Source organism: Rutidosis leptorrhynchoides, chromosome 5 (assembly GCF_046630445.1).
Source record: "Rutidosis leptorrhynchoides isolate AG116_Rl617_1_P2 chromosome 5, CSIRO_AGI_Rlap_v1, whole genome shotgun sequence".
Lineage (NCBI taxonomy): Eukaryota > Viridiplantae > Streptophyta > Magnoliopsida > Asterales > Asteraceae > Rutidosis > Rutidosis leptorrhynchoides.
In genome coordinates, this window is record NC_092337.1 from 147,545,489 (window position 1) to 147,617,577 (window position 72,089).

Sequence of the window (72,089 nt, forward strand, 5' to 3'; positions counted from 1 at the left end):
AGTTGTCAAAAGTGGTTCTAGATATTTATAAAAGTTATATACGTTTTAATAATAAAGTTCTTTTTAAACTGAAAACGTTTTTGTACGTTTGAAACTAAATCAAATAAATATAATAATTTTGTTTTCCAAAACCAAATATATTTTTAAGAATCATTTTGTTTAAAGGTTAAAATAATGGAAATCGTTATATCATAAAATGTTTTAAAAAAATAGAATCATATATATTCATAATAGGTTTCAAGTTTTTAAATTACAGTTTGTTGGTGAAGCATGGGATAAAGTTCAAAGGTTAAATAAACGTATGAAATCATCTTAATGAAAAATATCGAGTTACTTAACTTGTCGATATCCAACATCTAAGTTATTTACACTTCACGTTCTTACTTATAAATCACTTTACCATTTTCCGAATGTTGTCAAAAAGAATAGATTTCTTAAATCACAGTGGACCTCATAACATAGACCCGTAATCATATCATAATGTATCTGATAAATCAACAATTTGATATTATCTTCTAATTCTATCGATAAACATATTGAAACAAATACGATCATGTAAAGTATTATACGTTTAATACTTTATTAATATTCTCAAGTTATAATATATATATATATATACATATATATATATACATATATATACATATTTATTTATATATAACGGTTCGTGAATCGTCTGAATTTGGTCGAGGTTATAATGAATGTATGAACACAATTTAAAATTCTTGAGATTTAACTTAACAAACTTTGCTTATCGTGTCGGAATAATATAAAGATAAAGTTTAAATTTGATTGGAAATTTCAGGGTTGTCACAGTACCTACCCGTTAAAGAAATTTCGTCCCGAAATTTGAGTGGAAAGGTCGTGAATGATAATAAGTATGTTTTCATGATGCATACTGGCTGAAAATTAGAGTTTTATAATCAGCGAATAATTTGGATAAACAATCCATTTATATGAAGAGTACGAATGAAGCTAACATAGAAGAGTGAAATGAGTAAGTGTAGATTCATCTTATCATTTGACGTAGATATGATTGATTTCCAGATTTCAAGGGATTTGAAGAAAATCTTTGTAATAAGATTTGATTCTCCGGTAACAAAAGGAATTAGGATCCGCTTTAAATGCGATCGTCCATTTTAATTGTTCTGTCAGAGATTTTCTTATAAATTCACCTCCTTCCTTTTCTTACAACTCACACCTTCTGTTGATGCATTTTATGCAAGTCCCTAGACATCTACCCACTTCCATTGCAGGTACAACAGTTTACAGGCCACCATGATCGTTCGTTATTATCCTATTTGTGTTTGTATGTGGTTACAGCAACTGCAGGAACGAGATGTGGATGTTTGACTATGTTAGACTTAGTCAGACGTCCGAGTGAAGCCTCACTCGTACGGCTGACAGGGTCATACGCACGGTTGATGCTAAGCTAAGTCACAATTACAATCTAAATGAGAAGACACGAGTGAGTGATCACCCGTACGGCTGATGAAGCCAACTCGTATGTGTGATGGATGAATCGTACGGGAGAGTCAACAGCAGGGGTATATAAAGTCTTATGTTCTTCATTTTTAGGTTAAGCCTCTCATTTGTTACACACACTCAGATCTGGTGAGCTCCTCCGATTCTCTCTCAACCCAAATCACCCAGGTGGTGAATAATAGCTCTAGGTGTTGATCTAATCACACTTGATTTAGTTGTGGTATGACTAAATTAATCACAAAAAGCTTAACCTATTCACTAGAGGGTTTGATTCACTTATTCCGTCATTATGTGAGTTAAATCTGTTGATTTCTAAGTTCCTAGTCATGTTTCATCACCTTCTATTCTTTCCCCCTCAACTCATATTTTAAAGTATTCATCAATATGCTCCATCCAGTTCTGATTCTCGATATACTTATAACTTTCATATCGGTCATTCTTCTTTTTCATCTACCGCCGGAAGAATTTATTTACTTCTACTATACTCTTGGGTTTATAGTGTTTCTAGTTCTCCCGTGTCTTTATATTGCTATAAGCATCGATATATATGGTTTATAATTTTTGGTTTGTCGTTGGGCTTTATATCTTCCCTTATATTTCAAAGTCTCTGTTTCTATCTTCTATAATCATTGTCATCCACAGTTAATGCTCTCTTTTATTTGCTGCAATTTATACCCCAATTTCTATTTCGGAGTTTTGTCATTTCGTTTCTTCTTCTTGCGATTAAGCACCGCTTGTAATGGTCCAGAATTCACAAATATGATTTTCGGAATGAACATTGTTAATGTTCTAGGAAGGAAATTGTGATGGCACGATCTTGACTTGTCAAATTACTAGAATACCTTGGAAAAGGCCGAATCATCAAGAAATATTTTCTTGATATTTTAGAGGTTAAATAGAATACAAGAGTCGTATAACATGGCACATGATGATGTTATGATCTGTGAATCATCACGTTCCATTTAGAAACTCAGCATGAATTACTGTAATATAATCACGTTGATCAAGTGTCATTATATTATACTAACTCATGCTTCAGTTTCCAACACTACTTAAAAAACATTCATATTTTAAACTCAAAGGTTTACAGAGTATAGGAACTAAACAGTTTCCTTTTTGATGTAATACAGAGAGCGCAAAGAGATAAATGATTCCAGATAAGAATAGTTATGGAAATATCTTCAGAAATATGGAGGATATTTATAATGAAAGATACGATGATATCTTAGAATTTCTAATATCAGAGGATGATGAAGAATATTGTCTGTAAGGGTTTAGTGTCAGGAGCAAGGTATTCGTTAATGACTTCAGCAGACACTGAATCATTTGGATTCTTTGAAGGCAGGTTCAGTCTTTGTGATTTATCCACAGCCTCCTTCATACTTTGCTCAATCCGTTTTCCAGTTCCAAAACTTCTCTATTTCTGAGCTTTGTTAATACACTAATCTTTATCATCAAACTTTTTACTGCTAAGGTCGTTTACAGTTTTTGTTGCTTCATCATCATTTCGAGAACTAGTTCGCGGTTCAGAGTGTTTTTCAGAAACTTCACATTCGAAGTATGTAAGCCTTGGAAATAGACGTTATGTATAACTGTTGGTGTCAACATGCTGTGAGATTTCAAAATACTGATTGCTAACTCCCAATGATTCGTATGACAATTCTCATTACAAGAGGCAGATGAGTAAATGATGAGGTTTCGATAAATATAAAGATTCTTCGGAATGCCCAAGATCAGTGAAGTTGTTGGTAAGTTTATTGCTAATGTGGTAGAATATGAAAGGTTCTCCGGTAACAAAAGGGTAATCACATATATCAAAATTATGATAAGGCTACTCCGAATGAAAAAATTGAAGTTGTCTTGCTGGAGCTGTGATATAATTTGCTACTTTGCAAAGGAATTGCAAGGTTATTTTTGCTAATAAATGCCAAAAGATCTGACACAGATATGTGTTGAATTATGACTTTGGTTTCGAGAGCTTTTTAAGTACATAACTGTGGGTAATATATGGTTGGATCATCATCTCGATTGCTCATTATTTGAAGTGTCTTCAGAGATTTTCGAAGGGTTTGAACATAGATTGTAATCGTTTGTATACATTTGATGTTCTAACACACTTTTGAAGTCAAAGTATAGCTTTGAAAGATGTAGGAATCTAAAAGTAATGGTACCGGTTATATCTCGAATTGAATTCTGAGATTTTAAAATCAGAATACGTAATTGGGTTTGAATGAGTATGGTTGTTTTGATTTCTATGAAAGAATGTATATTATTGTGAAAGTAGGAAGTATAATTGATAATTTGCTTAATCTGATTCGAAGAATGTAACATATTAATTGTGAATTTATATATATCTCTCGGGTATTACCTACCCGTTAAAAAATTTTCACAATTAATATTTTGTACATAAGAATTTTATTACAGTCTTTATGAAAATATATATGTATATATTCTCCTCAGATGTAACATAGATTTTAATGAGTTAATACTAAATTAAACTCATTCAATTTACGGTTGGAACTAGAATTGAATAATTCCTTGAAGGTTTAGAGGTTACATAAGTATTTCTTTAATAATATTGAAATTATGAATCAATACTTCGTTATTTGTTGAGAAGTGATGTTGGTTTTCGTTAAATTCTTGTGAACTTCGCAAAGTACGAATGATGTTATCTGAAAAGTTTCGGTTACATCAATGATGAAGTGTAAAATCAAATATATACTTGATTTATTAGGAATTGGAATTTGTTGAATTGAGACAGAGATTGTAGTTAACGATGGTTAAGTCGCGGGTGAGGGACGTACATTATTGCATATTTGTAATATGAATTAACTGAGTAGTTAAGATTCACACACAATAGCTTAGCACGGAAAGATTTGTTTTTTATTTCAAAAAATATATATATATATATATATATATATATAATATATATAATTTCTTCAGAGGGAATGAGTTAATTCTTCATAACTTGTTGATACAATATACACGTTATTGATTCGTAATGATGTCCACAGTGATTCTTGAACTGACGGAGTTTGTGATGTTATAGGTGTTGTTGATTCTGATGTTGACTGTACTGACGATGCTGGTGACGTTGACGGTACCGTTGATGCTGTTGGTAAAACAAGTTTAACTTGTTAATCACACACCATTTTTGTCAGGGTTTCTACTCTTCTTTCTATCATTTTGGTTCGCTTAACTGATTTATGGTTAGGGCTAGATTAGATAATCTCTAAGACTTTAGAGATTATATAATCGCCGCGGAATGTTTCTCCAATGAAGTTATGAATTAATACTTCGTCAGTTATTGTTGTTGGTACTCCTTGGTATCTATGGTGCGTATGACGTTGATGCTCGTGGGACAGATTGTGAAGTTGAGGTTTACAACGCGGTTGTGGTTGGAGGTGGTAATGGTACTGTTGGCGTTGATGATGGTGGTACTGGTTATGCTGCTGGTGCTGCTGCTGGTGTTTGTAATCTCTGCACCATATTCTCCAAAGCCACTACCTGAGCGCGAAGTTCGTTGACTTCTTCTATTATTCCAGAATGATTGTCGGTCGGAACGAGCGGATAAATAAAATCTAGAATTTGATGTAGTATATAATCGTGACGAGATACCCTGGAAATGAGAGAGAAAATGGTGTCTCGAACAGGTTCGCCGGTAAGTGCTTCAGGTTCTTCGCCAAGAGGGCAATGTGGTGGATGGAAAGGATCGCCTTCTTCTTGTTTCCAATGATTGAGGAGGCTACGAACCCATCCCCAATTCATCCAGAATAGGTGATGACTGATTGGTTGATCCATTCCGGTCACACTGCTTTCGGAGCTTGAGTGAGATTCCATTTCGGAATCCGAGTGACTTGAACTGATGACAAATTCCATTTCGTACGATTGGATAAAGGATTTTCGATATAAAAATGATTTTTCGGCTATCGGGTGGTATTCTATTTACATAGGATATCTATATATAGAGATCAAAAGATTTCATAGATTACGGAGGAATTTGCGGGGTATGTCAGGTAAAGTTTAAAGTAACAGATACGATAAGATATGATTTAGCAGATACGCTAAGATATGAAGTTTGTCTATACACTACTCATGCAATTAATGTAGCAAGACGTGTCTAGACTAATAATGATAAGCAGGTAATTTCCTATGGATGATAAGCAGATGATTTCCGACTAGAAATGATAAGCAAAACTTTTGACATGCAGACACGGTCGAAGTCCAGACTCACTAATGCATCCTAACGACTTATCAGTTAGACACACTAATGCAGACCTGGTTCGCTAAGACCACCGCTCTGATACCAACTGAAAGGACCCGTTCATATACATTATAAACGATTCACAATAGTTGATTACATTGCGAGGTATTTGACCTATATATGATATATTTTACAAACATTGCATTCGTTTTTAAAAGACAATCTTTCTTTGCATCAAAAATTGACAGGCATGCATACCATTTCATAATATCCACTATCCAACTATAAATTGATTTAATAATAATCTTTGATGAACTCAATGACTCGAATGCAACGTTCTTCGAAATATGCTATGAAAGACTCCAAGTAATATCTTTAAAATGAGCAAATGCACAGCGGAAGATTTCTTTAACACCTGAGAGTAAACATGCTTTAAAGTGTCAACCAAAAGGTTGGTGAGTTCATTAGTTTATCATAATCATTTATTTCCATCATTTTAATAGACCACAAGAATTTCATTTCCAGTTCTCATAAATATACGTCCCATGCATAGAGACAAAAAATAATCATTCATATGGTGAACACCTGGTAACCGACATTAACTAGATACATATAAGAATATCCCCTATCATTCCGGGATCCTCCTTCGGACATGATATAATTTCGAAGTACTAAAGCATCCGGTACTTTGGATGGGGTTTGTTAGGCCCAATAGATCTATCTTTAGGATTTGCGTCAATTAGGGTGTCTGTTCCCTAATTCTTAGATTACCAGACTTAATAAAAAGGGGCATATTCGATTTCGATAATTCAACCATATAATGTAGTTTCGATTACTTGTGTCTATTTCGAAAAACATTTATAAAAATTGCGCATGTATTCTCAGCCCAAAAATATAAAGGGTAAAAAGGCAAATGAAACTCACCATACTGTATTTCGTAGTAAAAATACATATAACGTCATTGAACAAGTGCAAGGTTGGCCTCGGATTCACGAACCTAAATTAATTATATATATTTATGTGTTGGTCAATATTTGTCTAACAAATTAGGTCAAGTCATAGTGTACCACAATCCTAATGCTCGAGACTAATATGCAAAAGTCAACAAAAGTAAATTTGACTCAAAATAATTTCCAAAAATTTATACATGATTAATATATAGTTTAAATATCGTCGTTTTATATTTTTAAATATTTTTAAAAGATTTATTAGAGTAAATAATATAATTTATTTATTAATAAATAAAATTTTATATTATATTTATATAATAAAATATACTTTTATATATATTAAGTAATAAAATTTATAGGGTTCATTTAATATTATAAAGATAATATGATACGTATTATTAAAGTAAGTTATTACACATAGTAAAATATGTTTGTATCAAATATTTATTTGATAAAATAATATCTATAATGATAGTAAGTAAAAGTTGTATTATTTTGTAATAATAATAATTATTATAAAAATATCAATATTTATAATTACTAAGATGACATTATGATAAAACGATAATTCTAATTATGATAACTTTAATATTTACGATAATTTTTAATATTATCTTTAAAATAATAATTCTATTTAAAATAATAATAATAATGATATTTTATAGTAACAATGACATTTCTATTAAAATGATAATTTTTGTTAAAATGATAGTTTTAATACTAACGATAATTTTAATAATAATAGTAATGATAAAAATAATAAGAAAGATAATTTTATCTAAATCAATATCTTATAATATTTTAATTTCATCATGATACTCTTACCCATTATTTTCTAATCGTTTCGTTTAATAGCTTTTAATCGTCTTTTATATCGTGTTCGTAATAATGATAATAATAGTAATCAAAATAATTAGGTGTTACAAATATTTGTTTTAATTACACTAATATTAATAATGATAGTTACTATAACATTATTAACGATAATACTAATAATTATCTTAATGATAATATAGTAATAATAATAATAACAATAACAATAACCATTTTTAAATAATGATATATATATTAATAATGATAATAATAATAATAATACCAATAATAATAATAATAATAATAATAATAATAATAATAATAATAATAATAATAATAATAATAATAATTGGATAATAATAATAATACTAATTATAACTTTAACGATAATAACGATAGTAATAATAAAAAAAAAATAACAATTTTTAATGATAAATCCTTTTATTAATAAAGATAATAATAATAATAATAAGAAAAAACTAGAACGACGATAATAACGACGATAATAATAATCATTTTTAATAATAATACAAAAATTCGATGGACTATAACTTCAAATCCGTTCATCGAAATCATTCGATATCTAAATGAAAAGTTCTTAATTTTTCGCTAGCTTTCCAACGACATGCATATCTTATACCTTATCTCAGTCGCATATATAACTAATTCAGGATTCAACATAATCTAACTAAAGGCAATATCAAAAGTACAAACATGCATAATCCTATATACTCGAGCACTAGTCAGGGATACACTATTAGTATGTAAAAGTTAAATTATGAGTACTCACGTATCAATATTGAGATTCAATATTGCAGGAAAGGTACGTAGACGCAACGGAGATGATAAACACTATATTGACCTCACGAGCATACCCATGAACCATACCAATCACCTCCATAGCTATAACCCATAATTTCCTTAATCCAATCCCACTCGAAAAACAATTTCGAAATCACTCGGACAGCACTCTGACGTAATATTTTATGTATACTAATAATATCTTGAAATAATACGGAGTAAATATATATATGTAAATCGATTGAGAGAGTTTAGAGAAAAATATTTTCAAGTTTCTATGAAATAATGAAGCCTATTGAATTCTATTTATAATAGATTTTTGAATTATTAAAGTATGAATTATTAAAGTGAATTATTAAAGTATGAATTATTAAAGTGAATTATTAAAGTATGAATTATTAAAGTGAATTATTAAAGTATGAATTATTAAAGTGAATTATTAAAGTGAATTATTAAAGTATGAATTATTAAAGTGAATTATTAAAGTTAAAGTAAAGTAAAAATAAAGTAAAGGTAAAGTTTAAGTATAGTAAAAGTATAAAACTATGTACGTATAATACGCGTATAAATATATATAATATTAATTTAAATCGTTATATATATTTAATAAAATAAAATATAAATATCGTTATCTTTATCATACTGGTTAAGTAGTGAGTTGTCAAAAGTGGTTCTAGATATTTATAAAAGTTATATACGTTTTAATAATAAAGTTCTTTTTAAACTGAAAACGTTTTTGTACGTTTGAAACTAAATCAAATAAATATAATAATTTTGTTTTCCAAAACCAAATATATTTTTAAGAATCATTTTGTTTAAAGGTTAAAATAATGGAAATCGTTATATCATAAAATGTTTTAAAAAAATAGAATCATATATATTCATAATAGGTTTCAAGTTTTTAAATTACAGTTTGTTGGTGAAGCATGGGATAAAGTTCAAAGGTTAAATAAACGTATGAAATCATCTTAATGAAAAATATCGAGTTACTTAACTTGTCGATATCCAACATCTAAGTTATTTACACTTCACGTTCTTACTTATAAATCACTTTACCATTTTCCGAATGTTGTCAAAAAGAATAGATTTCTTAAATCACAGTGGACCTCATAACATAGACCCGTAATCATATCATAATGTATCTGATAAATCAACAATTTGATATTATCTTCTAATTCCATCGATAAACATATTGAAACAAATACGATCATGTAAAGTATTATACGTTTAATACTTTATTAATATTCTCAAGTTATAATATATATATATATACATATATATATATATACATATATATATATACATATATATACATATTTATTTATATATAACGGTTCGTGAATCGTCTGAATTTGGTCGAGGTTATAATGAATGTATGAACACAATTTAAAATTCTTGAGATTTAACTTAACAAACTTTGCTTATCGTGTCGGAATAATATAAAGATAAAGTTTAAATTTGATTGGAAATTTCAGGGTTGTCACATTTTTAACACCAGAAAATCGCGTAAAAAGGGGGACGGAACCATCGATATGATGTAGTTAGTTTGGTTTGTTTATTATATGTGTATATATATATTAGCGGTTTTTTAAAAACGTCTGTTTCGCGTATACTTAATTCCCTTGTGTTCGTATAATTATTTCGAATTGAACGGTGATAGCGGAGAATTCTAACTCGCGAAGAGCAGGAATATGCAGCCCGTTAAAAATTTGGGTGATGTTTTTTTTTTAAGTTTTTTTAAGAGAATAATAATTTTATGTTTTATAATCCTGAAAAGTTACAATTTAGACCCTGAATGAGATGACATGTTTGAAAAATTGGTTTTGATGTCGTTTGAAAACCGTGGGATGACCAAACGACCAAAAATCCCACCGGTTTAGTACATTAACAATGTGGTGGACAAATGATTAAATGTAATTTTACTTTCTATTTTTCTTCACAAATATAGAGCATCTTATTTTTTTTCTCTTAATTCTTTTTCTTCAAAACGATAACTTACACATTCAACAAGTATTAATTCACCAATATGTTCACAATGGAGCTTAAACTCCAATCTTTTTTGTTGCAAGAATTCTTGAATACTATTACACTTTAAACCCTTTAGTTCCTATTCATACCTTTTACTTTTCTTTCTTCATGAATGTCGAGAACAAAACATAGGGATGTAATTAAGAGAAAACGTTAGGTATGTATTGGCTGCTCTGACGTTGTTTTTTTTTCCTTCCTTTGTGCTTACCTTAAGAGATCATAATTCACCGTCATTTTTGATTGATTAATCGCCGAATAAACGAATAAGGTTTTTCATATTCGGACTATTCGGAATGGACAAATATTTTTACTCAGATGCACGCAATTTAATTGGGTAACAAAGTGATGCATCTGACCCTCTCCCTGATCACCTGTGATATGCTTAAAGTGAAATTTTAATATTCATGTGATGATATTAGTACTCTATCCTATTTTTATATATTCCCCATATAGTAGAATTCAATTCCATAATAATAAACAATAAACAATAAACAATAAAGAATATTGATGAATATATTAAAATTTAGGTGAAAATATCGTTGCAAAAGTTATTTATTTTTAGTATATTTTTTCCTTCTACTTGGGAGAATGAGCTAGGAATTTCATATATCATCCAATATGCCAACAGCTTTCTCCCACTGTTTCTCTTATACTAATTTTTTTCCCACTTGCCAATCGTGACACCCTTCAATTCCACCGTACAACCAGCTTAGCCGCCTTACCAAATTCAGATAAGTGTGTTGTACTCTGTTATATAGCCGCTTTATCATGTTTGGTGGCTATCATCCCATCATGTTAAACCCGTACATGTAATTTTAATAATTTGATATATACATGTAATAAATACTCCGTATCAGTATACTAAACTTATTCAATTGTATGTTGGTGATTCTTTCTGATGATTGTTTAAGGAGTTGGGTACGGATGTTTCACTAGTTGTTTGGTGTTTGTATTGTAATTGATCAATGTAATAGAGTCTAGTTGATTTGTATGCGTCATGTAGTCAAATTTATCAGTGTTACAAAATTTAAAAGACATTTTCTCCATAATAATTTTAAAGTAGTGGTGTCTCGTGATCCCACAAATCATAAGCTAGATTCGCCCTTACATACAAGATACCGTAAGAAGAGACTTAATTGGACCGATTGGTTACAATCTTCCTTGTATGCTTTGTAGTTGCCTTGTAATTGTTGCTTTGTAATTGTTGTAATAGTTTTTCGTTAGTTTGTTAATCACGTACGTCACGCCACCCTTCGTCACGTGCTGCGTCACGTGTAACGCATGACGTCCAGCCTACTAAACCCATGTCAAGTAGCTTCAGTATATTCAAGTCGACGTCACGTGACCGGTGGCATGCCGTCCTCATTGGGTTGACTTGGTGTTGCTGAGCTGGACTGTATTTCTACATTTCAGGAACGTGGAGGATGTGGAGTAAGTTGTAGGCATGATTAGAAGGTTCTAATGACAGTTATGGAGAGTGAGCACTATTATAGCGGTTATTATACATAACCGTCAATTCTCTATCTATAAATAGTGGCTTTAACCCTCATTTGAAGGCTAATCAATCCGCACACTCTAATCTTCTTTTCATCTCTACCTTGGAGGCTCGACAAAAGACAAACAACACCACACCCCTCATATTTCATTTAACCGGAGGAACCCCTTCCGAAGGTTAGATTTTCCTCTTTATTCACATGCACTCGAACCAAACAATTTTAGTTTGATCATTTGGCGCCAATAAAAAAATTTTTTGTTAGAAAAAAAAAAACATTACATGTAATACTCCTATCATGGATTCTAATTATGTTTATTTTATAGCAAAGGGAGTGGGTCAAGAAAATAGTTAAAAGCCGTCCAAAAAAATTGTAGGGAGTAGAGTTATACTCCGTATAAGTTGTAGATATATAAATAAAAAATCTAAATTATTAAAATAAATAAAATGTCATATAAAACTGAAGCTAGAATATTAAAAAACAAACCTGCCTCCACTACCAGCATAATCGTGGCTCCGTACCGTTCCATGGACGCGAGAGACAAATGAGGGACCCCTTTACACGCATGTACCCACTATCACTCATCCTTTATATATTTCACCCTCTTCCCACTATCTACATCACTCGTACAACCTAATTTTTTCTTGTCTCCTTCGTACTAAAAACCAAATCCTAAACCAAAACATTAAAAAAACATGGAAGTTGTCATGAAGTTAGTCGAGTCACCTCCTTACTACGAACCACCACAACACCATGCCCAATCTCGCCCGACGTTAGGCTTCCCTCTCGGCACCGCGTTACTCCTAATCATAATTTTTAGCCTAAGTGGTTTTTTCTCTTGTTGTTACCATTGGGACAAGCTACGGCATCTTCGTGGTTCGTATGTTGATCATAATGCTGACGAGTCCTCTCCTACTAAACCAAATGTTAAACTCGCGGTAATTTATTTAACTTGATTCAATGATTTCAATTCTAAATGATACTGTATTAATCGTTAGTAGCATATTTTTTTACGGGAAGACCCTAAAGCTACATTTATGAGATTTGAACTTGAATCTTTACAGAGATATTTTTATGTACTAGCATTTTTATAATGTTTATAATTATTATTTAGCAGGAAATTAAAGAAGTAAAGAAAGAGAGCTTGCCAGTGATAATGGCGGGAGATCGAATTGCAAAGTTTATGGCATTGCCATGTCCTCGCGAACCGCCAAGAGAGCACAAGATCAACCTACAAGAAGAACTTGAAACGCCACAAAAATCGCCCCATATAATTGTTCACATGAATTAGTTAATTACATTACATCATAATGTAAACTAGTATGCCTCCATTTTCCTCTGTATATAGCAATTGTTATGAAATACAAATACGGTACTGATTCTTAAGAATATGCCATGAAGACTTTTTACATTTTGTTCTCATTCTTTTGCATGTTAATGCAAAATAAGTATTTTTAGTGTTACTTTCTAAGCGATGGAGATTAATTAACGATTAAGAAGTTTTTAATGGGAATGGTTATATTCAATAATAGCCAAATTGTATATGGATCCATACATACATGACTCTTATAGGTAAAAAGGTATTTACTTTTATAGTTTAATGATCCCTCAAATGTATATATAGTACCTAATACCTAATACTAGAGTATATAATAAGTCCACTATCTATATATAGTCGTGCTTATCTTATTGTTGATTCAAGAACATGAGGGGACTTTGCCCTTAAACAAAGGCTACGGGTGGACTCTCTAATTGCCATGATGCAAGTATACAACCATTCATATCATTACTCTTTATTTTTAACAAATTGGACACTTTTTAACCATTAAAAATTTGAATTTAGCTTTCCACATAGGCTTATCATTTCATTTCGATCAGTTATTACCTATACGTTTGAGCACTATTAAGACTTTTACATTTAAAATTCGGTATGGTTCCCAACGGTTTATTAATAAACTCGGCATATATTATTAAAATATTCTTCCAATAGTCATGAACTGCAACTTATCCAAGATTTCACTTTAGATTCGTATCCAATAAAAAATACTTTTAAGGAAAATGATCCATGCTATAATTATAACCTATTTCACATATTATAAGTATAGCAATGTCCAAAAAAAAAAAAAAAAAAAAGGAAAAAAATGTTGGAAACAAAAACTAAATTTTACAACTCAAATATTCGAAGGGTACTGACTTATATTTAAAATGAAATATACAGCTATTATTGTTAGAAATGGATTGGTTTTTCATACGAGTATATGCTAGTTATCATTCAAACTATTAATATGTGCTCATGCTAGTGAGTTTTAAAGGCAAGCAATTGTATTGATAAAAAAAAAATTACAAGTCAGAAGCTAACATATACGAAATCAAGCGACCACGTACAAAAATTTTAACATGACAACGATACGTTGAATATTTTTATTTGCATGTCTTAAATTAATTAGGTAAGGAATAGGAATATTGTTTTGCGTATCAAGACATACAAGTTAACGCAGCCACAAGGTTTTCATTTTGGATGGAATCATTGAAGGATGAAAAAATTAGGTATGGATATGATAGAAAATTCATGTCTCAATTCCATAAGTATTTTATCAATAATCAAATGTTGTGGTTTATGAGTCATGACTTTGCTAACAACATTAATAGTGCTCCCACATGGCAAAGCTGACATGGCATTATATCTTTCGTTACAAAATTGTGAGCTGCCATATCTTTTCTATCTCACGGGTTCATTTCGTTGTGGCATAGATGGTCGTCTCAATTCATTTTACATTTATATGAGTTGTTATAATATGTTCGGCTTTACATATAAAAATATAATACTACTAAAATAATAAAAAAAATCTCAAAACAACTATATAAAAATATTTTATTCTTAAATATTTATCATCCAGTATATTATTAAAATTTTTTGGGTTCTTACACGAAATCTCCATAGCGACAACCACATTGGATTTCCAATAGCAAGTAAAAACCCTAGGTGACGAGCCTCCGAGCGACGAGACCCGTAACTGCGTGAATTGCAAACATTGGTGCCCGTCCGATCCAGAACCGATTTTAATTCGATCTTGAACATTAGCAAGATTCGAACTTAGATCTCCTGCTTCACAAAAAACTCGATGGCCAATTAGCTATGCTAAGTGGTTATATATCATTTCATTATAATAAAATTATTCTTTAAACTAAACTATCCTCCTTGCATTCTAAATGACATTTGAGCCTCTTGTTGGGGTGGTTGAACACTCATGTTCCATGTCATTGCCTGTTGTGTATAAAGTCAAAAATTAATCTCGTGCGATTAAATTGTTTAGATTAAATTGCTTGATAAACGAATTTTCAGGATTTAACATATATATATATATATATATATATATATATATATATATATATATATATATATATATATATATATATATATATATATATATAAGGCAAATGGCCCAAAAAGGTAACATAAGTTACCAAATTTGACAATCAAGGTAACTCCAAATCGTGTAAGCCCAAAAATGATTCCGATTTAATTTTTGCGCAACAAAAGGATTGCGTGTTTAAAAATTTTAAAATTTAAGTAATATCCAATGAAAAAAAAAAATCTAAAATCGCGAATTACTTTAAATTGAAAGTTGGAACAGATTCGTAGTGCTTCGATTAGAATTTCTTGTGAAGCAATTTCATCCAAAACATCACGATATACAACGAATCGAGATGAAAAAGCCGTTTTGTTCAAACGACTTGTTCATCTCGATTCGTTGTATTTCGTGATGTTTTGGATGAACTTGCTTCACAACAAATGTTAATCGAAGGACTACGAATCTGTTTCAACTTTCAATTTGAAATAATTCGCGATTTTAGATTTTTTTTCATTGGATATTACCTCAATTTTAAAAATTTTAAACACGCAAACTTTTTTTTGCGCAAAAATTAAGTTGGAATCCTTTTCGGGCATCTTTTTTTAGGGGTTACCTTGATTGTCAAATTTGGTAACTTATGTTACCTTTTTGGGCCATTTGCCCATATATATATATAATGAAAAAGTCTCGCAAAAATTTAAGCCTCTTCAATCCCGCACTTCACACATACATGAAGACGCCCCTAGTGGCATATAATTTGACTACTCTTAATCGACCTTAAAAAATGCCGAGAGAATTGCGAAGATTACCACCATCACGTGGTGATTCCAAGTGAATTTGGGTTTGGACTGTAGTGACCCGAACTTTTCCATGTTAATATATATTAAATGAAATTGTTATTTACATGATTAAGTGTTTCCAACATGTTAAGCAATCAAACTTTTTAAGACTTGATTAATTGAAATAGGTTTCATATAGTCAATTGACCACCCAAGTTGACTGGTGATTCACGAACGTTAAAACTTGTAAAAACTTTATGATGACATATATATGATTATATATATATAGTAAACATGATATTATGATAAGTAAGTATCTCATTAGGTATTTTAACAATGAGTTATATACATAAAATTGAGTTTATTGAATTAAGAAACTCGAAACGATATATATAACGATTATCGTTATAACAACGTCTTACTAAATACATATGAATCATATTAAGATATTGATACACTATGTTTAATCATGATAAATGATAAGTAAACATGTCATTAAGTGTATTAACAATGAACTACATATGTAAAAATAAGACTACTAACTTAATAATTTCGAAACGAGACATATATTTAACGATTATCGTTGTAACAACATTTAACTGTATATATATCATACTAAGATATATTAATATATCATAATATCATGATAATGTAATAATTTAACATCTCTTTAGATATAATAAACAATGAGTTAACAACATCTAACAAGATGGTTAACCTAAAGGTTTCAAAACAACATTTACATGTAACGACTAACGATGACTTAACGACCCAGTTAAAATGTATATACATGTAGTGTTTTATTATGTATTCATACACCTTTGAAAGACTTCAAGACACTTATCAAAATACTTCTACTTACCAAAAATGCTTACAATTACATCCTCGTTCAGTTTCATTAACAATTCTACTCGTATGCACCCGTATTCGTACTCGTACAATACACAGCTTTTAGATTTATGTACTATTGGTATATACACTCCAATGATCAGCTCTTAGCAGCCCATGTGAGTCACCTAACACATGTGGGAACCATCATTTGGCAACTAGCATGAAATATCTCATAAAATTACAAAAATATTAGTAATCATTCATGACTTATTTACATGTAAACAAAATTACACATCCTTTATATCTAATCCATATACCAACGACCAAAAATACCTACAAACACTTTCATTCTTCAATTTTCTTCATCTAATTGATCTCTCTCAAGTTCTATCTTCAAGTTCTAAGTGTTCTTCATAAATTCTATAAGTTCTAGTTTCATAAAATCAAGAATACTTCCAAGTTTGCTAGCTTACTTCCAATCTTGTAAAGTGATCATCCAACCTCAAGAAATCTTTCTTATTTACAGTAAGATATCTTTCTAATACAAGAACTTTCAAGCCATCCAAGGATCCTTTGAAGCTAGATCTATTTTTCTCATTTCCAGTAGGTTTATCCACAAAATCTGAGGTAGTAATGATGTGCATAACATCATTTGATTCATATATATAAAACTACCTTATTCGAAGGTTTAAACTTGAAATCACTAGAACATAGTTTAGTTAATTTTAAACTTGTTCGCAAATAAAAGTTAATCCTTCTAACTTTACTTTTAAAATCAACTAAACACATGTTCTATATCTATATGATATGCTAACTTAATGATTTAAAGCCTGGAATCACGAAAAACACTGTAAAACCGGATATACGCCGTCGTAGTAACACCGCGGGCTGTTTTGGGTTTGATAATTAAAAACTATGATAAAATTTGATTTAAAAGTTGTTATTCTGGAAAAATGATTTTCCTTATGAACATGAAACTATATCCAAAAATCATGGTTAAACTCAAAGTGAAAGTATGTTTTTCAATATGGTCATCAAGAGGTCGTTCTTTCGACTGAAATGACTATCTCTTACAAAAATGAATTGTAACATATATTTCTGACTATAAACTTATACTTTTTCTATTTAGATTCATAAAATAGAGTTCAATATGAAACCATAGCAATTTGATTCACTCAAAACGGATTTAAAACGAAGAAGTTATGGGTAAAACAAGATTAGATAATTTTTCTTGTTGTAGCTACGTGAAAATTGGTAACAAATCTATATTAATCATATCCTAGCTAACTTATATTGTATTATATATGTATTCTAATATATTATGTAATCTTGGGATACCATAGACACGTATGCAAATGTTTTGACATATCATATCGACCCATCTATATATATTATTTGGAGCAACCATAGACACTCTATATGCAGTAATGTTGGAGTTAGCTATACATGGTTGAGGTTGATTCCAAAAATATATATACTTTAAATTGTGATCTAGCCTGAGATGTGTATACACTGGGTCGTAATTTGATTCAAGATAATATATATCTATTTATTTCTGTACATCTAATTGTGGACAACTAGTTGTAGGTTACTAACGAGGACAACTGACTTAATAAACTTAAAACATTAAAACGTATTAAAAATGTTGTAAATATATTTTGAACATACTTTGATATATATGTACATATTTGTTATAGGTTCGTGAATCGACCAGTGGCCAAGTCTTACTTCCCGACGAAGTAAAAATCTGTGAAAGTGAGTTATAGTCCCACTTTTAAAATCTAATATTTCTGGGATGAGAATACATGCAGGTTTATAAATGTTTTACAAAATAGACACAAGTACATGAAACTACTTTCTATGGTTGAACGATCGAAGCCGAATATGCCCCTTTTACTTGGTAACCTAAGAATTATTAAACCAGTCTACTTATTGACGCGAATCCTAAAGATATATCTATTGGGCCCAACAAACCCCATCCGTTGTAGCGGATGCTTTAGTACTTTGAGTTTTTATATCATGTCCGATGGATGTCTCGGAATGATGGGATATTCTTATATGCATCTTGTTAATGTCGGCTACCAGGTGTTCACCGTATGAATGATTTTTATCTCTATTTATGGGATGTATTGAAATATGAAATCTTGTGGTCTATTATTATGATTTGATAATATATAGGGTAAACCTATAACTCACCAACATTTTTGTTGATGTTTTAAGCATGTTTATTCTCAGGTGATTATTAAGAGCTTCCGCTGTTGCATACTAAAATAAGGACAAGATTTGGAGTCCATGCTTGTATGATATTATGTAAAACTGCATTCAAGAAACTTATTTTTGATGCAATATATTCATATTGTAAACCATTATGTAATGGTCGTGTGTAAACGGTATATTTTAGATTATCATTATTTGATAATCTACGTAATGCTTTTTAAACCTTTATCGATAAAATAAAGGTTATGGTTGTTTTAAAAACAAATGCAATCTTTGAAAAGCGTCTCATATAGAGGTCAAAATCTCGCGACGAAATCAATTAATATGGAACGTTTATAATCAATATGAACGGGACATTTCAGTTGGTATCAGAACGTTGGTCTTAGAGAACCAGAAATTTGCATTAGTGTGTCTTATCGAGTTTGTTAGGATACATTAGTGAGTCTGGACTTCGACCGTGTTTTCTTTAAAAACGATTGCTTAACACTTTTGTTGGAAACTATATATTATTAACATGTAAATATTATGTGATATATTAACCTTTTAATGTGTTTGATATTGTGTGATAGATGTCTACCACTAGTACAAATCCCATCGATTCACCTAATAATAATGAAGAGTCGAATATATTTTGGGAAGATTCACAAATTCCCGAAGAGGAACCGGAAGAAGAGGAACCGGAAGAGGAGGAACCGGAAGAAGAAGAGGTTCCGGAGGAAGAAATATTGATACCTATAGTAAATCGATTAAATAAAAGAAAATCCTCAACCAACGGACCAAAGTTAATAATGGTCAATGGTGTTTCTGCCGAGAAAGCAAAATATTAGGAAGATTATCAATTTTTCGATGAATCGGACCCCGATGAGGATTCCGATGATGTTATAGAAATTACCTCGACCTAATTTAATAAAGCAAAAGAAAATAATAAGGGAAAAGGTATAAAAATAGAGAAACCCGATTCCAACCCCGACGAACTTTATATGTATCGGCAACATCCGTATTTCCTAAAATGTAACAATGACCCAGGAACCTCTAAACCACCAGGTTTTTCTAAACCATTGTGGAAAACGACAGTTCATATTAGAGGAACACCATATATTCCTAGAAAATTAGGAAAACAAACCAAGTCCGAAGAAGAAGAAACCAGTGATTCAGATTAGAGGGTTGTAATCATGTTGTGTATTATATGTATTGTAGTTTGCTTGTACTTTTATGTTCTATGTAAAAATTGCTTGTATTGTTTATTAATTATCTTTTACGAATCTAATCCTTGTCTATTTTACAGTATAAAAACAAAATGGACGTTAAGGGTAGACAACCGAATATTTTAGAAGACTTACCAGATGATATGATTGAGGAAATCTTGTCTAGAGTCAGTCAGAATTCATCAGCACATTTAGTTATGGCGAAATTAACTTGTCAAATATTTGAAAGACTTTCCAGAAATGCCTTAGTTTATAAAAGGCTTTCCTTCGATAGGTGGGGTATATCACATTGGGGAGACCGTAAGTTACGCCGTGTTTTCTTTAAAGCGTTAAATGCGGGGAACCCAAATGCAATTTTACGCTACAGGTTAAGAACCTATTTTGACTCAACATATCCCAACATAGGATTTCGTGAATTAGAAAGAGCTTCTAACATGCAACATAAAGAAGCATGTTATGCTTACGGGTTAGTGATGTTCGCTTCTTACCAAAGTGAGAAAAAGAACATTGGATTGCAGCTTTTAAATAAAACCTTCCCACAAGTGACGGATTCAGTAGTTGGGGTGAGAAACAAGGTTTTTAGATTATTACGAGGCTGTTGGACATTACAAAACCCTCGTCCTTTTGACGACATTACAACATGCTGCCTAGCCAATGGTCATAACGGTTATTTTCCACAAGATCAAGGATGGGAAGTCATCTTAGTAAAACCTGAATGCATGACTTATTTCTGGACTTATGAATTACGTGTCTTTATTTCTTTTGCTGAACAACTTGCGTATTAACTAGAATTGCCTTCATAGCTGCCGAGTAGCAAAGTTATTATGTGATATATTTCATCCTATATGTATTATAGCGGTATTGTATGTTTGTAAAATATTGTATAAAGTTTGAACGCGAAATATTATTGTAATAAGTTTTTCATATAGAATCGTAGTAGTTGAATTGTATAATAGCTGCTAAGTATGAACTTAACAGGTAGGTACTACCCGAATTAAAACTATAAAATGCTAATATGAAGAAAAAACTTTTATAAATAAGTTCATATTATGCTATGAAATACTATTGACTACTCTTAAATTCTATATGATTAACTCAATTCTTTTGGCTATTTTGAAGGAAATGGCACCGGCGACTCGTCAGAACTTGAACATGAGTGAGGAAGACTTCCGTGTTTTCCTTGCTGCGAACATAGCCGCAGTACAGGCTGTAATGAAAAATAACAATAACTCTGGATCTAGCAGTGGAACTAATTCCACAAGAAATCGTGTAGGATGCTCCTACAAAGAATTCACTGCCTACAAACCTTTGGAATTTGATGGAACCGAAGGACCAATTGGATTGAAACGGTGGACCGAGAAGGTCGAATCGGTGTTTTCCATAAGTAAGTGTATTGAAGAGGACAAAGTTAAGTATGCTACGCATACCTTCACAAGTACGGCGTTAACGTGGTGGAATACCTATCTCGAGCAGGTAGGACAAGATGCTGCTTACGCACTACCATGGTCAGCATTCAAGCAATTGATGAACGAGCAGTATCGTCCCAGGAACGAGGTCAATAAGCTCAAGGTAGAGCTTAGAGGATTACGAACGCAAGGTTTCGATATCACCATGTACGAACGACAATTCACAGAATTGTGCCTATTGTGTCCCAGAACGTTTGAAGACGAAGAAGAGAAGATCGACGCATTTGTAAAAGGGTTACTGGAAAGAATTCAAGAAGATGTGAGTTCACACGAGCCAGCCTCCATACAAAAGGCAAGTCGAATGGTTAGTGAACCAGATCGAAGGAAGGATTAATGAGCAGGTGACCGAAGAGGCTAACATGAAACAAGTCAAGAGAAAGTGGGATGAAACCAATGACAAGAGTCACCAATACAACAACAACAATCACAACCAAAATCGCAACAACTATCCCAATAACCGCAACATCAATCGTAACAACAACTTCAACAAACATCCCAACAACAACTACAATAACCGGCGCAATAACAATAACAACAACAACAACAGCAACAATAACAATCCCAACAACAATCTCAATAACAACAATGGCAACAAAAACCAAAAACAGCCATGCCAAAGATGTGAAGAGCATCACCTGGGGTTCTGCACGACATTTTGCAACCGGTGTAAAAGAAATGGTCATAGCGCGAAGAAGTGCGAAATCTACGGACCAATGCATAACAGAACTAAAGGAACAAATAATGTCGGAACAAATAATACCGCCATAGTTTGTTTTGGATGTAGAAAACCGGGCCACTTTAGTAGAAATTGCCCAGAGTTTTCAATATTAATACGGCAGAAGTGCAAGAAGACCCGGAGCTTGTTACTGGTACGTTTCTCATTGACAATAAATCTGCTTATGTTTTATTTGATTCGGGTGCAGATAGAAGCTATATGAGTAGAGATTTTTGTGCTAAACTAAGTTGTTCACCGACGCCCTTGGATAATAAATTTTTACTCGAATTAGCAAACGGTAAATTAATTACAGCAGATAATATATGTCGGAATCGAGAAATTAAACTGGTTAGCGAAACATTTAAGATTGACTTGATACCAGTAGAGTTAGGGAGTTTTGATGTGATAATCGGTATGGACTGGTTAAAAGAAGTGAAAGCAGAGATCGTTTGTTACAAAAATGCAATTCGCATTATACGAGAAAAAGGAAAACCCTTAATGGTGTACGGAGAAAAGAGCAATGCGAAGTTAAATCTTATTAGTAACCTGAAGGCACAAAAACTAATAAGAAAAGGTTGCTATGCTGTGCTAGCACATGTCGAGAAAATCAATTCCGAAGAAAAGAACATCAATGATGTTCCCGTCGCAAAAGAATTTTCCAATGTATTTCCGAATGAATTACCAGGACTACCTCCACACCGGTCCGTTGAATTTCAAATAGACCTTGTACCGGGAGCTGCACCAATAGCTCGTGCTCCATACAGACTCGCACACAGCGAAATGAAGGAACTTCAGAGCCAATTACAAGAACTTTTAGAGCGTGGTTTCATTCGACCAAGCACGTCACCGTGGGGAGCTCCTGTTCTGTTTGTCAAGAAGAAAGATGGTACATTTAGGTTGTGTATCGACTACCGAGAGTTGAACAAACTTACCATCAAGAACCGCTACCCACTACCGAGAATCGATGACTTATTTGATCAACTACAAGGCTCGTCGGTTTATTCGAAGATTGATTTACGTTCTAGGTATCATCAAATGCGGGTGAAGGAGGATGATATTCTAAAGACTGCTTTTAGGACGCGTTACGGTCATTACGAGTTTTTGGTTATGCCGTTTGGGTTGACTAACGCACCAGCTGTGTTCATGGACCTCATTAACCGAGTGTGTGGACCATACCTTGATAAGTTTGTCATTGTTTTCATTGATGACATACTTATTTACTCAAAGAATGATCAAGAGCACGAAGAACATTTGAGAAAAGTGCTAGAGTTTATGAGAAAAGAAAAACTGTACGCTAAGTTTTCAAAGTGTGCATTTTGGTTGGAAGAAGTTCAATTCCTCGGTCATATAGTGAACAAAGAAGGTATTCAGGTGGATCCAGCAAAGATTGAAACCGTTAAAAAGTGGGAAACCCCGAAAACTCCGAAACACATACGCCAATTTTTAGGGCTAGCTGGTTATTACAGGAGATTTATCCAAGATTTTTCCAAAATAGCAAAACCCTTGACTGCATTAATGCTCAAAGGGAGGAAATTTGAATGGAAGGATGAACAAGAAAAAGCGTTTCAATTGTTAAAGAAAAAGTTAACTACGACACCTATATTGTCATTACCTGAAGGGAATGATAATTTTGTGATATATTGTGATGCCTCAAAGCAAGGTCTCGGTTGTGTATTAATGCAACGAACGAAAGTAATTGCTTATGCGTCTAGACAATTGAAGATTCACGAGCAGAATTATACGATGCATGATTTGGAATTAGGCACGGTTGTTTTTGCATTAAAGACTTGGACGCACTACTTATATGGGGTCAAAAGTATTATATATACCGACCACAAAAGTCTTCAACACATATATAATCAGAAACAACTGAACATGAGGCAGCGCAGGTGGATTGAATTGTTGAATGATTACGACTTTGAGATTCGTTACCACCCGGAGAAGGCGAATGTGGTAGCCGACACATTGAGTAGAAAGTACAGAGAACCCCTTCGAGTAAAAGCTATGAATATAATGATTCACAATAACCTTACTACTCAAATAAAGGAGGCGCAACAAGGAGTTTTAAAAGAGGGAAATTTAAAGAATGAAATACCCAAAGGATCGGAGAAGCATCTTAATATTCGGGAAGACAGAACCAAATATAGGGCTGAAAGGATTTGGGTACCAAAATTTGGAGATATGAGAGAAATGGTACTTAGAGAAGCTCATAAAACCAGATACTCAATACATCCTGGAACGGGGAAGATGTATAAGGATCTCAAGAAACATTTTTGGTGGCCGAGTATGAAAGCCGATGTTGCTAAATACGTAGGAGAATGTTTGATGTGTTCTAAGGTCAAAGCTGAGCATCAGAAACCATCAGGTCTACTTCAACAACCCGAAATCCCATAATGGAAATAGGAAAACATTACCATGGATTTCATCACTAAATTGCCAAGGACTACAAGTGGTTTTGATACTATTTGGGTAATAGTTGATCGTCTCATCAAATCAGCACACTTCCTGCCAATAAGAGAAGATGACAAGATGGAGAAGTTAGCACGACTGTATTTGAAGGAAGTCATCTCCAGACATGGAATACCAATCTCTATTATCTCTGATAGGGATGGCAGATTTATTTCAAGATTCTGGCAGACATTACAGCAAGCATTAGGAACTCGTCTAGACATGAGTACTGCCTATCATCCACAAACTGATGGGCAGAGTGAAAGGACGATATAAATGCTTGAAGACATGCTACGAGCATGTGTTATTGATTTCGGAAACAGTTGGGATCGACATCTACCGTTAGCAGAATTTTCCTACAACAACAGCTACCATTCAAGCATTGAGATGGCAGCGTTTGAAGAACTTTATGGTAGAAAGTGCAGGTCTCTGATTTGTTGGAGTGAAGTGGAGGATAGACAGATTACGGGTCCGGAGGTAATACAAGAAACTACCGAGAAGATCATCCAAATTCAACAACGGTTGAAAACCGCCCAAAGTCGACAAAAGAGCTACCCCTACATTAAAAGAAAAGATATAGAATTTGAAATTGGAGAGATGGTCATGCTTAAGGTTGCACCTTGGAAAGGCGTTGTTCGATTTGGTAAACGAGGGAAATTAAATCCAAGGTATATAGGACCATTCAAGATTATTGATCGTGTCGGACTAGTAGCTTACCGACTTGAATTACCAAAACAACTCGCGGCTGTACATAACACTTTCCACGTCTCAAATTTGAAGAAATGTTTTGCTAAAGAAGATCTCACTATTCCTTTAGACAAAATCCAAATCAACGAAAAACTTCAATTCGTCGAAGAACCCGTCGAAATAATGGATCGTGAGGTTAAAAGACTTAAGCAAAACAAGATACCAATTGTTAAAGTTTGATGGAATGCTCATAGAGGACCCGAGTTCACCTGGAAACGAGAATATCAGATGAAGAAGAAATACCCACACTTATTTCCAGAAGATACATCAACACCTCCAACTGCTTAAAATTTCGGGACGAAATTTATTTAACGGGTAGGTACTGTAGTGACCCGAACTTTTCCATGTTAATATATATTAAATGAAATTGTTATTTACATGATTAAGTGTTTCCAACATGTTAAGCAATCAAACTTGTTAAGACTTGATTAATTGAAATAGGTTTCATATAGTCAATTGACCACCCAAGTTGACCGGTGATTCACGAACGTTAAAACTTGTAAAAACTTTATGATGACATATATATGATTATATATATAGTTAACATGATATTATTATAAGTAAGTATCTCATTAGGTATTTTACAAATGAGTTATATACATAAAATTGAGTTTATTGAATTAAGAAACTCGAAACGATATATATAACGATTATCGTTATAACGTCTTACTAAATACATAAGAATCATATTAAGATATTGATACACTACGTTTAATCATGATAAATGATAAGTAAACATGTCATTAAGTGTATTAACAATGAACTACATATGTAAAAACAAGACTACTAACTTAATGATTTCGAAACGAGACATATATTTAACGATTATCGTTGTAACAACATTTAACTGTATATATATCATACTAAGATATATTAATATATCATAATATCATGATAATGTAATAATTTAATATCTCTTTAGATATAATAAACAATGAGTTAACAACATTTAACAAGATGGTTAACCTAAAGGTTTCAAAACAACATTTACATGTAACGACTAACGATGACTTAACGACTCAGTTAAAATGTATATACATGTAGTGTTTTATTATGTATTCATACACCTTTGAAAGACTTCAAGACACTTATCAAAATACTTCTACTTACCAAAAATGCTTACAATTACATCCTCGTTCAGTTTCATTAACAATTCTACTCGTATGCACCCGTATTCGTACTCGTACAATACACAGCTTTTAGATTTATGTACTATTGGTATATACACTCCAATGATCAGCTCTTAGCAGCCCATGTGAGTCACCTAACACATGTGGGAACCATCATTTGGCAACTAGCATGAAATATCTCATAAAATTACAAAAATATTAGTAATCATTCATGACTTATTTACATGTAAACAAAATTACACATCCTTTATATCTAATCCATATACCAACGACCAAAAATACCTACAAACACTTTCATTCTTCAATTTTCTTCATCTAATTGATCTCTTTCAAGTTCTATCTTCAAGTTCTAAGTGTTCTTCATAAATTCTATAAGTTCTAGTTTCATAAAATCAAGAATACTTCCAAGTTTGCTAGCTTACTTTCAATCTTGTAAAGTGATCATCCAACCTCAAGAAATCTTTCTTATTTACAGTAAGATATCTTTCTAATACAAGAACTTTCAAGCCATCCAAGGATCCTTTGAAGCTAGATCTATTTTTCTCATTTCCAGTAGGTTTATCCACAAAATCTGAGGTAGTAATGATGTGCATAACATCATTCGATTCATATATATAAAACTACCTTATTCGAAGGTTTAAACTTGAAATCACTAGAACATAGTTTAGTTAATTTTAAACTTGTTCGCAAATAAAAGTTAATCCTTCTAACTTTACTTTTAAAATCAACTAAACACATGTTCTATATCTATATGATATGCTAACTTAATGATTTAAAGCCTGGAATCACGAAAAACCCCGTAAAACCGGATATACGCCGTCGTAGTAATACCGCGGGCTGTTTTGGGTTTGATAATTAAAAACTATGATAAAATTTGATTTAAAAGTTGTTATTCTGGAAAAATGATTTTCCTTATGAACATGAAACTATATCCAAAAATCATGGTTAAACTCAAAGTGAAAGTATGTTTTTCAATATGGTCATCAAGAGGTCGTTCTTTCGACTGAAATGACTATCTCTTACAAAAATGAATTGTAACATATATTTCTGACTATAAACTTATACTTTTTCTATTTAGATTCATAAAATAGAGTTCAATATGAAACCATAGCAATTTGATTCACTCAAAACGGATTTAAAACGAAGAAGTTATGGGTAAAACAAGATTGGATAATTTTTCTTGTTGTAGCTACGTGAAAATTGGTAACAAATCTATATTAATCATATCCTAGCTAACTTATATTGTATTATATATGTATTCTAATATATTATGTAATCTTGGGATACCATAGACACGTATGCAAATGTTTTGACATATCATATCGAGCCATCTATATATATTTTTTGGAACAACCATAGACACTCTATATGCAGTAATGTTGGAGTTAGCTATACAGGGTTGAGGTTGATTCCAAAAATATATATACTTTGAGTTGTGATCTAGTCTGAGACATGTATACACTGGGTCGTGGTTTGATTCAAGATAATATATATCGATTTATTTCTGTACATCTAATTTTGGACAACTAGTTGTAGGTTACTAACGAGGACAGCTGACTTAATTAACTTAAAACATTAAAATGTATTAAAAATGTTGTAAATATATTTTGAACATACTTTGATATATATGTACATATTTGTTATAGGTTCGTGAATCGACCAGTGGCCAAGTCTTACTTCCCGACGAAGTAAAAATCTGTGAAAGTGAGTTATAGTCCACTTTTAAAATCTAATATTTCTGGGATGAGAATACATGCAGCTTTATAAATGTTTTACAAAATAGACACAAGTACATGAAACTACTTTCTATGGTTGAACGATCGAAGCCGAATATGCCCCTTTTACTTGGTAACCTAAGAATTAGTAAACCAATCTACTAATTGACGCGAATACTAAAGATAGATCTATTGGGCCCAACAAACCACATCCGTTGTAGTGGATGCTTTAGTACTTCGAGTTTTTATATCATGTCCGATGGATGTCCCGGAATGATGGGGATATTCTTATATGCATCTTGTTAATGTCGGTTATCAGGTGTTTACCGTATGAATGATTTTTATCTCTATGTATGGGATGTATTGAAATATGAAATCTTGTGGTATATTATTATGATTTGATAATATATAGGTTAAACATATAACTCACCAACATTTTTGTTGACGTTTTAAGCATGTTTATTCTCAGGTGATTATTAAGAGCTTCCGCTGTTGCATACTAAAATAAGGACAAGATTTGGAGTCCATGCTTGTATGATATTATGTAAAACTGCATTCAAGAAACTTATTTTTGATGTAATATATTCATATTGTAAACCATTATGTAATGGTCGTGTGTAAACGGTATATTTTAGATTATCATTATTTGATAATCTACGTAATGCTTTTTAAACCTTTATCGATAAAATAAAGGTTATGGTTGTTTTAAAAATGAATGCAGTCTTTGAAAAACGTCTCATATAGAGGTCAAAACCTCGCGACGAAATCAATTAATATGGAACGTTTATAATCAATATGAACGGGACATTTCATGGACTATGGTTTATATATTTTTCAGTGATTGACGAGTTGTTTGCTTCAGTATCGAGCGTTATCTTCATGGTTTCTGTTTGCCAATCTAATGGGGGTGCTCCTGGGATATGATTTGTGTTGACGACATTTTTAGGCGATTCTTGTGGTGGTGGTATGGATTGAGAAATGTTGTAAAAAAAACTCGATTACTCCCAATTAATCCCCGGTTACTCCTTTGGAAGAACAAATCAATCCGATTTTCAAAATCCGTTAATTAATCGGTCATTGTCGGTTAATCGCACAAAATCGAATCTGTTGGTCAAGTCGTTTGTTCCACGGCACGTTGAATCAAATCGAAAGACATATACACAGACAATATCATATTAATATATCTTACAACAAATCTTTTTTAAATACATAATTACAAACATGTGTTACGTTAAACAACGGTTCACATAATCAAAAGACTAGACATTAGAGTTCAGCTTTGCCAAACATATCGTCATCACAACCTCACCCTTCAACCTAGCATGCAAAAAAATCCAATACCTGTAAGGGAGGATGTGGGAGATTAGCACGACACTAAGTCAATGGAACTACCTAAGTGATATAGCATATAATATCAAATCATACATCAACAACTAACATCAAACATCAAACATAACTCCAACTAGAGGACATCGTCTCGTACGTGACTGCAACCACCAGCTAATCGGGCTAGGATTTACCGATAGTTGCTAATACTGAATCTCTAGTATAGTCATCCACACACAACGGACGCGTCATTCAGTTTTAAAGTCAAAAAATAATAGCACTCGGACTCAACCTGACAGATCGAGGTTTACCACTTTGAGTTTAACCTGACAGATCGAGGTTATACCAACTAGTGCACAGAAAACCATACAATCAACGCAACATCTCAACAATAATACTCAAACATGATAATCTAACAGTAGTATAATCAAGTATCACAACTTGCTACTCAATACTATATCAAGAGATAGTCCAGTCACCAAATACCAGCTCTGAGAAGGCGCTCAGAAGTCTTATATTACTGAACTCTCTCCATGTCTTGTTCACCTGAGAACATTTTAAACAGAGTAAGTAAATTGTCCAACATCATACTTAACAGCATTAAACAGTTAAACAACTCAACATAGATCAAAATTACACTTGGATCAAAATTGCATAGGTCCCATAAGTGACAGGGCACACACACGTGTAAGACTCTTCCATGCGCGTAAGAATCAATCATGCTCACGGGTAACAATACACGCGTTCTATCTTATCTGACAGGTCATACACGCACTGGACAAAACATACACGCGCGTATGTGTAACATGCTCACGCGCATGGTTGAGATCACGAACACGATTAAGACTTACCCCGCGTATGGGAGACTCTATCACGCGCGCGTGAGCTTACACGTGCAGATGCTGAAGAACAGACATCAGCATCAGCTCTCGGGTTTCAATCTATTTTCACGATTTTGAGTTGTTTCTTATCGATTGAAGGTCTACAAAGATGCGTCAACACATATGCAACAAATATCAAGCATCATACAATTCTTATGCATTCAAAATAACAAGATTCAAGCATTTTAAGCACCAAAACCCAAATAAATACAAACCTTTAAATTATATAAAAATATAGCACGAATTCAAAACACATACCTGATGATTTAGCTATAGAAGATGCAAGAATCAGTTGTTAACTCTCAATCAGGCCAATTTCAAGCAAGAATCAATTTAGGATTAATTGCTAGATAGTTAGTTACGAACGAGTGTGCGTGTTATGAAAATGTAAAATGAGCAAGAAACATCCAGATACATACTATAAATGGGTTAAAAACCCATACCCTATATCACACGGGTATTTACAAGTTTTTAGATAACTTACGCACCTCCACGACTCTATTAGAAAAAAAGGGTAAGCTATATACTCTATTTGCTTGCAATGATATGCCAATCAAAGTTGGCGAACGCTTCTGTTCCCAGGTTTATTGGATTTTGGAATAAATGATCTATCTAGTGATATGCGGGACAAACATCGTTAGAATTTGTCCAAGTTGCAAAGAAAGAGTGAATTGATCCGAGCCAAGTAGTTCGGCTAAGCCGGAAAGAAAGAGTTAGATCATCTTTGTACCGGTTCAAGTCGGAATAGCAGAAAAAAGCGAATTGAATCACCTTCTTAAGAGATTGAAAACTGAATCGATCATTCATTGGACCTCGCTCCGGAATCTGAAGTTTATGGAAGGATCCCTAATGCCGGAAGAGAAGTTTCATTTTGAAGAGAGGGCATAAGAGGTCTTGCCGGGAGAGGTTCTTAGTCCACGGGATTGGGCTCTAGGGAAGCTCATTCCTTGCATGGATCGTTCTTCCCATTCATTTCCATCCTTCTTCTCCCTAAGAATTGAACGAACCAAGTTCACCTATTCGAGAGTGAGGAAGAAAAACCAACAAGAAACTTCCCACTTTTGATGTCCTGCAATTCTGTAAGCATTGGGCGAGTGATAGGGAGGACGGTCTCTGGATTAATTTCTGTTATATATAGTTGCCCAATTTCTTCCTCCGACTTCTTTAGCCACTTCTAGCCAACAAGCCCCTCAGGGGTGGTAGTCTCTCTCCTAAGATTGGTCGACGGTAGTGTCCCTAAAGGTCGACTTAGGCTGTCCTAGTGTGGTCTAAATTAAACAAACAAACCTGTTTTATGACCCTTGTCACATACTGGACTCAACCAAATGGTCAAATAAATGTAAACATATAGTTATTAAAGTAACATATAAACACATGCAAGGGCAAAATAGTTATTTTCAGCTAAGCTCGGTCTGCGGGTGTTACAAATCTAACCCCCCCCAAAGGGATTTCGTCCTCGGAATCTGGTCAGTCACTAACATCAAAGGAAGAGGTTCACATCACAACCTTTGTTATCTGTTCGAGTCCAAACGAAAATATCCTGTATACTCTAACTCACGAGATCTATTGAATCATTACAAGCGAGTTTCAATTTGTCAATTTCCAGATACTTATCCACCCAAGTTAACAGTCTGATCCAAGGTTAACAATCATTTCAAGTCATTGTTAACCCTCTTCGAAGTTCTAAAACCAAACATTGTTCCGGACCAATGCAAAGTATAGTCAATTTTCACAGCGAAACATCGTTACTAACAATAAACATTTACCTTAAAATCGTTCAACTAACCACAATAATTCATAATCTTCGTAGTCTATTCATCAATTAAAGTTCAAACCATAGCACTATACCATCGAGTACCATCAAATCCATCGATCTGTCATCCGCTTCAACTCTTGACACGAATACATTCTCTCGATTTTCCAAGAAAAGGAAACTAGCTTTCGTTTATTTCACTAAGTCTTGCACGTATATCTATAAAACACATCACTAATTCATCAAAATAGTCACGGTTAGTCATCACATAATCGGTTATTTCTTTGTCCATGGTGCAGTCCATGTTTCAAATACAGCTCACGTCATCCAAGTTCACTCTAGTTTCCCAAAATATCTGTATGACTTACCACAATATACTTCTATTGGCCATACGCTAGTATATTATTCTAAATCATATCCTCATTCTCAGTTACTTGACAAAAAAAATCCTATATGGTTTGTACATCAACTAAAGTCCACAATTTCCTGTTAAGCATCAACAATAGGAATTTCACTTTATTAACAATCAACAAATGTCATCAGTCGTATGTCATCTATCATCATGAAACCTTCACACATGAACATGTAACTAAGTCTTATCTCATCGGTTCACAAAAGTCCAAATATTATCAGTCAAATCCATAACAGTCCAAACATTATTGATTAAATGTACAAAAATTTCAATCATCATTCAGTGGTGTCACACGTCCATTAAAGCAAAGGAATTTATCTAGTCATACTATTCCATCCTATCGTCATACTATCATAACTTCAAACTTCAACTAATAATCAACTCTGTCGTCAAAACATAAATCATACTCGGTATCTGTGACGACCTAAATTTTTTTGACCAAATTTAAACTTAATCTTTATATGATTCTCAAAATTTTTGAACTAATGTTATATATTCAGTTAACCTTTGACTGTTGACCGACGATTCACGAACATCTGTTTGTAAATATATATATATATATATATATATATATATATATATATATATATATATATATACAATAAGTTGGAATATTAATTATTAAAATTAATTATAAATAACTTGCAATGTGTATTTAAAAACGGAATTATGTATATTAAATAAAGATATATACATATATATAATTTTAAGTTATTTAGTGAACGATAGTAACATTCGTTTATTTATTCGATTGATATTTAGATAAGTTAACTAAAACGTTTAAGATGAACAAGTAAAACACTAAATTGCTACAGTATTTTCGAATTGCTACAGTACCCGAAAAGCTACAGTGTTTTTGAAAACCACTATTTGCTATAGTAAAACACTATTTCAAAATGAAAATGTATGTATATTTTACAAATGTTATAAAATATAATATTAACTTAGATATAAATTGTTTTGATTTAAAATAATATTATTATATATTAAGATGTTAATTTATAGACGCAAATGACCAAAACACTCGAACGTACAAGATACACTTCGGTTAACATAGTTATTAGTAATGTAAGTCTATATTTTGACAAAGGTACACGTCGCGAAACGTAATGTACAAATTATTAAAACATACGAAGTAACGTTCAAAAAATCGGAACCGAGACATAAACTGGGCATCAATGTACAAGACAACGGAACTAAAGTTACAAGTCACCTATGCACGAGAATATAATATAATATATATAATTAATATAAATTATATATATTATAGTATATAATTAAATAATATGTCGACAAGCTAGTGTACAAAATAATGTGAGCTGGATCAGCACCCCATGCGATCGCATGGGAATTGGGCATCACAGCCATACGATCGCATGGCCCCAAAAGTTTGGCCAAGTCCTATAAATTAACACGAATTCTGCTCGAGTTGTTTGCACCTTCACAATTCTTTCTCTCCCTCTGTAAAAAAATATATATTTATATTATTATTATTATTATTATTATTATTATTATTATTATTATTATTATTATTATTATTATTATTATTATTATTATTATTATTATTATTATTATTATTAAGATTAATATTATTAATAATTTTATAGTTAGGAGTATTATTATTAGTATTATTATACATAAAATATTACGACGAAGTTATGTCCAAACGATTTCAAAACAAGCTTTTAGAGTGGGATAGAACTAAGGAAATTATGGTTTATAGCTATGGAGGTTATGAGTATTGCTTGGGGGTTATGATCATGAGTCAAAGGTCAACCTAGCATTTATCATCTCCGTTGCATCTACGTACTTTCCTGCAATATTGAATCACAATATTGATACGTGAGCATTCATATCTTACCTTTTATATATTAATAGTGTATCCATGTCTAGTTCTCGAGTATATATGTTTGTGTATGCTTGTATGCTTTAATTTTGTCTTTAAACAGTTTATGATGAATCACGAATTTGTTACATATGCTACTGATATAAAGTATATGATATGCATGTCGTTGGAAATCTATCGAAAAATTAATAACTTTTCATTTAGAAATCGCGTGATTTTGATGAACGGATTAAAAGATATGACCAACTGAATTATGTTTGACGTTAATTGAAATTGTGTTTGAAACTGTAAATTAATATTTAAACAACTTGTCTATGAGATTGATAAATTGAATTTTTAGATATTACTAATCGAGTAAATGAATTTATATATAAGGCACGTCTCGTTTTGTTGAACAATTGTCAAAGTTGACTGTCTTATCATGTTTTAAAGCTTTATAAGCACTATTGATTTTATAAGTATTGGAAAGCTTTGTGAAAGCCATGATAATTCAAATATAATATAGCTCCTGAAATAAATAATATTTTGAGTTTGATAAACTATAAATTCGTTCAAGACTGATACTATGTTAATATGATAAACATGTATAGATTTAAAGATCATATTGGATCAGGATGACTTTTGTAACATCCCAACCCGTTAACCAACCAAATACGTGTAAAAAAAAATTTTTTTGTATACTCAGTGTAGTGCGCGGCACGCACCACCCTCTGTGCGCGGCGCGCACAGAGGCCTGGACAGTTCTGATCAACTTGTTCGTTTCACGCGAAAAGATCTTCGACTTTCCGACACAATTAGACCAAACGGTTTTCACAACACATTATAATAAGTAAAACTAACACGTTTTGATAATAAACAAGTTTTACGACACCGGGTCCACATCGGCCCATTTTATGAGTTAAGTACGAAATACAATTTTCGACCCCAGTTTCTAACACAAAATAAAAGCCGAGCATGGCGATTGGGGATACGCTACCCAATCCTAATCCAAATCCAAAGCAAGTCCACTAATCCCCGCGCTCACCCGAGCCACCGTCTCCAAAGAAAATCTATAAAAAAGGTAAACAACGAGAGGGTAAGCTAACGCTTAGTGAATGCAATAATTATACATATACATATATAATATACCTACTTGCATACACTTACACAAATACCTCATACACGCTAGCAAGTTACATAGCATACCTTCGCAAGTATAACTCTAAATTCTTCAAGACCACAAGCTAGCACCACAACAACATATATATAACTCGAATAATATAAAATGTTACACTACAACACGTCACCATGGTTAACCGATTACACAAGGGAATGGTACTTCGAATTTCCCACCGGTATTCATAACAACCGTTAGTGTACAACGAAATATATCACTAATCCCTAGGCCATTCGGACAACGAAATATCCGTTCAAAGCAATCATTAGTGTACAACGAAATATATTACTAACTCTTGGTCGGATTGGACAACGAAATATCCATTCAAAGCAATCGTTAGTGTACAACGAAATATATCACTAACTCTTGGTCGGATTGGACAACGAAATGTCCATCGTTAGTGTACAACGAAATATATCACTAACTCTTGGGCAATTTGGACAACGAAATATCCATCGTTAGTGTACAACGAAATATATCACTAACTTTGGTGGTATAGACAACGCATACCCGGCCCCTCCCCCGCCCTACAAATAGATACATTATATACGCACATGTATAATCATTCCACTCACCTTGTCGCCTTGATGAAATGCTACTGAATAATCCGCAACTTGCCGATGAAATGTACCTATTCCATCATCACAATTACAACAACACACTTAGAGTGGATTTACAAACCAACTCAATTCGACCCTTAGTGCAAATTCGACCAATTGCACTTACAAACCCAAAACGCGCCCAAACTAACCAATAATCACTAACACAAGTGAAAATGGTCTTATTTTGCCAATTGAACCCAATCTTAAGTGTTAAACACTTATCATTCTCAAAATCAACCAAAACCCCAATTTTGACTCATTTCCAAAATTAGTCTTTCAAATACACAAAATGGGTTCTAACACTTCCTTAATCACTAATCCTAGTGATTAAACCCAAATACAAGTCCTAATCATGGCCAATTTGTTCACCAACCCAAAATCCACCAACAACAACCAATAACCCGATTACTAGCATCAATAAACTCACTTCATGAGTTTAAATGGGTTTCCTAACAATTTTAAGTTCAAACCCTAACTTTGAATATCAAATCAAACAATGAAATTCGAAGTTAGAACTTACCACAACAACCAAAACGTAGCTAGGAACGAGGTGAACAACTTTAAAACCCGAGACTTTGATCAATTCAAGCTCCTTCTTCTCCAAAACCCCAAATCTCTCTCTAGACTTCTCTCTCTCTCTAAGAATGGATGAGAGTGATGAATGGATGTGAAAATGATCCAAAGTTGGATCCAAACCAACTGATAAAGCTCACAGATCCGGCCTCAAGTGAAATGACCAAATTGCCCTTCATTAAATTCAAAATTAGAAAAAGTAGAATTCTGTCGCTGGGCAAGTGCGCTGAGCGCACACCTAAAGGGTGCACGGCGCGCACTACAGTGCTGAACCGATTCTGACCTTTTTGATTTATACCACGCTTTACCCATTATACGCACATCATTTTAACTCTAAGTACCATAAATATTTGGGTGTTACAACTCTCCCCCACTTAGAATCGATCACGTCCTCGTGATCCTCGTCACTTAACCGTCTGGATCTACACTCCACGGTCCTCAACATAAGTTCCAAATTCGATCTCCACCACATTACGCATTAATCCGAAGATTATTCCAATAACTAAAAACACACTTGTACGCGTTCCGAAACGTGCAATACATACAACATCCGAAATCCATAACGATCACTTGGAATACGCGAGACCGCCACGTACTCTTCCAACTTCTCTAGGCAATCCTTCTCTAAGAGTCACCATTAATAACCAAATCGTCACCCACGATCTTTTAAAATTCACAAATTCAAGCACAAGAATTTGTTAAATCCCTCCAATCGGGAAAACTCAACCGATCTCGTACCGAGATATCAATCTCTGGAAGTACTCTCACCAAGTACAATGCTAAGAACAACCAAGTCTCAACCTAAGGTCAACGACCCAAACGATGAACACCAAGCAAAAATGAATCCTTACGGATAACACTTACCCCTAGCATCCCCCGTAGTGCGCAAACACGACTAATATGCAACTATCGTACATCGTAAGCAAGCGACCAAAACCGCTAACGTCCAAATCGACTAAGGCATCACATGTTCAAATCGTGTGAGTAAAACATGGCTATTACTCACAATCATACGCACAAACACGGCTATGTGTATAAATATGGAATGTGGACAACACATGAATGGTACTCCCATTCTGATATGGTTATACCATGATTAACCAATAATACAAGGGAATGGTACTTCGGATTTCCCATCGGTGTTCCCAACAACCGTTAGTGTACAACGAAATATAACACTAACCCCCGAGGTGTTCCAAAACGGCTATGCAACACTATTACCAATGTGTGAGTAAAAATCGGCTATTATTCACCACCATGTGCACAAAATGGCTATGTGCACAATTCATACGGTCAATTAACATCATAAACCTACAAGTAACGGTTCTTTCCGAAAACCGCTCACCATCAATCACAACCAAGAGTGGTTAACTAAGAGCTAATCCTTCCAGATATCACTCATCACCTATCGCTAGTCAAACGCGGTCAACCTAGAGATAACCCCAAATAAACACATACACGTAAGCACCTCGTAGTACACAATAATAGCTATCGTGTAACTACCACCCAAAGTATTCGATAATGAGGCATCATACCCTTTCTCAAAGTCCCATTATGCTATTTCCAAAGGTAACCAAACGGCTAACACAATCGAGCCAAGAACCACCCATATTGCGCATAGGCACAACAATAATTCCCTAGAAGATAATCCGGCACGCACATCCCTTAACCGAGGGATCTTACCTTGCTCATCGAACACGTAAATTATCTCCCAATGAGATTTACCACATCACCACCTCGGTGATAATTTAAATCCAAAAACCATAAGTACAATTTATTCCAATTCGTACTTTTACCACAATTGTAACATCCCGCATTTTTCCGGTAAATTATTTTTTAACGCCGTCTTTTTCTTTTTAGATAATATTCCTCGTATCTAGATTCGTAACCTCCGTTAGCTAACATTCTAAATATTCTCGTTATCGGATTTTAATACGCGTTTTAAAAATATTCCGTTTAGGTATTTTACGCACCCGCTTCTAAACTCGAGGGACTAAAATTGACACGGGGCAAACTAGTTGACTAGGTCAACTAGTCCACCCCAATCACCACCATTCAATCACCTCCATCTCTCTCTCTTTCTCTCTAGCAAGAACACACACACAAACACCCAATTCAATCATTCATCATCTAAATTCGATCTAGGAGGCTTACAACAAAACAAATTACATTTTCGTGATCCTCTCTTCATTCTCTACGATTTGATACTAACTTCATCGATTTTGGGTAACAATTCTAAAACTCTAGATTTCTCTAAATTCGTGTTTTTGACTTGAAATGGTGTTAGTTAGTGTCTATGGCTCGTGTATAACATGAATATATGTTTTGTTTGCTCGATTCGTTGTTTTGAGTAACTAGTTTGAACATTTGAAATGGGTGTGCTAAATCCTTGATTTTGGATGAGTTAAAGTTGTTTAATTGTTAAAGTTCATGTTTTAATTGTGTTACTAGTATCATTAGCTACATTTTGATGTGTAGGTTGATTAAGAAAACTTCAAAAACCCGATTAAGGATTTTGTGATGTTTGACTAGGGTTTGATAGACTTTGAAATGATCTTTTGATGCGTTGAATGCTTGTTAATGTTGTTAGTAAGTGTTTAGATGCAATGTATACTTAATTACCTTCGAAACGGCATATCGTATATGTAAATTGGATTCCCGAATCATAAAATACGTTTTACGAACTTGAAACTTTGAAAATAAACCTTTCTTGATCAATTGACGAGTTTTCGGTTATTGTAAATGATGTTTTTGTTTGATGATATGTGGTTAGTTGTATTGCTCGTCAAAATACCTTTCCGAGGATATAAGATACATGTTTTGGTTGTTTGCGGATCATAAATGGTGAATGTTTGATGTTTGGTTCGTGCATACTTTGAAAAACTGACCAGAAATCTCTGCCCAGATGGTTGCGCGGCGCGCCCCATCCCCGCGCGGCGCGCGGATTGGCCTGGCCAGAATTCTGCTCACTTTGTCACTTTTCACGCGAAATGTTTGACTAGCTATCGACCTCCGATTCACATGAAACTTGTTTTAATATACTTGTATATGAATATTTAGCATAGAAAAATAGTCCGGGACCCGACCCGAACGCGTTGACTTTTTCGTTGACTTTGACCAAGTTTGACTTTTAGTCAAACTTAACCAAACTTTTATACAATCATTCTAACATGCTTTTATACTTGTTTCTTGTATGAAACTCGACAACGTGATTCACATGCTATATTTAATCGAGTCGTATTGAGCCATAGGACTAATTGAACACATTTCACCCGACCTTGTGTCGTAACCGGTTAATTGATATAACTTACTTGTTTAGGTCAAGGCTAAGCAACTTTCATGCACACGTTTACTTGTTGAAGTACCTTTATACTCGTGCACTCGAGGTGAGATCATAGTCCCACTTTTACTCTTTTTGAACTTATATTTGGGATGAGAAAACATAAACGATTCTTTTGAACTAAGTGAACACAAGAACGGGAAAACAAACATTCTACATACGAGTTTAGAACAAAAATCCTCAATTCGATTATCATTAGTTACACTTGCCGGGTGTAAGCGAGAACTTATGTTATATGGCCATATGGGTTGACAACCCTCATCTTTGACGGTTCGCTACCGTCTACGGATGAAATATATTTTCGAGAATCAGTGTTTGTTCTAGCACTATGGATGGGGTATACAATGGATGGAAATGTTAAGTCTTGATAATTGGGTGCTCGTGAAACAAACTTTTGGAATGTATTACTATTATTTCATTGATGCAAATCTTGTGGTTCACTTGTACTCACTTACTTAAACCTATGATTTCACCAACGTTTTTCGTTGACAGATTTCTATGTTTTTCTCAGGTCTTGCACGATATGTGATACATGCTTCCGCTCATTATTTGATACTTGCTTTGGATGTCGAGTATACATGCTTTTCATGGAGCGTCTTTTGACTTTACTTTAAACCGTGTCGCCTAGATTTCAATCGTACTTATAACGTTGTAACTTAACTTTTGGTTGAACAATTCTTGTAAACTTTGAAACAATCTTTATTTTGAAATGAAGGCGACATATTTTGGTCAAACGTTATCTTAAAGACTTATAATCAGGTAATGGGACCCACGTAGCCGACGCCGTCACTTGACGATTTGTCGGGGTCGCTACAAGTGGTATCAGAGCCTTGGTTGTAGGGATTTAGAGTTCATTTGTGTCCACCCCGAGTCATAAGGTACATAGGTGAATCTAGACTACAACCGGCATATAGACTGAAGTAGGAATTACTTGACTATTTGTGCATTTATACTCGAACTCTTCTATCATATCTAACTCGTATTCGATCTTGATCTTACGTTGATAAATTTTGTTGATGCGCCACCTTGACTTTATGAAGTAATGTTAAATGCACATGAGAATCAGGGTAATATAATTTCCGGGATTATATTACGGTGATTCACATGGACGTTCCGACATTATGACATAAAGAATTTAGGGCGAGTCAAGGAAAATTTTCTCTCTATCCTTAATCCATACTCCGGTTAGTATTGTTGAAAATACTAACCAACGATATTCTTGTCTCATGAAGGAACAATGGCTCACCAAGGTCAACACAATACTCCTCTCGAAACTCTAGAACAAGCTCTTCAACGAATGATAACCACCGCCGTGGGTACGGCCGTGGCCGATCACTTTTCTAACAACAACAATCATGGAGCCGGTAATTCAATCGAAGGTTGCTCCTACAAGAACTTCATGAAGTACAATCCTCCCACTTTCGATGGAACCGGAGGACCGGTTACTCTCACCCGATGGTTTGAACAAATGGAGACCGTTTTTAACACAAGCGGCTGTCAAGACCAAGATAAGGTCAAGTTTTCCACCCTCACTTTCACCGGCATTGCTCTCTCGTGGTGGAACAAGTACGTACAATCAGTGGGTATCGATGAAGCCCTTACACTCTCTTAGGCCGAATTAAGAGAAAGAATGATCACCGAATACTTCCCGCGCGACGAGACTCGAAGGCTCGAGCAAGGTCTAAGGAATTTAAAAACGGCCGGAAATGACCTCAAAGCTTATAATCAACGGTTTACCGAACTAGTCTCGATGTGTCCAATTCTCATGACTCCCGAATCTTTAAGGGTTGAACTTTACATGGATGGTCTCCCCAAGAGCATCAAACAAGGAGTAATGTCATCCAAACCCGCTAACCACCAAGAGGCTTTGAATATGGCCCGCCAATTGATTGAAACAGTGGACGAGATTGAAGTGCCGGCACGTAAAGCCGAGGATAAGTCGGGTGACAACAAAAGAAAATGGGAAGCCCCCCAATCAAGCAATTACAACAACCCCGCCAAGAAGCCCTTCATCCCCAACGGCAAGAAAGGTTATACCGGACACCTACCGTATTGTAACGAGTGCTACAAACATCATTTAGGTGAATGTGGCAAACCATTTTGCTTGAAGTGTCAAAGAAGTGGCCATGTAGCCCACGATTGTAGGAATACCGCTCCCGTCGCCCAAAAGGAGCACAATGCACCCAAGACGGGTGTTTGTTTTGAATGTGGCCAACCGGGTCATTTTAGGAGTGCGTGCCCAAACAAGAAAATCAACCCCAACGCACGCCGTTGAACTTTCAACATCGACACCTAGGATGCCCGAGACGACGATGGACTAGTCACGGGTACGTTTCTTCACAACAAACAGTATATTTCATACTTATTCGATTCGATTACCGCTAGATGTTTATTAACCAAGTCTTTGACTCGTGCTCTTTACATTCCACTTTTTTCCCCTAGATATTACTTAGACGATTTAAGTGACCAACGGAAAATATTGTGTGCCTATAAATTTTATTGGAGGATATACGTTAAGACTTTTGACTTGACACCTATAGAACTAGGGAGCTCGAAACCTATTCGTTAAAAAAAAAAAAAAAAAAAAAAATGTTTCCCCATCATCTTGTATAGATTGTTGTGAACTGAGTAATTTTCGGTTGGAAACCGATACCCTCTCCCTCGTATCCATGACCTCATGATTATTTGCACGAATCCCGTATGTTCCAAATCGACCTCCGTTCCGGTTATCATCAATTGGGGGTTAAGTGAGACGATGTCTCCTAAGCCACTTTCCGAACTCGCAACGTTAGTTGTAAAACTCTCTTAGTACCGTTTGATTTATTTAGGGCTCGCCCGTATCCATAAACCTCTTGAACCGCGTATGCAAATTCATATAGACTAATCTGTTATCGTATTTATAGATGACATCTTAACTTATTTAAGTAAAGAAGGAAAACGAACAACATCACCATCTTATGCTCGAACTTTTGAGAAAAGAGCAACTTTATACCAAATTCTCCGAGTGAGAATTTCTGTTGAACGAAGTCCAATTTTCTAGACCATGATGTTAATGGTCAAGGCATTACAATCAATCTCGAAATCAAGCCACATGTAATCAGGAAACTCTCCCAACTCAGACTTGTATTCGTAAAATCTTAGATCTCGCCTGTTATCACCGAAGATTCATTTCTGACTTTTCTCGTGTTACCCGACTTTTACACTCGTTAACTCACTAAGGGAAAACTTTAAACCTCTCCGTGTTCGAACCTTGAGCGTGATTCTTCACACCAACATTTCTAGTTAAAATCGTATAGCAAAGATGGAACTCAAACATGGAAATATTTCTACATGAACGCCGAAAGGCATACTCTCTCGACTCAAAAATCAACATAACTAAAATTCGTTATTTTGCACGAAGAATTCAAATACTAAATTGTGGATCCGATCAATATTCTCGTCATCACGTACCACACTACATACCTCTGTTATTTCACCGTTACCGTCTGATATTACTGGAAATTAAGATAACACGCAATCCAACGATACTTCACTCTTCTTTGACTTAACGCCCTTGTGTTTCTGATAATCGGTCAACTATTATTCAACCCCGAACTATACAACTACGTGTACTACCTCGTTTCTCTTTCAGACTTTAACTTTTGACAACTAGAGGCACGTTATAGCAACCTCGAGATGTAAGCTCATCCTATTCAAAGTCCTCATTTCACTCCTATCCTCATCGCTCGCATTTCCGTTAAGGAAACTCCTTGTAACATTTCTCCATGGATAGAGAAACTCCTCATATTACATTAGTATTCGCCACGAGGGTGAATAGTCCTAACGAACATTTTTCGAACCCTAACTGACTTGTTCAAACATATCTTAAGAAATTCTATTCCAACACGGTGTATCTTCGTCATTTATCCTGTATTGAAATACTCGTTTCACCTCTAGCGTTGCAAGAGACCTTGGGAACCCGCTTAGACATATGTACCGCGTATCTCCCACAACCGACGAACCGAGCAAACGTACGATTCAATCTTGGAAAGACATGTTACAGACTGGTATTGTCACCTTTAGTAGTTCCCCTTACTACGACAGCTATCACTCGTATATTAACGCAGCACTTCCGAAACCCTATATGACCGCAAATGTCATACCCCTGTTCATTTAACTAAAGCATGCGGCAAGAAAATCGCCAAATCTGAACTCCATCAAGAAACAACAATTGAGATCGTTCGAGTCCGAGGCGGGCTAGAGACAACCCATGGTCGCCAGAAGAGTTATACCAAACTTAGATGAAAACCTCACAAATCCCAGTGTGTAATCGCGTAATATTGAGAACCCGCACCTTGGAAAGGTGTAATCCATTTTGGGAAATCGAGGAAGGTTATAACCGCAATATTGAACCTTTTGAAACCTTGGGGCGTATTAGAACCGCTTCCTACCGTTTAGAACTTCCGACTCAATTAAGTTTCCATTTATCCTACATTTCGTGTAACAAACTTAGAAACGTGTCATGCGGAACAGGAATGTGCAATCCTTTTAGATGCACCAACTATTGATGACAAACTCCTCTTCTTGGGAAAACTGGTTGAAATCATGGATCGTGAAATCGAACCTCAATACAACGTAACACCCCGACTATCCGGATTCGTGGAATGTCCAAGAAAGTACCTTCACTCATTCGTAGAGTTACTACTCTAAGTCACGAGTAAGAGATATCGACTACTACTTCCAACTAAATTTCGGGACGAAATTTCTTTTGAGGTGTGGATAATGTAACATCCCGCATTTTTCCGTTAAATTATTTTTTAACGCCGTCTTTTTCTTTTTAGATAATATTCCTCGTATCTAGATTCGTAACCTCCGTTAGCTAACATTCTAAATATTCTCGTTATCGGATTTTAATACGCGTTTTAAAAATATTCCGTTTAGGTATTTTCCGCACCCGCTTCTAAACTCGAGGGACTAAAATTGACACGGGGCAAACTAGTTGACTAGGTCAACTAGTCCACCCCAATCACCACCATTCAATCACCTCCATCTCTCTCTCTTTCTCTCTAGCAAGAACACACACACAAACACCCAATTCAATCATTCATCATCTAAATTCGATCTAGGAGGCTTACAACAAAACAAATTACATTTTCGTGATCCTCTCTTCATTCTCTACGATTTGATACTAACTTCATCGATTTTGGGTAACAATTCTAAAACTCTAGATTTCTCTAAATTCGTGTTTTTGACTTGAAATGGTGTTAGTTAGTGTCTATGGCTCGTGTATAACATGAATATATGTTTTGTTTGCTCGATTCGTTGTTTTGAGTAACTAGTTTGAACATTTGAAATGGGTGTGCTAAATCCTTGATTTTGGATGAGTTAAAGTTGTTTAATTGTTAAAGTTCATGTTTTAATTGTGTTACTAGTATCATTAGCTACATTTTGATGTGTAGGTTGATTAAGAAAACTTCAAAAACCCGATTAAGGATTTTGTGATGTTTGACTAGGGTTTGATAGACTTTGAAATGATCTTTTGATGCGTTGAATGCTTGTTAATGTTGTTAGTAAGTGTTTAGATGCAATGTATACTTAATTACCTTCGAAACGGCATATCGTATGTGTAAATTGGATTCCCGAATCATAAAATACGTTTTACGAACTTGAAACTTTGAAAATAAACCTTTCTTGATCAATTGACGAGTTTTTGGTTATTGTAAATGATGTTTTTGTTTGATGATATGTGGTTAGTTGTATTGCTCGTCAAAATACCTTTCCGAGGATATAAGATACATGTTTTGGTTGTTTGCGGATCATAAATGGTGAATGTTTGATGTTTGGTTCGTGCATACTTTGAAAAACTGACCAGAAATCTCTGCCCAGATGGTTGCGCGGCGCGCCCCATCCCCGCGCGGCGCGCGGATTGGCCTGGCCAGAATTCTGCTCACTTTGTCACTTTTCACGCGAAATGTTTGACTAGCTATCGACCTCCGATTCACATGAAACTTGTTTTAATATACTTGTATATGAATATTTAGCATAGAAAAATAGTCCGGGACCCGACCCGAACGCGTTGACTTTTTCGTTGACTTTGACCAAGTTTGACTTTTAGTCAAACTTAACCAAACTTTTATACAATCATTCTAACATGCTTTTATACTTGTTTCTTGTATGAAACTCGACAACGTGATTCACATGCTATATTTAATCGAGTCGTATTGAGCCATAGGACTAATTGAACACATTTCACCCGACCTTGTGTCGTAACCGGTTAATTGATATAACTTACTTGTTTAGGTCAAGGCTAAGCAACTTTCATGCACACGTTTACTTGTTGAAGTACCTTTATACTCGTGCACTCGAGGTGAGATCATAGTCCCACTTTTACTCTTTTTGAACTTATATTTGGGATGAGAAAACATAAACGATTCTTTTGAACTAAGTGAACACAAGAACGGGAAAACAAACATTCTACATACGAGTTTAGAACAAAAATCCTCAATTCGATTATCATTAGTTACACTTGCCGGGTGTAAGCGAGAACTTATGTTATATGGCCATATGGGTTGACAACCCTCATCTTTGACGGTTCGCTACCGTCTACGGATGAAATATATTTTCGAGAATCAGTGTTTGTTCTAGCACTATGGATGGGGTATACAATGGATGGAAATGTTAAGTCTTGATAATTGGGTGCTCGTGAAACAAACTTTTGGAATGTATTACTATTATTTCATTGATGCAAATCTTGTGGTTCACTTGTACTCACTTACTTAAACCTATGATTTCACCAACGTTTTTCGTTGACAGATTTCTATGTTTTTCTCAGGTCTTGCACGATATGTGATACATGCTTCCGCTCATTATTTGATACTTGCTTTGGATGTCGAGTATACATGCTTTTCATGGAGCGTCTTTTGACTTTACTTTAAACCGTGTCGCCTAGATTTCAATCGTACTTATAACGTTGTAACTTAACTTTTGGTTGAACAATTCTTGTAAACTTTGAAACAATCTTTATTTTGAAATGAAGGCGACATATTTTGGTCAAACGTTATCTTAAAGACTTATAATCAGGTAATGGGACCCACGTAGCCGACGCCGTCACTTGACGATTTGTCGGGGTCGCTACAACAATCGACCAATGTAGGTCTCAACACTAGCTTCGAATCCCTACGAGCATCGTCCAAATATCACTACAATAGAACACCTTCGTGCGAGAGTACAAACTCCCCCACTTAGAACTCCACTCCGTAACCACATCACCGAACAATAGCATCCCGTGGAATGACCACTTATCAACATACACAACCAATATCCTCATTGGTCATAGTCCTCGAATTCTCATGGATTCGTTTTCAACAATAAATCCCGACGATAAACACATGCTCACTCTCACGGAAGGAGTGACCACTAATCCAACAACTAATGCGCCATTTGTATTATCATAACCCCTAAAAGAGAGACGAGGTACACCCGTCTTGCATAGTTCCTAATACGCACGTCATCAAACCTTGCTCCAACTTTGAGCATACGAAGGTTTTTAACCTATTCTTAAACACTTCAAACGAAGAGTTTACCACAAATTTCGCAACTTAAACTTTACAATGCTCCGGTTGCTCTAGCTTGTCAAATTTCCACCTAGTCACTCATGTACTTAAGGGTTTCTCCCCGGTACCCTAAGTACAATGTAACCGCAACACCATCGGAGTCGATCACCACGCTAGTAGGTATGAAAGAGGCACCTAAAGTTGCGTCCCGTAGACTCCATTACTAACATTCATCTAAGCCAAACACTTGATCTCAATGGTTCCGTCCACCCGACGAACCTCATGGTTCATCAACTTCAACACGAAAGCGAGCACGCTCTAACATTCGAACACCAAAGCCCATTTCCATGGCTTGGTAGAAATGCTTTCCGAAACATTAAGGAATGCTTGGTTGCACCAAGTCTTACGCCCTTCGCCCGACAACCAAACGTCACTATAGGGTACTTCCATTAGGAACTTCACCCATAACAATAAAACGCGCAACACAATGCACTCAACAAAACCGTACACATAGGCACACAATAAATATTCAAAGGACGTATTTATTAAAAATGAAAAGTGCCTTAACGTCCCCTTACGTCATTTGCCGCCGCCAACTCGAGACAATCCGGCTTGCGATGTCCCTCTTTATGACAATAGTAGCACATTCCGTCATCACTTCTCGGTATCGTGCACTCCCATAGCTTGTGGCCCCTAACACCAAAATTAAAACATCTAGGTGCGCGAGAACTCGTAATTCCTTTCTCTACATTTCCCATGCTCACACTTGCACCCTTAGCCTTCTTACTTGGAGCACCATACGAATCAACCCTTCTCTTACTTGAAGGTTCACCAATTATCGATCGCGAATGCGATTCAAAGCCCCTAGCCACGGTGAATAACTCCGCGAACGAGTTCACTTGACCAATGCTAATTTTGTTCCGCAAGTCATCATTCAAAGCTCGACAGAAATCTTCCATCAACATACGATCATTCCCAATATACTCCGGGCAAACACGAGCCTTTGCCATAAAGGTCGTCTTGAGAGTATTCAAATCCATAGAACCTTGTTGCATATTTCATAACTCATTACGCAAGTTCAACAAATCCGCTCGAGTCCGGAACTCCTCGAAGAATTCCTTCTTAAAATCGTCCCACGATAACCCTTTAAATGCTTCACCGCCAACAATATCAATCTTACCATCCAACCACTCCCTTGCCCTACCCCGCAACAAGCTAGTAGCGAGTCTCGTCCTCTTCTCGGGAGGGCAATCAATAGAACGAAAACACCCTTCAGCATCCGAGATCCATGTTGTGCTTATCAAAGGATCCGGTTTCCCGTCATATATCGGAGGTTTAGTCTTCATGAAGCTCTTACGACAACGCTCCATTTCACCATTACTTCGAAAATCGGAAAACATCCTACCCATTTGCTCCGCAACGGCGGCCGCAACTCTAGCATTAAACTCAACGTCGTTCGTCTAGATCCCATTTCCCGTCACCATTTTAAGAAATGCAAAGATTAGATCATGAACGTATAGAACCATACATGCAACATCGCCCCATCTTGCTCAATAATCGTCTTACATAACTTGTTAGACACGATTTGCACCCGTATTAATGATAGCTAGTCACTAATACGCGAACACGTCGCATCCACTCGTTAGTACCACGACCATCTTGCTCGATGATTTTCTCAAACACAAACATAAACACAAAACAACGCATTAGTATATTAATAACATCCGCATATTAATATAAACGTTAGTCCACCTATAAACTAGGTCACTAACCAATTTACCTTTCCGACCCGTAATCCTACAAGTCCCGCAACAATTTCGCACACATAAAAGTCTAAGTCTAGGCACCTATCTCAAGTCACCTAAATCCCTTAGACCATGCTCTGATACCACTTGTAACATCCCAACCCGTTAACCAACCAAATACGCGTAAAAAAAAAATTTGTATACTCAGTGTAGTGCGCGGCGCGCACCACCCTCTGTGCGCGGCGCGCACAGAGGCCTGGATAGTTCTGATCAACTTGTTTGTTTCACGCAAAAAGATCTTCGACTTCCCGACATAATTAGACCAAACGGTTTTCACAACACATTATAATAAGTAAAACTAACACGTTTTGATAATAAACAAGTTTTATGACACCGGGTCCACATCGGCCCGTTTTACGAGTTAAGTACGAAATACAATTTTCGACCCCAGTTTCTAACACAAAATAAAAGCCCAGCATGGCGATTGGGGATACGCTACCCAATCCTAATCCAAATCCAAATCCAAAGCAAGTCCACTAATCCACGCGCTCATCCGAGCCACCGTCTCCAAAGCAAATCTATAAAAAAGGTAAACAACGAGAGGGTAAGCTAACGCTTAGTGAATGCAATAATTATACATATACATATATAATATACCTACTTGCATACACTTTCACAAATACCTCATACACGCTAGCAAGTTACATAGCATACCTTCGCAAGTATAACTCTAAATTCTTCAAGACCACAAGCTAGCACCACAACAACATATATATAACTCGAATAATATAAAATGTTACACTACAACACGTCACCATGGTTAACCAATTACACAAGGGAATGGTACTTCGAATTTCCCACCGGTATTCATAACAACCGTTAGTGTACAACGAAATATATCACTAATCCCTAGGCCATTCGGACAACGAATATCCGTTCAAAGCAATCGTTAGTGTACAAAGAAATATATCACTAACTCTTGGTCGGATTGGACAACGAAATGTCCATCGTTAGTGTACAACGAAATATATCACTAACTCTTGGGCAATTTGGACAACGAAATATCCATCGTTAGTGTACAACGAAATATATCACTAACTTTGGTGGTATAGACAACGCATACCCAGCCCCTCCCCCGCCCTACAAATAGATACATTATATACGCACATGTATAATCATTCCATTCACCTTGTCGCCTTGATGAAATGCTACCGAATAATCCGCAACTCGCCGATGAAATGTACCTATTCCATCATCACAATTACAACAACACACTTAGAGTGGATTTACAAACCAACTCAATTCGACCCTTAGTGCAAATTCGACCAATTGCACTTACAAACCCAAAACGCGCCCAAACTAACCAATAATCACTAACACAAGTGAAAATGGTCTTATTATGCCAATTGAACCCAATCTTAAGTGTTAAACACTTATCATTCTCAAAATCAACCAAAACCCCAATTTTGACTCATTTCCAAAACTAGTCTTTCAAATACACAAAATGGGTTCTAACACTTCCATAATCACTAATCCTAGTGATTAAACCCAAATACAAGTCCTAATCGTGGCCAATTTGTTCACCAACCCAAAATCCACCAACAACAACCAATAACCCGATTACTAGCATCAATAAACTCACTTCATGAGTTTAAATGGGTTTCCTAACAATTTTAAGTTCAAACCCTAACTTTGAATATCAAATCAAACAATGAAATTCGGAGTTAGAACTTACCACAACAACCAAAACGTAGCTAGGAACGAGGTGGACAACTTTAAAACCCGAGACTTTGATCAATTCAAGCTCCTTCTTCTCCAAAACCCTAAATCTCTCTCTAGACTTCTCTCTCTCTCTAAGAATGGATGAGAGTGATGAATGGATGTGAAAATGATCCAAAGTTGGATCCAAACCAACTGATAAAGCTCACAGATCCGGCCTCAAGTGAAATGACCAAATTGCCCTTCATTAAACTCAAAATTAGAAAAAGTAGAATTCTGTCGCTGGGCAAGTGCGCTGAGCGCACACCTAAAGGGTGCGCGGCGCGCACTACAGTGCTGAACCGATTCTGACCTTTTTGATTTATACCACGCTTCACCCATTATACGCACATCATTTTAACTCTAAGTACCATAAATATTTGGGTGTTACAACTTTTGAGATGACTTTTGTTAACTTTTGCATGACGGTCTCAAGCATTAGGATTGTGATACACTATGACCCGACCTAGCTTGTTAGACATGTATTGACCAACATATGTTCTCTAGGTTGAGATCTACGGTTATTTTGCATTCCGAGTTTCGGTCACATTTTGGTGAATGACCTTATGTGATGCTAAGGTGAGCTTCATTTGCTCTCTTTTTAAATGCTTTAAATATTTTGGGCTGAGAATACATGCACTTTATTTTAAACGCAATGGACACAAGTACATACTAAATTATACGCTGAGTTTGAACTGAAAATCCATTAGCTTTAGTAACTAGTAACTGCCGGTTATAAGAACTGGTGGGTAGGAGTAGTTTTATATGGATCCATAGGGCTTGACATCCCCGTCTATTCCAGGTATAGAAACCCTAGCCTGAACTATAAAACAGACGTATGCTTTTTGACGTTAGTACACGTTAGTTTATGTGTATTGTACATGTTGGTTGCATGTATGTTAAAATAGGGGTACTTATTATATAGACGTTAAAGTTTAGTTACCAGGGTGCTCAATCTTGTAGAATATTTTGATAAACATTTCTGGGTGAAACAATTGAAATCTTATGATCCACCTTTATATACAGATTATGCGCAACATTAAAACTATGAACTCACCAACCTTTGTGTTGACACTTTTAAGCATGTTTATTCTCAGGTTCCTAGAAGTCTTTCGCTGTTTGCTTATACGTTATACAAGCTATGTGCATGGAGTCATACATGCTTTATTCAAGAAAACTTTGCATTCACAAAATCATCACCATGTATCTTATTTGACTGTATTGTCAACAGATGTATTGTTAAAAACTATTATATACGGTGATTGTCTATATGTAGAAATCATCAGATGTCGAAAACCTTGGATTTATATATTCATTTATGATGTGCCTTTTCAAAAGAATGCAATGTCTATAAAACGTATCATATAGAGGTCAAAACCTCACTATGAAATCAATGAATAATGTATTCGACCAAATGGATTTGGACGGGTCATCACAGTTGGTATCAGAGCTTGAGGTCATAGGGAACCAGAATTTGCATTAGTGTGTTTAACTGGTAATTGTTAGGATGCATTAGTGAGTTTGGACTATGACCGTATCTGTTTTTATTGAGTTTTACTTATCATTGCTTGTCGAAAATTACCTGCTTACCATCCTTAGGAACTTACCTACTTATCATTCTTAAGTCTAGACACATCTTACTGTATTGATTTCATGAATAGTGTATAGACAAAATTCATATCTTAGCATATCTGCTAATTCATATCTTAGCATATCTGTTACTGTAACTTTGCTTGACATCTTTCGAAAATTCCTCCGTGATTTATGGAATTTTGGTATTATATATACATATGTAAATTATGTATTGAAGAGTACCAATCTAAAGTCTATAATCTATTTCATATCAAAAATCATCTCCCTAATTATACAAGATGGATCTCGTATCTAGTTCAAATTCCTTAAACTCTGACAGCTATTCCGATATGGATATTCACCTGAACTCCGAAGACAGTGTAACCGGAATGGATCAACCAATTAGCCATCACCTATTCTGGATGAATTGGGGATGGGTTCGTAGCCTGCTTAGTCATTGGAGATAAGAAGAAGGTGATCCCTTCCATCCACTATATTTCCCTCTTGGCGAAGAACCTGAAGCACTTACAGGCGAACCTGTTCGAGACACCATCTTCTCTCTCATTTCAAGAGTATCTCGTCACGATTATATACTATCTCAAATTCTAAATCTTATTCATCCACTCGCCCGAACTAACAATTATCCCGTTGTAATAGAAGAAGTCAACGAGCTTCGCGCTCGGGTAGTGGCTTTAGAGAATATGGTGTAAAGGTTACAAGCACCAACAACATCACCGGCATCAACATTACCACCATCATCAACATCAACAGTACCATTGCCACCACCAACAACATCCACATCCCATGATTCAACATCACAAAATGTCCCACGAACATCAACGTCATACGCACCATAAATACCAAGGAGTACCAACAACAATAACTGATGAAGTATTGATTCATAACTTCATTGGAGAAACATTCTGTGGTGTTTATGTAATCTCTAAAGTCTTAGAGATTATCTATTCTAGCCTTAACCATAAAGCAGATAAGTGGACCAAAATAATAGAAGGAAGGGTAGAAACCATGACAAGAATGATGCGTGATTTACAAGCTAGACTTGTTATACAAGCGCCACCAGTAGTACCACCAATATCACCATCAGTATCACCAACACTGACAAAACCTGTTGCACTGCAAGCTCTGCCAATTCCATAATCACCAACATCACCACAAATCAACAACGTGAATATTGTATCAACAAGTTATGAAGTATTAACTTATTTTCTCTGAATAATTTATATGTATATCTTATATATATATATATATATATATATATATATATATATATATATATATATATATATATATATATATATAAATTTTATAACCATAATATTTCTTTTCGTACTAAGATATTATGTATGAATTGAAAACGAGTAGATACTACTCGGTTAAATTCATATTACTAATATGCTATAATCTTTCGATTAACGACTTAACCATCGTTAACCACAGTCTCTGTTTCAACTCAATGAATTCCATTTCATAATAAACTAAGTATATCATTCAATTATATGTTTGATTTTACACTTTCATCTTCGATGTATTCGAAACTTTCTAGAAAACATCATTCGTATCTTGCGAAGTTAGCAAGAGTTCCATGAGCACCAACATGATTCACTGGGGAAATATCAATAAAACTGAATAACAAAGTATTGATTACATTAGTGCAATACTCCGCGAAGATTATGAAATCTTTAATGTTTTAGAGATTATTCATTTCTAATTCAGCCGAAAATCAAATGAGCTTAATATGATATTAAATCATTAAATCTGTATTACATCTGAAGAAAATATACATACATATATTTTCATAAAGACTGTAATAAAATTCTCTGGTACAAAATATTACTTGTTAAACTTTTAACGGGTAGGTAATACCCGAAAGATATATAAATTCACAAGTAATATGTTACATTCTTCAATTTTGATTCAGCAAATCATCAACTATACTCACTACTTTCACAACGATATACATTCTTTCCTAGAAATCAAAACAACCATTCGCATCCAAATTTGATTACATATTCTGATTTTAAAAAATTAGAATCCAAGGCAAGATTTAACAGAAAACATCACTCTTAGATTCTTACATCTTTCAAATGCCATACTTTGAATTCAAAAATGTACTAGAACATCATATGTATACATATAACATTCATCTCTTAGAATTATGAGCTTTCATTCTAAAAAGAAACCAATCTACGAATCAATACTCTGAATGTTGAAAAAGCTGATGAAGCAGCAAAAACTATAATCGACTTTAACAGTCAAAAGTTTGATTATAAAGAATAGTGTGTTAGCAATGTTCAGAAAAGTTGGAACTGGAAAATCGATTGAGCAAACCATGAAGGAGGCTGTGGACAAATCACAAAGACTAAACCTGCCTTCAAAGAATCCAAATGATTCAGTATCTGCTGAAATCTTTAACGAATACCTTGCTCCTAACTCTAAACCTTTACGAACAAATCTTTTTCATCATCTTTCGATATTAGAAATTCTAAGATATCATCAAAGCTTTCATTATAAATATCTTCGATATTTCTGAAGATATCTTCATAACTATTATTATCCAAAATTATTTATCTCTTCGCGCTATCTGTGTTACATCATAAAAGAAACTATTTTAGTTTCTAAATTCTGAAAAAAATTCGAAAAATGGATGTTTTTGAAGTAATGTTGGGAATTGAAGCATGAGTTAGTATAATATAATGACACTTGATCAACGTGATTATATTACAGTAAGTCATGCTGAGTTTCTAATGGAACGTGATGATTCACAGATCATAACGTCATCATGTGCCATGTTACATGACTCTTACACTCTATCTAGTATATACACATATCAAGAACATAATTTCTTGATAGTTCTATCTTTTCTCTTGAATTCTGGTAATTTAACCAATCAAGATCGTGATATTACAATTTCTCTCTTAAAACATTAGCCATGTTCATTCAAAACTCCATACCTACGAATTCTGGACCATTACTTACGAAGAGAAAACAAAAGCATTAAGCTCCGAAATAGAAATGGGAGTATAAATATCAGCAAATAGAAGAGAGCATTAACTATGGATGTCAATGATTATAGAAAGACAGAAGCAGAGACATCGAAATATAAGGGAAGATATAAAGCTCAACAACAACACCTAAATTACAAACCGTGTATATCAATACGTATTGCAACATAAAGACATGGGAGAATTAAAAACACTATAAAACCAAGAGTATAGTAGAAGTAAATAGATTCTTCCGGCGGCTGATGAAAAAGAAGAACGACAGATATGAAAGTTAGGAGTATATCAAGAATCAGAACTGGATGGAGCATATTAACGAATACTTTAAAGTATGAATTAAGGGAGAAATAATAGAAGATGTGAGCTGTGGAAATAAGGAAACGAAGGGAGTTGATTTATAGTAAAATATCCGACAGAGCAATCGAAACAGCTTATTGCATTTAACCAAAGAAGATCCTAATTTCCTTAATTACCGAAGAACCAAATCTTATTACGAAGATTTTCTTTTAAATCCCTTGAATTCCGGAAATCAACCGTGACTACTTTGATAACCCGGAAATTTCCGATCAAATTTAAACTTTATTCTTTATATGTTCCCGACACGATAAGCAAAATCTGTAATGTTGAGTCTCGAAAGTTTTGAATTTCCATATTCATGTAATCAATTACCCTTTGACTATGCCCGATGATTCACGAACAATTGTGTGTAAATAAATATGTAAATATACATATATATAGGTAAATATAAAAATAAGTGAATAGATAAAGTACACTTAATCAATTGGAATTAAAAATATAAAATAATAGTTAGAATAATTAAGTTACTATTAAATGAATATACATACATATATATATATATATATATATATATATATATATATATATACATGATATTAATATATATAATTTCTATTAGTAACTATTAACACATTGTATTATATATGAATTGTATAAATAATAAAATATTCAATAAAAGATATTATATACTATGTTATATGATTATTATTATTATTATTATTTCTGTTATTATTATTATTAGTAATAATTTTTTTTATATAATTCTAATATTACTAACTAGGTGCTTCTTAACATAATTATATTACATAAATATTATATAAAACGCGTATGATTGATCGACATCAGATGCAATAGTTCAGATAGAAACAAAATTCGGTTGAGCATCTTTTTCAAGTTCATTTTTTTCTTATATTCCCTATCTGATTTGTCCTTCTTGTCTAAGTTTGTTATCAGTCAATTCCAATTATTCAAATCATGTTTCTACTGCAAATATTCGATCTCCCATTTTATAATATATGACTCAATTTGTAAAATCTAACAGAAAAGGAAGAACGACAGCTTATTCTCTTCTGTCTTCATCTTTTTCACCATAAATTGATTTTGAACGAATTTTAAAAATGTAATAACGCAAAGATGTTAGGAATCTTACAAGTAAACTTCCTGTAAAGTTTCGAATTCAAATTCTTAAAATCAAACTCGAATTCGCGAGTCAAAGTTTTCAAATCAAAAAGTCAAACTTTGTTTAAAGATCAAATTATAGATTTATGTGAGGTTTCTATTGAAATGGATGTTTGAGAAAGTTTCTAGGGATGATTTAGTATCCCTTTCATGTTTTGAACTTTGTCTAAAACGATCTCATGAGCGAAAACATTTTTTTTTCCATTAGAATCAGCGACAGCAGCAAGCTGTCTTTATTTTTTTTATTTTATTTATTTTATTTCAAGATCATGTTTTATGAATTTATTATCATTACAAGTCATAAACAAGACCATAGATTCGTTTTTTTAGTTATTAAGAGTGGTTGAATCGATGGATTTTTGATGAAGAAGATGAATGGAAGGAAAATGTAAATACGGGTTATAAGGATTTCGGAGGGTTATCAAATAGAAAAATGTGCAGCGGTCTAATGGTTAAGGAGTGATTCAGTGAACGAGAGGTCGTGGGTTCGAGTCCCGTCGCAGGCAATTAAAATCTTTTTAATGCTTCTAAGGTACTAATTGATATTTTAAGTATTATTATTATTATTATTATTATTATTATTATTATTATTATTATTATTATTATTATTATTATTATTATTATTATTATTATTAATATTATTGTTAGTGGTATTATTAATTATTGATATTATGATGATAACTATTAATATTACTAATGTTAATAGCATAATTATTATTATTACTAATGGAATTTATATTATTATCCTTATTATTACTAAAATTATCATTAAAAATTTATTAGTATTATCATAACTAATATTTTTATTATTAGTATTAATATCATTGTGTTATCATTGCTAGTATTATATTATTATTATGATTTCAAAGATATGAAACATGTTAATGACGTAATTGTATAATAAAAGATAATATGATAAAAATTATAGAAGTTGGAATATAATTATACGAATACAAGTAAAATTATGATTACGAATATGATTATTATTATTATTGTTATTACGAAAATAATACAAACTATTATTATTATCATTTATAATAGTATTAGTATCATAGTAGAATTATTACTATTGATATTGATAAAAGTATTGTTATTAAGATTATCATTAGTAATAAGATCGTTATAATAATTATTATTATTAAGAATTAAGTATTATTATTAAAAAGCAATATTTTCATTACTATCATTTTTAGATTATGCGTTTTATTAAAAACTACTGTTAGTATTATTTTTACTAATATGAGTATTATCATTATTATTAATTTTATCACTACAAATATTATCTTAGTATTATTTAGAAACCGTTTTTAGCAAACAAATAATATATATAAATATATATATATATATAAATACACTAAGTATATAATGTAACAAAATTAATATTTTATTTAACTAAAATATATAAAAATGAATACCTAGAACATATAAATTAGTAACATAAAAAGGATATAATTAATAAATTTATATATATAATTGTCCGATTACAAATATGAATATTAATAAATACATCAATGATATAGGTTCGTGAATCCGAGACCAACCCTATACTTGTTCAATGTCGTTCTATGTATTTTTACTACAAAATACAATACGGTGAGTTTCATTTGCTCCCCTTTTACTCTTTACATTTTTGGGGCTGAGAATGCATGCAAATGTTTTATTAACTGTTTTACAATAATTATATGCGTGAGTTTCATTTGCCTTTTTACCCTTTACATTTTTGGGCTGAGAATACATGCGCTGCTTTTATAACTGTTTTACGAAATGGACACAAGTAATCGAAACTACATTATATGGTTGAATTATTGAAATCGAATATGCCCATTTTTATTAAGTCTGGTAATCTAACAATTAGGGAACATACACTCTAATTGACGCGAACTCTAAAGATAGATCTATCGGGCCCAACAAGCCCCATCCAAAGTACCGGATGCTTTAGTACTTCGAAATTTATATCATGTCCGAAGGAGGATCCCGGAATGATGGGGATATTCTTATATACATATTGTGAATGTCGGTTACCAGGTGTTCAATCCATATAAATGATATTTTTGTCTCTATGCATGGGACGTATGTTATGAGAAATGGAAATATGAAATCTTGTGGTCTATTAAAATTATGAAATGATTATTTATGTTAAATTAATGAACTCACCAACCTTTTGGTTGACACTTTAAAGCATGTTTATTCTCAGGTACGAAAGAAATCTTCCGCTGTGCATTTGCTCATCTTAGAGATATTACTTGGAGTCATTCATGACATATTTCAAAAGACGTTGCATTCGAGTCGTTGAGTTCATCAAGATTATTATTAAGTCCATTATAGTAAGATATATTACGAAATGGTATGCATGTTGTCAACTTTCGATGTAATGAAAGATTGTCTTTTCAAAAACGAATGCAATGTTTGTAAAATGTATCATATAGAGGTCAAGTACCTCGCGATGTAATCAACTGTTGTGAATCGTTTATAATCGATATGGACATCGTCCGGATGGATTAGGACGGGTCTTTACAGTTGGTATCAGAGCGGTGGTCGTAGTGAACCAGGTCTTGCATTAGTGTGTCTAACTAGTAGTCGTTAGGATGCATTAGTGAGTCTGGACTTCGACCTGGTCTGCATGTCAAAAAGTTTTGCTTATCATTTTGTGTCAAAAATTATCTGCTTATCATTCTTAGTCTAGACACGTCTTGCTGCATTGATTGAATGAATAGTGTATAGGCAAGATTCATATCTTAGCGTATCTGTTACTGTAAACCTTACCTGGCGTATCCCGTAAATTCCTCCGTAATTTACGAAACCTTTTGTTCTATATATATGTATATTCTATGTAATTAAGAATACCATCCGTTAGCCAGAAAATCATTTCATATCTAAAAATTCTTTATTCAATCGTACAAAATGGAATTCTTCATTAGTTCAAGTCACTCGGATTCCGAAATGGAATCCCACTCAAGCTCCGAAAGCAGTGTGACCGGAATGGATCAACCAATCAGTCATCATCTATTCTGGATGATTTGGGGATGGGTTCGTAGCCTCCTCAATCATTGGAGACAAGAAGAAGGTGATCCTTTCCATCTGCCACATTGCCCTATTGGCGAAGAACCTGAAGCACTTACCGGTGAACCTGTTCGAAACACCATCTTTTCTCTCATTTCCAGAGTATCTCGCCACGATTATATACTATACCAAATTCTAGATTATATTTATCCGCTAGTCCGAACTGAAAATCACCCCGGTGTAATAGAAGAAGTCAACGAGCTTCGCGCTCGAGTAGTGGCTTTAGAGAATATGGTACGAAAGTTACAAACACCAGCAGCAGCACCAGCAGCATAACCAGTACCACCACCAACGCCAACAGTACCATTACCACCACAATCTGTCACGCGAACATCAACGTCATACGCACCATGAATACCAAGGAATACCAACAACAATGAACGATGAAGTATTAATTCATAACTTCATTGAAGAAATATTCTGCGAAGAATATGTGATTTCTAAAAGTTTTAGAGATTATTTATCTTAGCTCAAACCGAAAATTAAATAAGTTTAATATCATATTGACTCATTAAATCCATAATTACATCTGAAGAAAATATATATGTATATATATTTTCATAAAGGTTGTAATTAAAAATTCTTTCGTACAAACTGTTAATGGTGAAAATATTTTAACGGGTAGGTAATACCCGAGGAATATTTAGATTTCACATTAATAAGTTATACTGTACATTCTTCGAATCTGATTCAACAGTTATTTACTATCTTACTTACAACCACCGATATACGTATCCGCTCACCACAAAATAACCATTTTCATTCAATTTTATATTTGGATTTTGACCTATCAGAATCCAACAAGTGGCATAATGAAGAAATAATGGACACAATAAAAATTGATTAGAAACAGACTAATTGACAATATGAAATTTTGTTAAGAAACTACGCTAACAAAATCCTAGCTAACTGTTCCTAGCTAACTGTTAATTCCATATTACATTTTATTTATCGCAATTTAATTATCGCAATTTATTTTATTGCAATTTTATTTCTCGCAATTTTATTTAATGTCATTTAATTTCTGTTATTTACTTTACGCACTTTAATTATCGTCATTTATTTTTGTTATTTATTTTACGCACTTTAAATATCGGGACACGTATACAAGGTTTTGACATATCATATCGACGCATCTATATATATTATTTGGAATCACCATAGACACTCTATATGCAGTAATGATCGAGTTATCTATACAGGGTTGAGGTTGATTTTACAATAATATATATACTTTGAGTTGTGATCGAGTCTGAGACATGTACACGGGTCACGATATGTATTAATTAATTCTAATATTATATATTAAACTATATATGAATTATTGGGCTGTCAACTGTGGACTATCGACTGTAGACTAATAACCTTGGACAATTAAAATGAATTAAAATATTGATTATATCATATTAAACTAAAAAAAAAAAAAAATTCTTCAAGTTTGCCACTTGATTTCATCTTAAACCTCATTTGTATCTTGACGATTACAATCTGCGTTCAAACCTTTCATGATTCTTGAAAACACCTCAATCGAGAGTATGAACCAACCGCACTTCATCTACGAAAGAAAAGATGATGCATATAGTTATGCACCTGAGAACACTCGGAAACTGAGTAAACGTTTAACGTGTAGTTGTGCTAATTCCTTTAGCGCTTTTATTACCGAAATTAACTTTGCAATCCATTTCTAAAATTAGTCAATTTTGTCACAGCTCCAATAAGTCAACTTCGATTTTCATTCGGATTAACCTTATTATAATCTTGATATATGTGCGTGCTCTTTTGTTGTTACCGGGGAACCTTTTATATCCCACCATATTATCAGTAGACATACCAGCAACCTCGTCGCTCCTTGGCTTAAATCTCTCTGACAAATCATTATATTTATTCATTGAAACCCTATCATATACTCATCCGCATCTTGTAATGAGAACTGCCATAACAATTACCGGGAATCAGCAATCAGTACTTTGAAAACTCACAAGCATATCTACATCAACAGTTATATGTATAACATTTATCTTTCAGAATTATGGTCTTTCATTCTGAAATTCTGAACAGCACTCAGTCTACAAATCAATATTCTGAATGTTGAAAAAACTGAATGAAGCAGCAGAAACTGTAGACAACCGTAAATGACCTTAATCGTCGGAAGTTTAATGATAAAGAATAGTATGTTGGAAAAGCCCAGAAAAATTGGAACTGAAAAACGGATTGAGCTAACCACGAAGGAGACCAAGGACAAATACAAGGACCATACCCTATATTCAAAGGATCTAGATGATTCTGTATCCGATGAAATCTTTAGAGAATATCCTACTCCGAAGTCATGTTAAAATCTTGCGAAAAATCCTTCTTCATCAACCATCGAACTTAGAAATTCCAAAATATCATCATCAATATCTCCGATATTTCCGAGGATATTTTCATAAATATTCTCGTCCGAAATTATATACCTCTTCGTGCTTTCTGTGTATCAGGATATTGGAAACATTCAATAGAAAATTTAGTACCGAAAAGCGGATTATGCGAAACTATGAAGGAAACCGTGAACAAATCACAAAGAATAAGTTTGACTTCAAAGAATCCAAATGATTCAATGCCTGCTGAAGCCTTTAACAAATGTCTTGTTCCTTACTCTAAAACCTTGTGGACGATATTCTTCATCATCCTCCGATCATAGATATTCCAAGATATCATCGTATCTTTCATTATAAATATCCTCCATATTTCTGAAGATATTTTTATAACTATTCTTATTTGAAATCATTAATCTCTTCGTGCTATCAGTGTTACATCATATAGAAACTGTTAGTTTCTATATTCTGTAAACTTTCGAGATTAAAATATGAATATTATTGAAGTAATGTTGGGAACTGATGCATGAGTAAGTCATGCTGAGTTTCTAAATGGAACATGATGATTCACAGATTATAACATCATCATGTGCCATGTTACATAACTCTTTCATTCTGTTTAACTTTTGAACATATCAAAAAAATATGTTCTTAATAGTTCTATTCTCAGTGATTCTGGTAATTTGACAAATCAAATGGTGCGATCACGTTCTTTCTTGCTTAGAACATGGAGTTCATTCGAAACTCCATATTTACGAATTCTGGACCATTACTCGCTTTACTAGAGATCGAGAAGAGAATAAAAAGGCAAAGAGATCCAAAATATAAGAGAAAATATAAAGCTCAATGACAACACCGAAATTACAAACCGTGGATATCAGTACGTATAGCAATATAAAGACACGGGAGGATTATAAATACAATAATCCCTAGAGCATAATAGAAATAAACATATTCTTCAGGTGGGAGTTGGAAAAGAAGAACGATCATTGCGATAGTTAGAAAAAGAACAAGGATCAGAACAGGGTTAAGCATGTTCATAAATCTTTTGAATTTGGGAATTGAGTATAGAAGTGGTGAAAACAAATGGAACGAAAAAGGTAAATTTATAAAGGAAATATCAGACGTAGTAATCGGGACAGATCACCGTATTTAATTAAAGAGATCTTAATTTCCATAAATCCCGAAGAATCAAATCTTTTAGATTTCGAAAATTTTCTTAAAATCCCTTGAATTTCGGAATTCAACCAAGACGACTTCAAAAGTTAAGACGCACCTTATTTCCTAAATTCAGCCATGACTACATCAAAAGTTAGGACGAAACTTACTTTCCTCATTCTGCCATTTTGTGATAGCTTCATTCGTACGCTTCGAGTAATCAAATTGTTTTATCTATATTATTCAATAGTGATAAAACTCTATTTATCAACTCATATTCGTCATGGAAACATTTTTATTGTTAACCATGACCACCTCACTCAAATTTCGGGACGAAATTTCTTTAATGGGTAGGTACTGTGATAACCCGGAAATTTCCGATCAAATTTAAACTTTAATCTTTATATGTTCCCGACACGATAAGCAAAATCTGTAATGTTGAGTCTCGAGAGTTTTGAATTTTCATATTCATGTAATCAATTACCCTTTGACTATGCCCGATGATTCACGAACAATTGTGTGTAAATAAATATGTAAATATACATATATATAGGTAAATATAAAAATAAGTGAATAGATAAAGTACACTTAATCAATTAGAATTAAAAATATAAAATAATAATTAGAATAATTAAGTTACTATTAAATGAATATACATAATATATATATATATATATATATATATATATATATATATATATATATATATATATATATATATATATATATATATATATATATATATACATGATATTAATATATATAATTTCTATTAGTAACTATTAACACGTTGTATTATATATGAATTGTATAAATAATAAATATTCAATAAAAGATATTATATACTATGTTATATGATTATTATTATTATTATTTCTGTTATTATTATTATTAGTAATAATTTTTTATATAATTCTAATATTACTAACTAGGTGCTTCTTAACATAATTATATTACATAAATATTATATAAAACGCGTATGATTGATCGACATCAGATGCAATAGTTCAGATAGAAACAAAAATCTGTTGAGCATCTTTTTCAAGTTCATTTTTTTTCTTATATTCCCTATCTGATTTGTCCTTCTTGTCTAAGTTTGTTACCAGTCAATTCCAATTATTCAAATCATGTTTCTACTGCAAATATTCGATGGCCCATTTTATAATATATGACTCAATTTGTAAAATCTAACAGAAAAGGAAGAACGACAGCTTATTCTCTTCTGTCTTCATATTTTTCACCATAAATTGATTTCAAACGAATTTTAAAAATGTAATAACGAAAAGATGTTAGGAATCTTACAAGTAAACATCCTGTAAAGTTTCGAATTCAAATTCTTAAAATCAAACTCGAATTCGCGAGTCAAAGTTTTCAAATCAAAAAGTCAAACTTTGTTTAAAGATCAAATTATAGATTTATGTGAGGTTTCTGTTGAAATGGATGTTTGAGAAAGTTTCTAGGGATGATTTAGTATCCCTTTCATGTTTTGAACTTTGTCTAAAACGATCTCATGAGCGAAAACATTTTTTTTTCATTAGAATCAGCGACAGCAGCAAGCTGTCTTTATTTTTTTTTATTTTATTTTTTTTTATTTCAAGATCATGTTTTATGAATTTATTATCATTACAAGTCATAAACAAGACCATAGATTCGTTTTTTTTTAGTTATTAAGAGTGGTTGAATCGATGGATTTTTGATGAAGAAGATGAATGGAAGGAAAATGTAAATACGGGTTATAAGGATTTCGGAGGGTTATCAAATAGAAAAATGTGCAGTGGTCTAATGGTTAAGGAGTGATTCAGTGAACGAGAGGTCGTGGGTTCGAGTCCTGTCGCGGGCAATTAAAATCTTTTTAATGCTTCTAAGGTACTAATTGATATTTTAAGTATTATTATTATTATTATTATTATTATTATTATTATTATTATTATTATTATTATTATTATTATTATTATTATTATTGTTAGTGTTATTATTAATTATTGATATTATGATGATAACTATTAATATTACTAATGTTAATAACATAATAATTATTATTACTAATGGAATTTATATTATTATCCTTATTATTACTAAAATTATCATTAAAAATTTATTAGCATTATCATAACTAATATTTTTATTATTAGTATTAATATCATTGTGTTATCATTGCTAGTATTATATTATTATTATGATTTCAAATATATGAAACATGTTAATGACGTAATTGTATAATAAAAGATGATATGATAAAAATTATAGAAGTTGGAATATAATTATACGAATACAAGTAAAATTATGATTACGAATATGATTATTATTATTATTATTATTGTTATTACGAAAATAATACAAACAATTATTATTATCATTTATAATAGTATTAGTATCATAGTAGAATTATTATTATTGATATTGATAAAAGTATTGTTATTAAGATTATCATTAGTAATAAGATCGTTATAATAATTATTATTATAAAGAATTAAGTATTATTATTAAAAAGCAATATTTTCATTACTATCATTTTTAGATTATGCGTTTTATTAAAAACTACTGTTAGTAATATTTTTACTAATATGAGTATCATCATTATTATTAATTTTTATCACTACAAATATTATCTTAGTATTATTTAGATACCGTTTTTAGCAAACAAATAATATATATATATATATATATATATATATATATATATATATATATATATATATATATATACACTTAGTATATAATATAACAAAATTAATATTTTATTTAACTAAAATATATAAAAATGAATACCTAGAACATATAAATTGGTAACATAAAAAGGATATAATTAATAAATTTATATATATAATTGTCCGATTACAAATATGAATATTAATAAATACATCAATGATATAGGTTCGTGAATTCGAGGCCAACCCTATACTTGTTCAATGTCGTTCTATGTATTTTTACTACAAAATACAATACGGTGAGTTTCATTTGCTCCCCTTTTACTCTTTACATTTTTGGGGCTGAGAATACATACAAATGTTTTATTAACTGTTTTACAATAATTATATGCGTGAGTTTCATTTGCCTTTTTACCGTTTACATTTTTGGGCTGAGAATACATGCGCTGCTTTTATAACTGTTTTACGAAATGGACACAAGTAATCGAAACTACATTATATGGTTGAATTATCAAAATCGAATATGCCCCTTTTTATTAAGTCTGGTAATCTAAGAATTAGGGAACAGACACCCTAATTGACGCGAACTCTAAAGATAGATCTATCGGGCCCAACAAGCCCCATCCAAAGTACCAGATGCTTTAGTACTTCGAAATTTATATCATGTCCGAAGGAGGATCCCGGAATGATGGAGATATTCTTATATACATATTGTGAATGTCGGTTACCAGGTGTTCAATCCATATGAATGATATTTTTGTCTCTATGCATGGGACGTATGTTATGAGAAATGGAAATATGAAATCTTGTGGTCTATTAAAATTATGAAATGATTATTTATGTTAAATTAATGAACTCACCAACCTTTTGGTTGACACTTTAAAGCATGTTTATTCTCAGGTACGAAAGAAATCTTCCGCTGTGCATTTGCTCATCTTAGAGATATTACTTGGAGTCATTCATGACATATTTCAAAAGACGTTGCATTCGAGTCATTGAGTTCATCACGATTATTATTAAGTCCATTATAGTAAGATATATTACGAAATGGTATGCATGTTGTCAACTTTCGATGTAATGAAAGATTGTCTTTTCAAAAACGAATGCAATGTTTGTAAAATGTATCATATAGAGGTCAAGTACCTCGCGATGTAATCAACTATTGTGAATCGTTTATAATCGATATGGACATCGTCCAAATGGATTAGGACGTGTCTTTACAACTGCGTCACCGATTAAGATGAACCTACATTTACTCATTTCACTCTTTTGTGATAACTTCACTCGTACTCTTCACAAAAATCAAATTGATTTATCCATAGTACCCACTAATGATAAAACTCAAATTTCCAACTCATATGAGTCATGAAAACATACTTATTGTCAGCCATGACCTTCCCAATCAAATTTCGGGACGAAATTTCTTTAACGGTTAGGTACTGTGACGACCCGAAAATTTTCGACCAAATTTAAACTTAATCTTTATATGATTTCGACAACATAAGCAAAGTCTGTAATATTGATTCTCAAAATTTTTGAACTAATGTTATATATTCAGTTAACCTTTGACTGTTGACCGATGATTCACGAACATCTATTTGTAAATATATATATATATATATATATATATATATATATATATATATATATATATATATATATATATATATATATATATACAATAAGTTGGAATATTAATTATTAAAATTAATTATAAATAACTTGCAATGTGTATTTAAAAACTGAATTATGTATATTAAATAAAGATATATACATATATATAATTTCAAGTTATTTAGTGAACGATAGTAACATTTGTTTATTGATTCGATTGATATTTAGATAAGTTAGATAAACGTTTAAGATGAACAAGTAAAACACTAAATTGCTACAGTATTTTCGAATTGCTACAGTACCCGAAAAGCTACAGTGTTTTCGAAAACCACTATTTGTTACAGTAAAACACTATTTCAAAATGAAAATATATGTATATTTTACAAATGTTATAAAATATAATATTAACTTAGATATAAAATGTTTTTATTTAAAATAATATTATTATATATTAAGACGTTAATTTATAGACGCAAATGACCAAAACACTCGAACGTACAATATATACTTCGGGTAACATAGTTATTAGTAATGTAAGTCTATATTTGGACAAAGGTACACGTCGCGAAACGTAATGTACAAGTTATTAAAACATACGAAGTAACGTTCAAAAAACTGAAACTGAGACATAAACTGGGCATCAACGTACAAGATAACGGAACTAAAGTTACAAGTCACCTATGCACGAGAATATAATATAATATATATATAATTAATATAAATTATATATATTATATTATATAATTAAATAATATGTCGACAAGCTAGTGTATAAAACAATGTAAGCTGGATCATCACCCCATGCGATCGCATGGGAATTGGGCATCACAGTCATGCGATCGCATGGCCCCAAAAGTTTGGCCAAGTCCTATAAATTGACACGAATTCTGCTCGAGTTGTTTGCACCTTCACAATTCTTTCTCTCCCTCTGTAAAAAAATATATATTTATATTATTATTATTATTATTATTATTATTATTATTATTATTATTATTATTATTATTATTATTATTATTATTATTAAGATTAATATTATTATTAATCTTATAGTTAGGAGTATTATTATACATAAAATATTACGACGAAGTTATGTCCAAACGATTTCAAAACAAGCTTTTAGAGCGGGATAGAACTAAGGAAATTATGGTTTTTAGCTATGGAGGTTATGAGTATTGCTTGGGGGTTATGATCATGAATTAAAGGTCAACCTAGCGTTTATCATCTCCGTTACGTCTACGTACTTTCCTGCAATATTGAATCACAATATTGATACGTGAGCATTCATATCTTAGCTTTTATATATTAATAGTGTATCCATGTCTAGTGCTCGAGTATATATGTTTGTGCATGCTTGTGTGCTTTAATTTTGTCATTAAACAGTTTATGATGAATCACAAATTTGATACATATGCTACTGATATAAAGTATATGATATGCATGTCGTTGGAAAGCTATCAAAAAATTAATAACTTTTCATTTAGAAATCACGTGATTTCGATGAACGGATTAAAAGATATGGCCAACTGAATTATGTTTGATGTTAATTGAAATTGTGTTTGAAAATGTAAATTAATATTTAAACAACTTGTCTATGATATTGATAATTTAGATTTTTAGATATTACTAATCGAGTAAATGAATTTCTATATAAGGCACGTCTCGTTTTGTTGAACAATTGTTAAAGTTGACTGTCTTATCATGTTTTAAAGCTTTATAAACACTATAATCTGATTTTATAAGTATTGGAAAGCTTTGTGAAAGCCATGATAATTCAAATATAATATAGCTCCTGAAATAAATAATATTTTGAGCTTGATAAACTATAAATTCGTTCAAGACTGATACTATGTTAATATGATAAACATGTATAGATTTAAAGATAATATTGGATCAGGATGACTTTTGAGATGACTTTTGTTAACTTTTGCATGTCGGTCTCGAGCATTAGGATTGTGATACACTATGAACTGACCTAGCTTGTTAGACATGTATTGACCAAGATATGTTCTCTAGGTTGAGATCTACTGTTATTTTGCATTCTGAGTTTCGGTCACATTTCGGTGAATGACCTTATGTGCTGCTAAGGTGAGTTTCATTTGCTCCCTTTTTAAATGCTTTAAATATTTTGGGCTGAGAATACATGCACTTTATTTTAAACACAATGGACACAAGCACATACTAAATTCTACACTGAGTTTGAGCCGAAAATCCCTTAGCTTTGGTAACTAGTAACTGCTGGTTATAAGAACTAGTGGGCGCGAGTAGTTGTATATGGATCCATAGGACTTGACATCCCCGTCTGTTCCAGATATAGAAACCCTAGCCTGAACTATAAAACAGACGTATGCTTTTTGAGGTTAGTACACGTTGGTTTGCGTGTATTGTACATGTTGGTTGCATGTATGTTAAAACAGGGGTACTTATTATATAGACGTTAAAGTGTAGTTACCAGGGTGCTCAATCTTGTAGAATATTTTGATAAACGTTTTTGGGTGAAACAATTGAAATCTTGTGATCCACCTTTATATACAGATTATGGGCAACATTAAAACTATGAACTCACCAACCTTTGTGTTGACACTTTTAAGCATGTTTATTCTCAGGTTCCTAGAAGTCTTCCGCTATTTGCTTATACGTTATACAAGCTATGTGCATAGAGTCATACATGCTTTATTCAAGAAAACTTTGCATTCACAAAATCATCACCATGTATCTTATTTGACTGTATTGTCAACAGATATATTGTTAAAGACTATTATATACGATGATTGTCTATATGTAGAAATCATCAGATGTCGAAAACCTCGGATTTATATATTCATTTATGGTGTGCCTTTTCAAAAGAATGCAATGTTTACAAAACGTATCATATAGAGGTCAAAACCTCACTATGAAATCAATGAATGATGTATTCGTCCAAATGAATTTGGACGGGTAATCCCAGTATCAAACCCAGCCTAGGTCAAGAGTTCCCCTATCCTCTAAAAGGGCAACACAGAGGGCACTACTCATAATCATATCTTAAAGGTCACAAAAAATTCCAATACCTCAGTATAGTAAGACAAACATCACATAATGCAGTTCAGCTATATTCTATCAAACACGCAATTTCATCACAATACAAATACCATCACAAGAGTGGTATTCAAAACATACCAGTATCTATGTTGTCAGAAGAAACATCAACATCTGCTATCATCTGATATGATCTAGATTCATCCACATGAGGATTGTATCTCTTCTGTCCTACTAATGCAGAAATTATCCCACTGACATTGACTGCACCCCTGGCCCTGCCCCAGAACTTGCTCCTCTCACAATCAGACACTGAGCTGATCTACGCCACACCTGCTGGCATCTCCAACATACGTTTTCACTGAATGAACACATCTAAATTTCATGCCTTATAATACCACATCTTAATCATCTTTTGGTGAAAGTTGAACATGGTCCACTTTGCGATTATCTACAATCATAGCTATAACACCCCGTCAGAATCCACTAACGGTGTATTTATCTCTGGTCTCACAGTTAACGGTCACGCCCTCTATATGAGACATTTTTCGAAAAGCCTTCGCATTAAATTTAATAAACGTTGTCATTAAATGTAAAGTAATTCAAAAACAGTTTAACATTAATATTCCCAAACATTATTTAAAAGTAATTTGTTTCATAATGCGAATGTAAATGTCTTTAACAAAATAATGTTGGACTCCAATCCAGTGCATGCAACCAAACAAGAATGTAGTCATCAAAGTAGCGGAAGCTTATACCTCTAGTGACCTGAGATAAAACATGAAAACAGGTCAACAAAATTTTTGAGTGAATCTACAGGTTTAGTAAATCAGTTATCGTTTGTTAGACCACGAGATTTCGTTCAAAG

At 33.3% G+C, this 72,089-nt stretch overlaps 1 protein-coding gene across 1 annotated transcript; it reads left to right on the forward strand.

Annotated features, from left to right (window-relative positions):
• The first annotated feature begins 12,411 nt into the window (after window positions 1–12,411).
• On the forward strand, window positions 12,412–13,190 carry LOC139850381 (uncharacterized protein At5g65660-like). The gene is made up of 2 exons (XM_071839961.1): window positions 12,412–12,712; window positions 12,892–13,190. The coding sequence occupies exons 1-2, from the start codon at window positions 12,470–12,472 to the stop codon at window positions 13,063–13,065; spliced, it is 417 nt and encodes a 138-aa protein (XP_071696062.1). The 5' UTR covers window positions 12,412–12,469; the 3' UTR covers window positions 13,066–13,190.
• Window positions 13,191–72,089: the final 58,899 nt, after the last annotated feature.

Excerpts from the sequence above, each read along its gene's own strand:
- LOC139850381 (XM_071839961.1), top strand. The coding sequence starts at position 12,470 with ATGGAAGTTGTCATGAAGTTAGTCGAGTCACCTCCTTACTACGAACCA. Across the intron at positions 12,713-12,891 it reads AACCAAATGTTAAACTCGCG|GAAATTAAAGAAGTAAAGAA; the intron begins GTAATTTATTTA and ends ATTATTTAGCAG.